Source organism: Zingiber officinale, chromosome 2B (genome assembly GCF_018446385.1).
Source record: "Zingiber officinale cultivar Zhangliang chromosome 2B, Zo_v1.1, whole genome shotgun sequence".
NCBI lineage: Eukaryota > Viridiplantae > Streptophyta > Magnoliopsida > Zingiberales > Zingiberaceae > Zingiber > Zingiber officinale.
In genome coordinates, this window is record NC_055989.1 from 61687812 (window position 1) to 61752668 (window position 64857).

At 37.2% G+C, this 64857-nt stretch overlaps 2 protein-coding genes across 10 annotated transcripts; one reads left to right on the plus strand and one right to left on the minus strand.

Moving 5' to 3' along the window:
• Nucleotides 1–10798: 10798 nt before the first annotated feature.
• LOC122045686 (probable protein phosphatase 2C 76) lies at nucleotides 10799–15870 on the plus strand. 4 transcript variants are annotated; one of them, XM_042606012.1, is made up of 9 exons: nucleotides 10799–11085; nucleotides 11255–11631; nucleotides 11708–11835; nucleotides 11908–12006; nucleotides 12107–12265; nucleotides 13333–13419; nucleotides 13887–13978; nucleotides 15054–15128; nucleotides 15511–15870. In XM_042606012.1, exons 2-9 carry the CDS (start codon nucleotides 11369–11371, stop codon nucleotides 15679–15681), a joined length of 1074 nt encoding a protein of 357 aa, XP_042461946.1. In that variant the 5' UTR covers nucleotides 10799–11085; nucleotides 11255–11368; the 3' UTR covers nucleotides 15682–15870. The 4 variants fall into 4 exon arrangements, with proteins under 4 accessions (XP_042461946.1, XP_042461945.1, XP_042461944.1 ...); XM_042606011.1 differs by having other exon boundaries at nucleotides 11278–11631; XM_042606010.1 differs by having other exon boundaries at nucleotides 10800–11085; nucleotides 11281–11631.
• A 1320-nt stretch (nucleotides 15871–17190) lies between these two features.
• LOC122045688 lies at nucleotides 17191–49809 on the minus strand. Of its 6 annotated transcripts, none has more exons than XM_042606016.1 (9): nucleotides 49699–49809; nucleotides 48567–48699; nucleotides 35933–36097; nucleotides 35562–35667; nucleotides 34989–35171; nucleotides 20906–21071; nucleotides 20481–20791; nucleotides 17743–17832; nucleotides 17191–17544 (listed from the first exon to the last, which is right to left on the minus strand). In XM_042606016.1, the coding sequence occupies exons 2-9, from the start codon at nucleotides 48579–48581 to the stop codon at nucleotides 17480–17482; spliced, it is 1101 nt and encodes a 366-aa protein (XP_042461950.1). In that variant the 5' UTR covers nucleotides 48582–48699; nucleotides 49699–49809; the 3' UTR covers nucleotides 17191–17479. The 6 variants fall into 6 exon arrangements, with proteins under 6 accessions (XP_042461950.1, XP_042461948.1, XP_042461951.1 ...); XM_042606014.1 differs by having other exon boundaries at nucleotides 49595–49776; XM_042606017.1 differs by lacking the exon at nucleotides 49699–49809 and adding an exon at nucleotides 49453–49697.
• Between the last annotated feature and the right edge of the window lie 15048 nt (nucleotides 49810–64857).

Here is a 64857-nt window from a genome sequence, read left to right on the forward strand (position 1 = left end):
TTTAAGTTTTGGGTTTGTGTTGATTTGTTTTATAATTATAATAAACTTGGTTATAGTTTGAGTGTAGTTTAGCCTTGGTTGTTTTAGGTTGATTCAATTTTATTTTATTTCTTTGGTTTGATTTTATTTCAATTTTCAAGGTTGAAATTAAGTTATTTGATTTATTTATATATTGAATTTTGCTTTGGGGCGCATAGTATTGATTGAGTTTTACTTGCATAGTTAGGCATGCTTTCTGAACCCAGGCCTTGATTTGATTTTTATTTTAATTAACTAAAGATATAAAAGTTTTGTTAGTTGAGATGGAGTTGAATCCGAGTCTATACTTATTGTACACGGCTCTTTGTGATCCAAGTATCATGTCGAGATACTTGGATCTGGTTGTAATTTCTCTAGTAGTTGTTTTAGTTTAAGTACTTCACTTTTCAACCTGGAATTGTTCTCCTAAAGTTTTGCAACTTGAGTCGAGATTTTAGATTGAATCGACTTAGTTGTTAAGTTTAGTTGTTCATTAAGTGATTTGTTTTCTTTACTTAGTTCACTTATTTGATTTTCATAAATAGCTAATTTCCTATTTAAGCATGCAATGATTTTAAAAAACTTTTTGCTTAAATTAAATTCTATCTCATCGGAACCTTCGAAAACGAGTACGGACTCGTGGCTTGATTCGGGTTCAGACCCGTCTTTCGATTTGCTTTCTGATTTTGGTCCGTATGCCATTAGTGCGAGGTAGTTGTTGTGCCTTGGTTCGTCGTTGTTCGATTCCTCGGTGGACAATTCATCCCAGGTTGCCTTGAGGGCTTTCTTCTTCTTGATATTCGGGTAGTCGATCTTGTAGTGCCCCCTTCTTATTGCATTCAAAGCATATAATGTTTGTCTTGTTGTTGGATTTAGAAGAGGAGTTTATCTTTTACAGGTCCATTTTGGTGAAGCTCTTCTTTCTCCTGGTGAACATTTTTCTTACCAGGTTCACCAGGTATTCTTCATCATCTGAATCTAGGTCAGACTCGACTTCAGGTTCTGGTTTAGTTCTGGTTTCTTTTGATGTTCCTGCAACAAGAGCAATACCTTTCGCAGGTTTGGTGTTAGTTTGTTCATGTAACTCTAATTCACAAAAAAGTTCTCTAATTTCAATTTAGATAAATTTCTCAAAATTTTATAGGCATCCACGATGGATGCCCATAGTGTATTTCGAGGGAAGGCATTTAGGGCATACCTGATCAAGTTTCAATTTTTCATCTAATGGTTGATTGTGTGAAGTCCATTGAGGATATCTTTTATCCTCACGTGCAACAGACTGGCGGTTTCTCTTTCCTACATTTTAATATTAAATAGTTTATTTAAAAATAAATCCCCTTTAGTTACCTTTGCGTCGTTGGTTCCCTCGTGTAGTTCAATGAGCTTGTCCCATAGCTCTTTGGTATTTTCATGTAGGCTGACGCGGTTTAGCTCCTCTTTTGTTAATCTGCAATGGATTGTGTTGAGGGCCTTGAAGTCGATCTGGACCTTCTTCTTCATTTCCAGATTCCAATTTTCCGGGTCTATTGGAATTCCGGTGCTATGGTCGACTGGCGCCTTGTATCCTTTGGTGGCGCTGAACCATTGGTCGAAGTCAATCTTCAGGTACACTTCCATGCATTTCTTCTAATATGAAAAATCGTCTCTGTTAAAAAGTGGTAGATGGACGGTGTTGTATCCTTCATTTTGGATCATTTAGAATTGAAAAGAATAACTAAAGAATGTACCAAGACTTGGTTTTAGATTAATAGAGTTTGAGAAATAAGATGAAATATCAAAGAACTCAAGTGGTGTTGCACCAATTTTGAGTTAAAACCAAACGAGAAAAATTAAAATCCGTAAATAAACCGATTCCCCTTGGCTTTATTGGTGGTTGCACCAATTCATAGCAGAACCAACTCTGATACCACTTGTTGGATCGATACATATGTGAGAGGGGGTGAATCATAAGGTTTTCAAAAACTTGTTTTATGATAACACGAGTACGCGCAGCAAAAAGTACTTACGAATTTAAAAATAATGAACTCAGGAAAACACGGTCGATTTACTTGGTTCGAAGTCTTCGACGACTCCTACTCCAAGACCCAGGTCCCACAACTTATCGATGGGTAATCCACCAAAAGCCTCTTTCGGTACCTCTGGAAGAGGAAATTGAATACAAAGAAGATCGGAGAAGTGTAACAGACTACACTTTCCATTTGTAGAATCTAAGTACAATAAAACTTTGTTACCGATAGGTAGGGATCAAAGTGAGAGCTTTTGTGTGTCGATGTTGTTTTGTCAGCCGCGATCAGAAGTCCTTGGAGTAGTCGTCGGGCGCAGTAGAGTCGCAGCAAGACCTTGAAGCAGTCGGAATCTCAAATGGTCGCGTAGTAGCTCGTATAGAAGGTTGTGTACTGACTTATATAGGCCATGGAAGGTGCCTTACATAGGCGTGGAAGGCGCCTCTAATGGGATAAATCCTATCCTGAACAGCGCACTCCTTATTTGCGATAACATCCAAATTTCATCCTACGAAAGGCGCCTTCAAGGCATAGAAGGCGTCTTCCATGAACAGTACGAAGGTGTCTTCCTTCACCTTAAAGGCACCTTCGGGAACTCTTCATCCGAAAGTTTTTTGCTCCTTTTACCCTACAAGTTCTGTTAGTCTAAATCTAAAACATTTAACCTGTAAAACAAAGTTAGTACAGTCATAATAAGAAGTAGTAATTAGTTCCTATCCTCCCAGGACTAGGAACTAGTCAAGGTCTCAGTTTAGGGTTCCCAAATGGACCTAAACTAGACCGACGACTACTGTCCCCTCAACCAGGATATGTCCTCACTAAGTCACTCTCCTCCTGTGACTTACCTTTACTTACCAATTGTCCGATCCACAGACCCAACTAAACTTCCTGCCAGATATTTGATCAATCTGTCGGCCTATCTGGACTTCTCGCCAGATATCCGGTCAGCCCGTTGACCTATCTAGACTTCCCGCCAGATATTCGATCAGCCCGTCGACCTATCTAAACTTCCTGCCAAATATCTGGTGGGGCCATTAACCTATCTAGACTTCGTCAGACTATTAACTCCTGCATAATTGATGAAATGGTTAGACAACAAAACATCTAACTTAACTTACTTGTCATTCATCAAAACCTAAATTAGACTATTAGTGAAAACTACACCAACATATCAATCCTACAATTGGTATCAGAGCGGAGCCGCTTCAAATCGGTGAAACCAACATTCAAGTAAATTTTTCGTGGTATTAGTTTTTTAAATTTCTCAGAGTCGATCGGAACCAGTACAGTTGCCTCTTTCCGATTAGTTTTATAGCAATTGAGTTTCTTCTTTCTCAAAGCTGGTGCAACACCACTTGAGTTCATTTATTTGTTTAATACTTTATCCCGCACTACTAAGCCAAGACCTAGTCTTGGGACAAGTTTCTATTTTTTTTTTATTGTGCAAGAGCTCTTTTTCAATGTCCCACCAAGAAGGTTATAGCACTGCATGCCCTCCATTATTCTCTGCGAAGACTTCTGATACTGGAAGGGTCGAATGGAGTAACACCTCAAGATGCAAGTCTCGATGTGGATGATCATCCAGACTGGCCTAGCGCCTCCACTCGATGGTGCTGGAAAACCATTATCATGTGAGAAATGGGATAGAAGTCTGGTAAAAAAAGATTGAGACCAATGCCAAAGCAACATGTACTCTATAATATGGCCTAACCAAAGAAGAATTGAATCGAGTCGACCCATTTTCAAGCGTAAAGAAGCTGTGGGAAAAGTTGATGGAGCTATATGAAGGAACTTCTTGTTGGACCATGATGTTTCGATAGAGGGGGGGTGAATATCGATTACGAAAATTTTGATAAGAGTAAGCGCAGCGGAAAAGAAAGAGCAATGCTAACACAGAACCTTTTTACTTGGTTCGGAGCCTTTGTTGACTCCTACTCCAAGGCCCGTACTCGTTGAGTACTTTCGTTGGGCAATCACTAGCAATTCGAATATTTAATTACAGAGTTTAAGTACAGAAAATCTAGAACAAGAAATACCAACAATTATGAAATAAGAAACGAACAGACAGAGCTTTGTCGGAGCTTTGCAGCGTCGCAGGAGCATAGGAGAGCGAGTTCTTCAATTCAGAGTTGTTGTATTGAGCTTCACCCCTGACCCTCCTTTTATATGAGGCTCGGGACGCCCTGGATCCCTTCCGGGCGCCCTGGTGAGACGTGGCAGGTCCAACCAGCGAGCCCCACGTGGCGACGATGTGACAAGATGCAACTTGCCTCCCGGGTGCCCGGATCCCTTCCGGGCGCCCGGACCACCTTTTTCCAGGGAACACCTTTCCTGTAAAACAAAGTTAGTCCGAGGCAAATAGATAATGTATATCCTGCAAAACAAAGTGTTAGCACAGTTTATAAGTTCAATATAAGAAGTATGACTTAGATTCCATATTTCCGAGACCGGAATCTAGTTACGATCTTCACTTAGATATCCAAAATGGATCTAAGCCGGACCGACGCCTACTGTTCCCTTCCCGGGAACGCGTCCTCACAGTCACTCCCTTCCAGTGACTTACCTTTACTCACCTGCCAGACGTCCGGTCAGCCCTTTGACCCGTCTAGACTTCTCGCCAGCTCTCTGGTCAACCCGTCGACCTAGCTGGACTTCTCACCAAGCATCCGGTCAGCCCGTCGACCCGCTTGGACTTCTCGCCAGCTATCTGGTCAGCCCGTCGACCTAGCTGGACTTCTCGCCAAGCGTCCGGTCAGCCTGTCGACCCGCTTGGACTTCGTGCCAGACATCCGGTCAGCCCGTCGACTTGTCTGGACTTAGCCTGTACACTCGATCAGAGTGTTAGACAATGACAAACCTAACTTAACCTGATTTGTCATTCATCAAAACCTGAGTTAGATCGTTAGTGCTAACCGCACCAACACTTCCGACACTAAGGTAAGCAAACAGGACTTAATTCTTAATAAATTATACAATATTAAGATGCAGGAAAGTGAGTCAGCAAGACAATTACATGCTCGCATCCAAGATCTTCTGAACGGCCTCCACGCGATCGGACAAAAAGTAAAAAATCTCGACATAATCAGGTACACGCTAAACGACTTTCTAAGAAATACTCTATGGGCATCCATGGTAGATGCTTACAAAGTGTTTAAGGATCTTTCACAAATTAAATTAGATGAATTATTTTTTGAATTCAAATTTCATGAACAAACTAATGCACTGCCAGTCGATAAAGGTATTGCTTTAGTCATAGGTATAAATAGAATGAGGGAACCAAAAGCCAAGTGTCGGACCAAACCCAAGTCCGAAGATGAATCAGACTCAGAAAAGATGAAATCACCACCAAACTAGTCAAACTAGTTCGAAAAGCACTTAAGAAGAAGAAGGTGACTTAATCGAACACAAAGGCCAAGTCTGAAGTTACCTGCTATGGCTGCAACCAGAAGGGACACTACAAGCCGAAGTGTCCAAACCAGAAGTAAAGAAGAAGGAAGGCCTTGAAAGCAATGTGGTCTCAATCCTCGGAAGACTCAGATGAAGAACACGAGCAAGTTAGCTTCGTTGTTCTACCAGCACAAGCATACGTTGTCGAAATTGATTGAGAATCTAAAGCCGAAGCCAAATCAGAAACAGAGTCCAAAAAAAGCCACAGATTCATATCTATTTCCGAAGAGCTAAATAATATTGTAAGTTCTCTGATTATTGGTACTCAAGTTGATGATTTATAAAATTTAATTTTATATCTATTAAGGAAGTTGGTCAAATCCAATATCTAGGTCAAGTCACTCCAAAAGGACGTAACAACTTTTAAAAAAGTGACTAACCCAAGCTCCTTGACTGAATCTGTTCAGACTAAAACTTCAACTCAAGTCCAACAACTTGAGGAAGAAAATTCCATCTTGAAAAGTCAAGTCAAGGAATTGAAGGATACATTGGAACAGTTTATCTTAGGTTCTAAGAATCTTGATTTAATTCTTGGAAAACAAAGAGTCATATACAGTCAACCTGGACTTGGGTATAAGGCTAAACATAAATTTAGATCTTACTTATCTCTTGTAAATCTATCAAACAGAAACTTAGTCCAAACATGGATCTCCAAGTTTAACATGATTAATCAAGTTAGACTTGATTAATATTGAATCCCCAGGGATCAGATCCACTACCTTGATAGACCTTATCGAGGATATGATCCAGGGGAAGCTAATAGAAAGACCATCTTTATTATTAAATAAATTTGTTTGATGTTTGATTTACTTATTTATTTATACATGCTTAGATTAAGATACATAAAGACTTAGGCTTGATCAACACTTATTTAGTTAGACTAAGGATTCTCAGAAAGAAAATTAAATATTTAATTTATATAAAAGACTTTGTCTAGAAGTGATTGTTGTTCCAATATCCAAAAAGGTCTAGTATCTTACCACAACCTGAAAATCAATTATTGAAATGAATGTTTAATGGACTAACTATTAAACATTAGTCTAACTCAAATGTAAATTATTTCTTAGATTTAAATTTAAATTAAAGATTAAATTAACCATCTCACAAAACTAATAAGGTTCCCTGATTTGAAAATATAGAAAGGGTGAGATGGATTTAGGTTTAATTTGAGAATTAGTGTAATTCAAACCAACCAAAATCTTAATTAATTTTAATTAATATTAAAACACTAATTCATTTTAAAACTTTATTAATTCTAAATTTTAATCTTCAAATTTATTTATTCTTCAAATTTACTCATTCATATTAATTATTTTCAAATGGTAATTAATTTTCAAATGGTAATTAATTTTAAATTTTAATTTCAAAATCTTAAATATTTTCAAATGGTAATTAATTTTAAATTTTAATTTAAATATTTTTAAATAGTAATTAATTTTTAAATCATAATTTTCAAAATTATAATTATTAGTTTTTATCATAATTTTAAAATTTTAAAGTCTTAATTATTAATTTTTAAATCATATTTTTCAAAATTTAAAATCTTAATTATTAATTTTTAAATCATATTTTCCAAAATTTAAAATCTTAATTATTAATTTTTAAATCATATTTTTCAAAATTTAAAATCTTAATTAATCTCTAAATTTTAAATTTAAAACTTAAATATTTTAAATTTTAAAATTAAATATTTTTAAATTCCAAACTTAAATATTTTAAAATGTAAAATTAAATTTTTTTGAAATCTAAACTTAAATATTTTAAATTTTAAAATTAAATTTTTTTGAAATCTAAACTTAAATATTTTTAAAATTCAAACTTAAATATCTTTTAAAATCTAAAACTTAAATGTTTTTTAAAATTCAATCTTAATTCAAATCAAAATTCAAAAGTTAAACTTAAATATTTTCAATTCTCAAACCTAAAATCAACATCAAAATTAAGAGTAACTCCATCTCACATAAACTTATTAGCTTAACATGTTTGATAATTTAGAAAGTATGAGATGGAAAATCAGGAAAATAGATAATTGCTTTTATCTTATTTTTTTCCATGCTTGGACTCTACCTCAAACTTAAATAATTTACTTAAAATTTTTTAAGGTATTAATTAATGGGGAGTGAAAGGACTTAAGTTAAGTTAAATATTTTCTCAAAGTTAAAGTTTTTTAATTATTCTCAAAATTAAATATCTTTTTAAATTAAAGCATTTTTTAAAAATTTCAAAGTTAAATTTTTTTCCATTAAGAAAATAAAAAATTTTAAGTATTTTTGAAACATGAAGTTAAATTTTTTTGGTTAACTATTTTTGAAAAGAAAGTTTAAACCATTTTTTTTAAAGGAAAACTTAAATATTTTTGAAAAAGCAAGTTTAAATATTTCTTCTAGCAGTTAACTACTTAATTAAGTTTTTTATAGAAATCTGTAACTAAATACTCACCTAAGTTTTTAAAAGCATGTGTGTTTGATTTGTTTACATTTTCATTTCATTTTTCAGAAAATTACATTTTCTCATTTTTTAGAAAATAAACTTTTCTGCGTTTTTCATTTTCTTAGAAAATGCTCTCTCTTTTTCTTGAAAATGAACGTGGAAAATACAAACCGAACGCGTTTTCTATTTTCTCAAAAAATGAAAATAGAAAATAACATGGAAAATGCAAACCAAACGCCAAGTATTTAACTTAGTTTTTTTTAAATCTTTTTGAAGCTAAGTATTTAACTGAGTTTTTTTATTAAAATATTTTTGAAGTTAAGTACTCAACTAAGTGTTTTAAATCATTTTCAAAGCTAAGTAACTCCTTTTTAAGCTAAATTTGTTTAAAGTGATGAATTCAAGGGGAGCTTAAATTTAAAATTAAAAGTTAGATTTTTTTTTTAACTATCTTTACAAATTAATTTTCCCTCTAACTTAGTACCTTTTTTTTTTTATGTATGTCAAAGGAAGAGAGAAAGGTTAAAGTTAAGTTAAGTTAAACATATAACTTTCTATTAAGGGGGAGCATAAGGGAGAATTTTTTTTAAAAAAAAATGTCAAAATATTTTACTTATGCTCATGCTCTAATTCCTTGTATTACATTAATTTTTATTATGCTTTACTTAACTTTCAACTAGGTTTCCATAATCAAAAGGAGGAGATTGTTCGTGTAGAAAACACTAGACGATCGAACTTGTATTTTGATTATGGCAAAGGGTTGAAAGTTAAGGTTACTTATTGTCTAACAAGTATTATTGAGCTTGCAGAAAAGTCCTAAGTATTTTTAGGTAAAAAGTCCTTGTGGATTCTTGGTAGGTGGAAAACCCTACGGGGAGGTAACTCTCGGTCCTAGGGGGTGGTAACCATAAGTTATGAAAAGTCCTAGCTGTGGTTAGGCAACGAAGTCCTGGTCCGAGGGATTGGGGGAAGTCTTGGCGAGTCGAGCACTTTGGGCAAAATCCTAAAGTCAGGGACTTTAGGTGAAAATCTTGGTGGTTGCGAACCAGGTGGAAGTCTGAACGGGTCGTGAAGCAGAAGTTCAACATGAAGTCTTGGAATCTCGGACACTGAGTAAAAGTCCAAATGGTCTGGAGGACTGGTCTGACAAAAGGTAATTATTCCTGAGAGGAGTAGGTGATGACGTGTTCCCCGAAGAGGGAACAGTAGGTGTCGGTTCGACCTAAAAATTTTGGGAAATACGAAAATCATAACCAGACAGCCCGGAGACGGTCAAAAGTTAAATTTCATATTATCTGCTATTATTCTAACTCTATTTTATAGGACGACTAACATTTTTACAAGGTCATATTTTACCTTGTTCGGTCGATCGAACGTCCAGATCGATCGACCGAACCCCCAAACAAAAGGATCAGATTTCCAACGAGTTGATCGGGTTCGACCAAGGGATCGGTCGACCGAACCTTGGGTTCAATCGACCGAACCGTGGATATACGCTGACTCAATCAGACCAAGTTGATCGGACTAGATAAGTCAGCGAGGAAAGCAGGATCATGGTGCAGTCGACTAAACGAAGGCTCTATCCGAAGCGGCAGAATCTGGACGGGAAGCTAGGCAGGTTCAGAAGGTTCGGTCGATCAAACACCTGGATCGGTCGACCAATAATCGTCGAGTCAAAGATTGATCCCGAGATCAGTGGATCTGAATCAGGTCTAGCTCGGCTATAAAATGGGGTTCGACCAGCAGCTTCGAAACATTCATTCAGAATGAATTAAGAACAACTTCTACTCTCTTCTGCGCTACTCCAAGACAATTGGCCAACGTCCAAACGCTGCTCCGACAATCGACAATCAACTACTTATTCTTTGTTATCGATAAATCTTATTTTAATTATTATTATACTTGTACTAGTCCTTGTAAAGTGTTTCCGAACTGATAGTGGATTGCCCAACGAAAGCGATTGATGATCGTGGACCTTAGAGTAGGAGTCGTCACAGGCTCCGAACCAAGTAACTAAAAGTGTTAGCGCTTGCTTTATCTGTTTACTTATTTCCGCTGCGTTTTATTTTGTTTGTTTTTCGAAAAGTGAAAAAGTCACAAATACTATTCACCCCCCTTCTAGCATGCATCGATCCTACATTATAGACATGAATATGCAAAAGGTGATTCACTCACCCTTAGTGTCCCGATCAGCCTACTCCAAGACCACACGAGGGGGATAAGTTACGGTAAATGAGGTCGTCATATATCCATGTGTTCTTTCTACTTACTATTGCACCATGGCCAAGGGGAGAGATCCAACACCATAAAAAATTATATTTAAATTTAATTTCTTTAACAAAACTCATTAAAGGATCATCAAGAGTGGCCCGTATACATTACTATTGTCAATTTGCATCTATTGTTCTCTACTTAGATTTGTCTCCTGAGCTTTCCACTCAGTTTGATTCTTTGGGCTCTCTATGTTGTTCTTTGAGTTTTCTAAGTTGCTTTCTAAGCCCTTCTTGTCACTATTTTAAAGGCAAGTAGCTAACCGTGATTTAATTCTTTCGTGTTGATCTTGAGATGGATTAACGGGAGCGCTAGGGATGAGCATATTCATTTTTTATACCATCAGTGATAAGTGGAAAATTTCCATGAGCCAATTTAATTATCCATTATTCAGTCCGATTAATTTTTTTTTAATGGTGTTAGATCTCCCTTGTATGCATCTTTATAGACAATAATTTTATGGTTGCACCCGGATCTCTTTCTTAAAACTATGTAAAACATAAAATCTAAGAATACCTGGCGATGACAGAAAAAAAATTTTCAAAATCATAAGAATACATCTGGTTTGAAGAAGTATTCATATATGTCTACCCAAACGTAAATAGAAGGTGCGACAATTAGTGAGCGATAATGGACAATGAAGCTGACAGGCAACAAAAATAGAATTAGTTTTCCAAAATATACGGTAATGATTAGGGCATAAACTGGTCTTCGTTTCGATCGCCTTTTTATAGGCAGCCAGATTTAGCTACAAGGTTTGGGGCAGCAAAGATTAATGGGGCGTTTATGAAAGCTTTGAAGGGCTTTCTAATGGTTGGAAGTTTTATCCTTAAGACATTCTTTGCTTTCCTTCGCGCATCCTTTCCTTTCCCTTCCGTCGCAGGCGGCCAAGGATCCACTCAGATTTAGCTACAAGGTTTTGTTGCTTTTTCCTCTTGGTTTCGGTCGATGGGTTCTCAGATTTAACAAAGATTGATGTTTTTTTTAAAAACAAAAAAATCGTTTATAGCGACACTCCCTACCTTGTGGGAAGATCCGTTCTACTGCTTATAGTTTTATTTTTATTTATTTTATTTATCTTAAAGGTAGCGTCTTCCCTGATTTCCAGCAGAAAAGGTCCCGCCTTTGTGACAAATTCCCCCTTTTCTTCGCTTGTGACGGTAATCCGGCAGTGTTGTTCGGCATATCTACCCGCTTAGATGATATGCGCTGCCAAAAGTTGTGCGGTCCGAGCAAGAAATCTGATCGAGCTGTCCTCGAGTGTGAATTGCCATCTCAGGAGACGGTGGATAGATATTGACGTGAAGCCGCCGTTGAACTCTAATTGGAACCGCTGCAAGTCGAAGACTCCCTTGAAGATGATGGTCGACTTCAGCACATCTGCTGGGCCTCAACCAATTTCTAACCTGCTGGAAAAAAATGACTCCGGAGACGGAGGTTTAGTGACTGGTGCAGGGAGAAGGTATGTGGTTATTATATTGAGCATGCATGAAGATTGTTTTGTTGGGCAAACTAATGGATCTTGTGCTGATTGGCAGCGAGGATGGTAAACTGAGCTTTGGGTATGCTAGCTTTCAAGGACGTAGAGCAAACATGGAGGACTTCTACGATACAAAACTTTCTAGCATCGATGAGCAAACTATTAGTCTCTTCGGGATATTCGATGGTTTGATATTCTCTGCTATAATATATTGTTTTCCTTGCTTTGCAAATTATGTTCTATAAATATTATGTGTAGGTCATGGTGGATCGCGGGCTGCTGAATATTTGAAGGAACACTTATTTGTAAACCTTATGAAACATCCACTGTTCATGACAGACACAAAACTGGCTATTAGTAGGTTTATTGTTCAATCTGATACTGCATATAAACATGATCGTTGGACTTTTATTCTAATTTGCCTTTGGCTTTGTCTTATGTTTGGGGCACCCTACAGGTGAAACATACCAAAAAACTGACTCTGAATTTTTAGAAACTGAAAGAAACACTTTCAGAGATGATGGTTCTACAGCTTCAACAGCAATTTTGATTGGAAAACATCTATATGTAGCCAATGTTGGGGATTCACGAGTTGTGATGTCAAAGGCAGGCATAGGTACAAGGCAAACCCAATTCTCAATTAGTTAGTTCTTATCTTATTTGTGTGGTCTGCATGATCTAATTTTGCATCGATGAATAGGTGTTTTCACTTGATTATACTACTATCAACAATTTCTCCAATTAAAGTTCTTTAAGTGGTTGCAAATGTTTTATTCTTTTTCATGGCATTCAATTCTACTGAAATCCTAGATTTCAACATTCAGGTACAGGATGTATTGAGTTTAAGGAAGTCTGAACTTGGTTATCCAAGTTGCTATTGCTATGTTAATTTTTCATTGTTGTGATTTTTTCTATCAATCACCACAAGTCTCAGCTAATGGCTCAACAAATTTACTATTCAACTAATAGTTATATACATCTCATGACTAATTTGTTAAAGGAAAATGACTTGGTCACAAGTCTCTTGTTAGAGAAAAGTAACTATTGAGATATTCTGATTTATGAACTAGGATTTTAGAAGTATGTATTAAATAGTTATATTATATAAGATATGGAGATATGGATGTGATGACATGAGCTATTGTCATTGAGCATCAGAAGGATAAGTGATGAGTACCATGTAAGATAATAATAGACAGGTCTAGTGGAGGTTTGTAAGATTGTCAAATCAAGGTTTGTATCATGAAATGTCTTAGTGAATTTCAATGTGCAATTTATTGTTTATCTCATTCCAGGAATTGAAAGGAATGATCAATAGTAAATTTCGTCATCAAATGTTTGTTGAGATAGAAAAATCATTGTCAACTTAGAGTCTGATAGCATCAGTTCTGACATCTAAAATGCAACATAGAGCATAGTACAAATTGTAAATCATACAATTCTGACAACAATTTCACCTTCATATAAATCCTCTTCTTGGAACACCAAAGCCTGTTCCATCATATTCACTTCAGTATTGAAAGCTTACTAACTCTAGGACGATCATGATCTTTACATTGATGTGATGCAAGTTTATTACATAAATCATATTTATTCTTGAAAGCTCTTATTATGTTTGCTGCTCTATTTGTTGCAATTTATGGTCGGCAACTGATTATCTTTTGTGTTCTTTCGTTCTGAAAGCAATTGCTCTTTCTGATGATCACAAGCCAAACAGAGGTGATGAGCGTAAAAGGATTGAAGATGCCGGAGGATTTGTTATGTGGGCTGGTATGTGTTCTTTCAAAAGTATTGGTTACCTGCATTCTGACTGATACAATATTTAGTCCACCTACTATTTTTTTAATCTTTTGGTTATTCGGTATGATTCCTATGCACATAGTTCATGCATCTGTAAAATTTTCATCCTCAAGCAACAAGCAATACCATCTGAGTGTAGTTTAAAATTTAGGGTTAAAATTATTTTATAGTCGTAATTTACTGATTTTTTTCTTAATTTTTTAATAGTTATAATTTTTTAGGATAAGTAAGGCCTTGTCTTTAGGAAACTTGGTCTTTATCATGGTATATAAAAAGGAGTCTGGAGCCCCATATAATGGATATTCTACAATTTACAATTGCTGATAGTTTCCTCTTTGTGGGTTTTGGAAGTCATAGATCGTTCCTGGTGCTACATCAAAATTTTATTATAAAATTATGACAAATGACTGTAAATTGTAAGCAGTTTGAGTTTGCAGGTACATGGAGGGTAGGTGGCATACTTGCAATGTCAAGGGCATTTGGTAATCGCCTTTTGAAACCATATGTAATGGCAGTACCTGATATTCAGGTAATTTACTACATCAGAACCTCTCGCACATTGTGTAGAGCTGTAGAACCTAAATGTTGCTTTCTAGTGGTTTTACCTCTCTCACCCTCTATACTTCGCACACCAAGGATAGCGCTCTTCAATTTTCAGTAATCTACTAGATATCGTAAGCTAACCATGTTCAAGTCACAACTGATTTCACTGGTTATTGTAGATCTTATCTGTGCGCCATTGGTAGCTTTATGTGTTTATTTTCAAATGCCTGAAAGTGTCCGCTACAAATGCCTTTCGGAGGGCTGGTTCTGATTTTATACATGAGAATATCTATTTCCTTGCCATATATTAATGTGTGTTCATTTTAGCCTATTGACAATCTTATGTTCGGATGCTAGTAATCAGATATAATAACGATGCATCAGAAATGTTCGTTACCTTTATAAACATGTCAACGAAAGCTTTGGTTAGTGTCACTTATTGTTTCTACTTGCCATTGCTTGATCATGATGCCAGAATTTTGATAGTACGAGCCCTTTTGCATCTTTCAAATGGTACACTACCTAGCAAATGAATAAGAAGTACATTTCTTGCTAAAGTGCATTTTAGGTCATTTGATGTCGGAATGGTCGTGCTTCATGGTAAAGAGACATCTACTTAACTCAAACGATATGTCTATCTGAGAGTTATGTCTCAAAGTCGAAGGTCAGTTTTTTGCTATATATAGGATTATCGTTAGGCCATTTTGTACCCGAGTTTTACAATTATAGAAGTTCTACCCTAGGGACTTGTAAATTTCTTCATGCAAAGTGAGTGAGTGCTTTATTTTCACTTGTTCTTTACATTGTCCTCCTCCTGCAAATGTTGAAGGTTTTTATGTGCCGCTATTTGAGACAGGTTGTGTACCGAGATGTTACTTCCTTTTCTTCACACATGTCATCCTTACTAAGGCTCACAACCCTAAACCCTAATATTTTATGCTTAAATTTTGTGTAAACAGAAAAACAGAAGAACTGGAAATGCAATTTTTGAACTGGAAATGCAATCTTTGTAGCTATGGTGAATGTTTACCAATATCGCTAACTCGTTACATTCATGGCAGGAAGAAGATGTTAACGAGCAAGTGGAGTTGTTGGTTCTCGCAAGCGATGGGCTGTGGGACGTTATCCCCAACGAGGTCGGTTCATCCCTCTTATTATAAACACTTGGTTAAAAAATCGTAGAACATCTTATACTGTCTGACCTAGCTCATTGGCATGTCGATCAGCACCTACATAAAAACATAACGATGTAGGTTGATACGGACCTTATACTTGCGATTGAATTGTTCTTGTTTTCAAAGAATCATGATTGTCGCTTCTCCCAATTCCTCGCTGTGATGGTAGTAGAGATGCAACAGGAATTTCAGAAACAGAAGTTGATATTTCAAGGATCTCGTAAATCCTTTTTAGATGCTGAAATTCATAATTAGTCTCGACTAAAAACCATGCCTATTTCCTTACTGCTAATGATCATCGATTCATATCATTCTTATGTATCTTTGTATCTTGCTGAGGCAGGAGGCCATTGCTCTTGCTAGAATGGAGGAAGAACCGGAGGCTGCAGCACGGACATTGACACAGACGGCTTTTTCTCGCGGCAGCACCGACAACATTACCTGCATTGTCGTGAGGTTTCACAACGACAATCTCGACGTGAACTTCACATCTTCTGAGAAGACGACCATTTAAACTTGTTTCAATTCATATTCACTTTCTTTCTCTAAAACGATCTACAAAAAAAAAAAAAAAAAAAACTTTTCACGTGGTGAACTCATGAACTTTCTTTACTCCCAATCATTTAAACATTATTGTGTTCGATTGAGGCATGTAGATTACTGCAACATTTTTTCCTTTTTGGATGTTAACAAGTTTTTGATACCCGGTGTTATATCACTAATTTTTTAATAACTAAATCACATAATAATTTTTCTAAAACATTTCTCAACTCTTTGCATTGTCTTTCTTCACCTTTAGTCAAATCGATGACCGCACGAATAATCTCCTGAGCTATGTTCGTCCCGTTGATTGTCTCACTCCTCCCTACATCAAACGACCCAGAGTTATGAAGAGATCGCACGGCTCAGATGGCTATGAAATCACATCCAAACGACCGCTCAAACACAGTTATATATATTTTACACGGGGGCTCGCCCCTCTAGAATTAATTAGGTAAAAAACTAAAAACTTGGATTATAAAAATTATATCACGATGGAGGTAGCCAAGCAACGATTCAACCAGCCTACGATGACAAAATCATAGTTACCTGCTTAAGCAACCGCCTAGCCGCAATTTCATAACCAATTCAGTCATTTTATTATACATCAAACGTAAAACAAAAACATAAAAAAAAAAAAAAAAAATCAAAAGGGAAGAATATTTTAAAAAGGTTCATTAAATATTATTTAATTTGAGATGAAAAAAAATAAAAGAAATAATCAAAATAGATATTATCTCAGGAGATAAAAAATAATATAAAAAATAAAAAATTTAAAATAACTGATTTAGTATGTAACGATTGTTTAAATTTAATAAAATAGATAGTTTATTTTAAATTTTTTTATTATATCAATTTACTCTAAATTTACTCAATGCACACAAACTAAGAGAAAAGTCTATCCATCTTGAAAATCAGTTAGACAAAGCTTAAAAGACTTAGATTACGAGGACAAATCCTCTTATCACCACAACAAACAAACAAACAAACAAACAAACAAACAAACAAAAAAGGTAAATCAAGAAATTGATCACTTGCAATTAAAGATCATATCGTGACCGCGATATGATCAGAATTGATTCTGATTCCTCTCTGGATTTATCATCCCCTCAAGTTATAATTTGGATCAAGACAAATGATCAAAAACTGATCGAAAATCGCCAACGATGGACAAATGGTCAGGTAACCTAGCGCCGAACGAGGGACGGCCTCCGGATATCCTCTAACCACTTATCACGACCCAAACTATAACTTGTGAGGACAATGAACCCAAAAACATATCACAATTAATTACATTTGGATCGCAGTCACGATCCGATCATAATTATAAGGAGTCCATCTTATTGAATTTTTTTATATATCAGAAGATCTGGGCTCCTAGATTATAAAAATTAAAAAAAAAACAAAATATATCCAAAAGAGGAATTGGACGTCCACGAATTACAAATTTAGGGGGAAAAAACAAAGAGCTGCAAAGAGGGACTTAAAAAATCATCAGACTTGGATTTCAGTGCAGGTAAATGGAAAGCCCTTGAACTTTGAAATTCAAGCTCTCCTCCATGCCCTACACTTAACCATAGAGAAGTTTCGGAAGTCAACAATCATCCAAAAACATGAAATTTGTCTGTGTTTCAGATTGCAAAATAAATCCAATTAAAGAGAATCTTAGTGCTGCTAGTGATAACACAGCAGTTGATTGATTGCATGTTCTCAGATTGGCCAGCGTCGCACAGCCTTCAAGCCTGAATAACGCTTGTTGATGCCTCAATTTCTCAAAGTTTCTCCTCATCTGGTTGCGCAGATGGCACAGTCACTGGGTCGGCAAAGTATTCCTCAACTGATACACAATAAATAGAGTGTGCATCAAAAAGTCCGATTGAAGAAAGGAACCGCTTGACTGAGAAAGTTTGATTCTGTAAATCACTACTTGACAAAGTATTTCTTAAGTTTCAAACAGCGCACAAATTAAAAACTTTGATGAACTAATCAAATTACGATTGTGTTGCGTGCAAATGTTTGAGCATAGAGCATCTACCTTGGTCGTCCCGTTCTGGGGAGTTGAGTAGGATATCAGAGTCTGATGGGAGGAAAGGAGAGCCAGTATAGTCTTCCAGAGCTCCAAGATCTTCAACCAACAAATAGGAAGATATAATAATCAGGAGAAGCGACAGGGTAAATAAAAAGCAGGATATACTCAAGTTTGTTGATTGAAGGCTTATACATATGTGCTTCCAACAAATAAGTAGCAATAGCTTAAGGTAACGGATAAATTCTCTTACTTTAGCATGCTGAATCCTAATTATAACTTTATAATTGCTCTAGTTACTGATTTTCTTAACGCTATGCATTTACAGAAAAATAGATTATAGGACTTTGAATCTGATCTCTTTTCAGAAGTACTCTAAATCATGGTGTGATAATATTCTGACGCATTTTTTTAATTGGGTATCAACTTGATCATCATCCTCTCTTCCTCCGTCCACTACAGATGTTCTGGTTGGTGATCAAACCTCTGTGGCATCTTCTTCATTTTCACACGTTCAGACAACTTGAAAGAACAAAATATCTTTTGTAGCCCTTTCCACACATGTGATCTCTAGCTCATAACACCGCTGTTCACAATTATCCACCACCAATGATGACCATGTTAGCACCACCCCTTTCCTTTGGCTGATCCAACACCATACACCACTACCGAAGTGACCCTAACAACTATATCTTATGCCTCATAACGGGCAAATAGTATCAAGCATCAGCCTGCCTTGTTCCTCTTTTGGTGGAAGCAGTGTATTGTCTCAGATGACTGTTAAGAGCACAGTATTGTTGAACAAACACGTTCCCTCCTTTTTGACCCAAAAGTGGAGATCTGTTCTACTGTTGTCCCCCTAACCTGCACGTGGAAATGGCAGATTTTCTCTCTTATTCTTCTTTGACATCAGTAATACTCCCTTCGAACAGTTTTGGCATCAGCTTCCTAGTTCCTCAAAGTCATATATCTGTCAATGCATCCTGAAGGACATCACCCATAGATCCACCATTTCCCTCATACCACCTGAACCTTCCCTGCTTGCTGTGATTCCATCCATCTCCCCTGCTCCCATTTATCAAATTCTCCCACCAATGGAACAGAACCTAACAATGCATCTTCTCATCCACTTCCCCAATTCTCCAAATTTTATCCATGCTTTATCTAATAAAACGTCTTAGTTTATTAATCTCGATTAATTTCATTACCATTAATGTTATGTAGCCACTTCTATATACATATATACAAGTCATTACTAATGTCGTTATACCTAATCCATGAGTCACTACCATGAGTCTGCCACATGACATGTTGTGATCATGACTCCAGCACACAACAAATCGCGATCATGGCTCCACTTCAATATGGCATCGCTACTCAGTTAAGTAAAAACGTCAGTTTGGAAAGTTTGTTAGAACATCAAGGTGAGTTGAGTTCAGCCAAGTTAAGATGGTCAAGCTATATTAACTGAAATGGGCTGAGTTCAACAGGACTAGATGGGATGTGGATGAAGATTTAGTCAATTTGAGGCAACGTGGGAGTTCAAAGAGATTGTTGATGAGTGATGACAGTGCATTGAGGGCTAACATTGGGTGTGTCATTCAAGCTAAAATAGAAACATGAGATGGTTGTTGGGGTGGGTGTCAAGAGTTTTAGAAGATGGAGGTTCTAAATTGTAGATGAGGTTGTGAAAGTTGCTATTCAATGGTTGTATCTTGGAAGTCGAGTTGGAGATTGATTTAGGTTGCAGGTAGCTAGTGCGGAGATAGATTTAAGTTCCTTGTACTAATTCTCATGGAGATCCTAAGTTTCATTGAGGACTCTTCTGCTTGATCAATATTGATTCACAATGTGAATTGCAGTTTAAATTGGCATGTTTCTAGTTTATAATTTTGCACTTTATCTTTAATCTCATTTATGTTACTTGCCCTACTTAAGTCCCCTTCTCTTAAGTAGGATTGAGGGTGTTAAACTCTCCAGTGGGGTTGAGGTCAGACTTTCTAGGATGTTGCTCCATAAACAATTTGTGACTTTTGTGAATTTAGGATTCCTTGGTTGCTTTATCATATTTTTAATTGTGTGAGCACTGTGGATACTTATAAGTAGTGAAATTTTTTTGCTTTACAGATTAATGGTATATTAAATCAGTATATATGGGTGCAAATATTAAAAATATTTCTTCATTCTGGTGGTATGGTTGTTTTCAACTTAGCAGGTGCCAAAGAGATTGTCATGTCGCTGTAGTGAGAGCCATGACATATCAATGGCCACGGAGACCCACTTGGGGTGTTACCAAATGAGTGAGGAATAAGCTATCAACATTATTTGAATTATTTAGAGAGAAAAAGGAAACCTTGGAATAATCTGCTCTAGGATCAGGTCAGGCTTGCAGCTTCTGCTTCCCTGACTCAAGCCTCCAGTGTTTCAGTTATATGATAAAACTAGGGGGGGCTATTTTTATTTAATTTCAATATTTTAATCTACTTATTCAGTTGATTTAATTATATTTCGTTTCTGTATATTCAAAATGACAAATCGATACATGTTGATCATCTAGCAATGGATCATTTAGTTGCACAGATTCCCTTATTAATGTTCTAATTAGGCTTATATAGATCCTCAGCAAGAAATCCACACTAGTTTAAGCAAACTGAAAGTTCCAAGACATGAAATTTAAAGTATTAGTATCCCTCTAGATTTACATACTAATTATTATGAACTGGTATACCATCAGAGATATAGCTTACCTCCGAAATTAGCCAAATCGGTTGTTAATTCTGAAAGGTTTAAATTCCAAAGCTGTCCAAGTGATCCTAATGAAGCTTTGGATGAACCAATGTGACAATCTTGACCTAGATGAAATTCTTCCGAACTTGCCACAGCAGATGTTAAGGTTGCATCAAGTCCTGATGCATCCAGGGCCATACCAGATATCTCAGATGGAGTGAATGGAAAGTGATTGTTTGACGCAACTGATGCAGGACTTCCATTAATCTCTGATATACTACATGGCACAGCTGACACAGCTTCTTCAGGTGTACCACCATTCATCAAAATGCTGCAAAATACAAAGACATTCAAAAACCACATGAATGGAAGTAGGATTACAAGTAAAGAACAGGTTCAGGTTGCCTGATTTGACCACTTCTTAAATCATAAAAAGTGCACATACTCTTTGCCAGAATTTATTGAAATAGGTAGGAATCTGACTGGTGCAGGAATTCCATGAACCACATGGCAGCTGGTCAATGCACAACCGGTAGCATCAAAATGTGGCTGACCTATAGCTGGCATTGCAGTTTGCTGAAGAACTGGATACCCCATAGGCATGCTGTTGACTGCACTGAAAACAGGTCTTTGAGTAAGAATGATAAATCAGTGACAAAATGTATAATTTGTTGGAAGGAAAGGAAGGGGAAACCCAGCCTGCATCTTTCTTAGCCTTTTGGATAACATCAAGTGTGACAATTAATATAGTAACTTGATGATTCTTGAATATACTGACAATAGCTCAAGGATTATGATTGCATACTCATGAAAAATCATAAAGATCTACAGAACCAAAAAAATCTGATACATCTACAATCTGAACACAACTGATTACAGAGGTAGTTTGGGATTAGCAAGCTTCACTATAACTCTTTCCACACAAACCATGTCTCTAACAAAAATGTGATTTGCCAACAGAAAGAGAAATAAAAATTCTCAGTTCAACTTATACCATGAAGGAGTTTAAAAGTAATTGGAACGATAATTTAATGACAGTAGACACGGCATTTATGAGCTTACAAGGGCAAGGCAAAAGAAAAATATGTAGCAAAAAGAAGACTTATATCAGCAGTGCCAATATGCTTTTTTGACAAGTTTCAGCAGGTGAAGAACTGAGTAGATCTTATTTGACTTGGTGACAACGTGACAATTAGTCTATAAGGATAAGCAACCTTACCGAAACTGATTGAAAGATAGTCAAATGCATGAAACAGAAGCTGTACTATAGAATATACACACTGGATGACCAATAGCACAATGACATCAGTTCTTGAATGAGTTAAGCATATGTTAAAGTACATCATATAGTTGACATGAATAAGCAACTTTTGAGTTATATAAAGCAAATTAAGCAGAAGAATGAAGTTATAAAGGACTGTAACTTGACAAATTGGCAAGAAAAGACTTTGGAAATTGGAAATGCTTGTGCAGGTTTTCTAATAAACAAGATTGCAGAAATAAAATCAATAATTAATATCAAGGTGACAGATCATGAGAAAAATGTCAAAATCAATAGGAACTAAAGAAAATTCAGTATTCAAATTAGTCGTAAGTCATGATTAAAAGTGAGAATCTGATATCGATATAGAGAATATCAATATGCCAATATACAAACTTTAAGATAGAAAAAACTTGGGGAATAATGAGAATTATAAATAGAGAACCCTACAATAGAAGATGGGTTTTTAGCATATTTCAGAGTATTTATAGTAGAGGAGCTTACATAGAGAATTGGTTACTGATGTGCATATTTTACATAGGGTTTTTTTATACGATTTGACGCACCTTTTGACCTACTTTGCATGCATATATTTCACGATATTGTATCTTTATGCTTCGTTTTGATATTTTCCTATTTCGAAATGCTACTTTCGTGTATTTTTTATGATAGGGCATGAAAAGGATAGAAAACAAAAGTTGAAGATCAAGTTTGAAAACTCCTTGCCCTGACATGGGTCGTGTTTCATTCAGTTGTCTTGCCACGAGTGCCTGTGCTAGCTGGCACAGACCGTGTTCTAATCGGCGCATTCAACCGGAGGGCCCATGCTAGCCAGCACGGGTCGTGCTCAATAGCTCAAGCAACCGAACAAGCCACGGGCGCCTGTGGCCGCGAGCATGGCCGGTGGCAACCAGTAAATGAGAAAGTTGTGCCCTTCATGTGAATCATTCAAATCCGAAGGAGCAATCTCCCTCAGAATATTTTCCCTTCACTAAGGAACAAATGGAGCACTTACATAAACTATTCCAGTCCCAATCCTTAGGAAATTCTAACTCTTTATGTTCCCTTGCTAGATCAGGTATTGTTCTTGTCGGTACCATTGCATGTACCAAATCTAATGGCGTCTGGATCTTAGATTCAAGTGACATTGATCATATGACTAGTATTTTGCAATATTTCTCTTCATATACACCAAGAGCAAGGAATAAAAATGTCAAAATTGCAGATGGTTCCTTTGCTACCTATTTCTCAAACTATAACTTTGAAAGATGTTCTACATGTTCCTACCCTTTCATACAATCTTCTATCCATCAATAACTTCACCCATGATCATAATTGTAGAGCTAATTTTTGTTCTTCGTGCTGTGAATTTCAAGATTTAACCTCGGGAAAGATGATTGGGGATGCTAAATAGGATGGTGGGCTTTACCTCCTTAATGAAGGATCAATTATTGGAAGGCAAGACCATAAAACTTGTTTCAGCTCTATTTGTTCCAAATAATAGTGAAATTTTGTTGAGGCATTATGGATTGGGGCATCCTAGTTTTCAATATTTAAAGCTATTATTTCCCAAGTTGTTTATTAATAAAGAGCAGTTAATTTTTCAATATGAGTCATGTGAATTAGCAAAACATCATCGATTTGTTTTTCAATCCCAGCCGTACAAAAAATCAACACCTTTTGCTATGATTTAAAGTGATATTTGGAGTCCTTCTAGAGTGATCACCCTTTTTGGAAAACGTTGGTACATTTCTACTTTCATTGATGATCATATTAGGGTCACATGGGTTTTCTTGCTGAGGCTGCAATGATGTTTAAAATTTTCTATAACATGGTTCAAACTCAATTTCAGACTCAAATTAAAAATTTTCAAAGTGATAATGGAACGGAATTCTTTAACAATGTGTTGGGGAATTTTTTTGCTAAGAAATTGTGCATCAAAGTTTATGTAATTATACAACCCAACAAAATGAAGTTGCTGAAAGAAAAAATCTTCTTGAAGTTGCTAGAGCCTTGAGTTTTACAACTAAGGTTCTTAAGTATCTTTGGGGGAAGAAATTCTAACAGCAACCTAATTGATTAATCAAATGTCAACCCGAAATTTAGCATTTAAAACTCCAATCCAGGTTTTCACATAATACTTTCCCGATTCTCATTTAGTGACAAACATCCCTTTGAAAATCTTTAAAAGTGTTGCATTTGTTCATAATTTTGATGCTAGAAAATCAAAACTTGATCCAAAGGCACATAAATGCATTTTTATGGGATACCCCACCAAGCAAAAGGGTTGCAAATGCTTTGATCCAGTTTCGAAAAAGATATTTGTCTCTATGGATGTCACCTTCCTTGAAGGAAGGTCATACCAGAATTCTCATCTTCAGGAGGAGAACCAAACTAATAAAGATGCATGTGTTGATAAATCTATGATGCCCAATCACTAAAAGTAAATGAGATAGAAAATATGAAGAATATTGAAGCTACCGACAAACAAGAACACTATGTGATAATGTCATCTCAAAATGAACAAGCTAAAACAACATAAATGGATGTGAAACAATATAAAGGTCTTGTCTGTGCAAAGAAAAAGGAAGGCTCTAGTCCCCAGCATCACCAAGAATCTAATCATAGGTTCAATCATGAAATTCATGATTCACAAGGCCTTGATCTTCCCGATAACTCCGAGTATAACTCTTCTAGTCAACTAGATCTTCCCATTGCTCTTAGGAAAGGTGTCAGATCTTGTACAAAATATCCACGGTCAAATTTTGGGTCTTATGAAAATATTTCACCTTTCTATTGTACATTTGTTTCACAATTGTCTAGTGTATCCATTCCTAACAACATCCAGGAAGCCCTGAATGTTCCCGAGTGGAGAGAAGCTATTTTTGAGGAGATAAGAGCTTTGGAGAAGAATTCTACTTGGGAGAAAGTGGACCTACCTAATGGGAAGATAGTTGTTGGTTGTAAGTGGGTATTTACTGTGAAATACAACTCAGATGGATCCTTGGAGAGGTACAAGGCCCGCTTGGTAGCTAAAGGGTTCACTCAGACTTATAGAGTAGACTACTCCGAGGCTTTTTCTCCGGTTGCTAAGTTAGACACAGTACGAATACTTCTATCTATAGCTGCTAACCTTGATTGGACATTGAATCAGCTGGATGTGAAGAATGCATTCTTAAATGAGAACCTAGAAGAGGAAGTTTATATGGAACCTCCACCTAGATTCACTGAGAAATTTGGAAGTAAGGTGTGCAAGCTAAGAAGGTCTATATATGAACTCAAACAGTTCCCAAAGCTTGGTTTGACAGGTTTACAAGGTTTGTTAAAGGTCAAGGATATATTCAGGGCTAATCTGATCATACTCTATTTACTAAAAGATCCACCAAGGACAAGATTTCAGTGTTAATTGTCTATGTGGACGACATAATATTGAATGGTGATAATGTTGAAGAAATGAGCAAATTGAAGCAAAGCTTAGCCAAAGAGTTCAAGATTAAAGACTTGGGGCAACTAAAATATTTTCTTAGAATGGAAGTTGCAAGATCCAAGAAGGGCATTGTGGTTTCACAAAGTATATTCTGGATCTTTTAAAAGAAACTAGAATGAGTGGTTGCAAACCATCAAGAACTCCAATAGTTGCTAATGTTAAGCTTGGAGAAGTCAAACAGGGAACTCTTGCACATGTAGGAAGGTACCAAAGACTAGTTGGAAGGTTGATTTACTTGTTACACACACGTCTTAATATTGCCTTTGCTGTCAGTATGGTGAGTCAATTTATGGACTCTCTATTTAAAGAGCACCTTGAAACTGCATATCAAATTCTCCGATATTTGAAAGAGACTCCAGGAAAAGCACTCTTCTTTAGAAAAAATGACAAGAGAGGGATTGAGATGTATAATGATGTTGATTGAGTAGGATCAATCACTAATAGGAGGTCAACTTCAGGGTACTGTACATTTCTGTGGGGTAATTTAGTTTCTTAGAGAGACAAAAAACAAAGTGTAGTTGCTAGAAACAGTGTCGAGGCAAAGTTTAGATCTATGGCTCAAGGTGTTTGTGAGGTTCTTTGGATTAAGAAGGTCCTAGGAGATCTTACTAAGGCAATTCCTTCCTATGATGTTGTCCTGTGATAACAAGGCAGTGATAAACATTGCTCAAAATCTAGTTTAACATGACAGAACAAAGCATGTTGAGATTGACCGATACTTTATAAAGTAAAAACTCTATGCGGGAATAATTTGTACTCCATTTGTGCCAACTTCATAGCAAGTGGCAAATGTATTGACCAAGGGCTTGTTGAAACAGGCATTTGAATTTCAAGTCAACAAGTTGGGCATGATAGATATCTTTGCACCAACTTGAAGGGGAGTATTGACAGTATTAAAGAATATTTTGATTTGATTTGATTTGATAGATTAGGGAAGTAACATAGAAGGAAAGGATAGGTCAATCTATGATTGAGAGAAATTTTTATTTTTCTTTTCTTTGTTACCTTCCTTTTCTAGTGTTTTCTGCATCCTCCTATTTTAGTTTGACTCTTTGTAAATTATGAAGGAGAGGAACATATGTATATTCTTTTTCTCTTTCATACAACTCTACAAATTGATGTCCTAGAATTGTTTTCACCTACTTCTTTCTTCTGCCTTTCTACCGCCTTCTTGACCCAACATTCTCTCCCTTTCATTCTCTTCACCATTGTTCTTTTGATTTTTCTAATTTACAACACTCTGCACCCATGATTAGTCTAGACTGTCAAATTTGGATAGTAGGCTACTTCTTGATCACCAGTCCCTGTGGATTCGAACTTTTATTACTTGACGACATAACCGTACACTTGCAATTTGCACACATCAAGTTTTTGGCACTGTTATCAGACATTGATTTTGATTGATATTAACTGAAATCCAGATTGGCCGGATTAGCCTATTTCTTTACATAGTTTTCAATTTTTGCATTTGTTTACTTCTGTCTTTACTTTGTTGTTCTTTTTCATTTTTTCAGGAATCACTCTAATACATGCACAGAATCACAAGGGAAGGGAAATTGCTGCTCTTTGATCCAAAAATTGATCGTACATACCATCAAACATTGAGAAAACATCAAGCAATGGAACATAATCAAATTAGAATATTCCTAACCTACTCATGGCAAATAACAACAGGCCACTTGGTGATTATGCATCACAAAGTGTGAGAGAATTCAAATCAAATATCGCTCGGCCTACAATAGAGGCAAATAATTTGGAGCTCAAACCAACTCTAATTCGCATGGTACAACAATGCCGATTAAGTGGAGCACCAATGGAAGACCCGAATCTACACTTGAAAATTTTTTTCGAAAAATGTAGTACCATAAAGCAAAATGGGGCTTCCATTCTGGCTTATGCTATTCTCATTCATATTGAGGGGCAAAGCTAAGTTGTGACTATCATCACTTCCCATATCAACATCGGATCAATGTGAACTGAGATTCCTCAGCAAATATTACCCTCCAAGCAAGACAGCTCACATAAGGCACCTTATTACAAATTTCATGCAAAAAGATGGGGAGTCATTATTTGAGTATTAAGACGGATACAAAAGCATACTACAACCCACATCATTGGCTTGAGAGATGGATAATATCCATATATTCTATAATAGGATTTCATACACTACTAAAGTATCCTTAAACTCAACTATTGGAGGAGCCATGATAAACAAAACACTTAAAGAAATTGAGGAGATTCTTGAGAGTGTTGCACTCAATCATCATCAATGGGTCAATGAGAGGAGTACCCCAGTGTAAGCCCAGGGATACATTCAGTGAATCAAGTGGATTTTATGGCGGCGAAATTAGAAGTGATGAGCAAGCGCCTAGACCCATTGAATAGCGACCATACTAATGCTATCGTTGCTTCTTGTGAAATATGTGGAAATTCTGGACATGTGGGGGAGAATTGTTCAGTGTTAACATTCATGCAAGAAAATCAAGTGGAGCATGTGGATACAATCAACAACTTCAATACAAGGCTGAACAACCTATAATTCGGGATGGAAGAACCACCTAAATTTTTTTTATCACACAAATTAAGAGCAATTCCCAAATCAAGAGGGCTATGAGCAAAATTTTGAAACTAAGCCACAAAAAATCAAGTCTGGAAAAGATGATGGAACAATTTATTGTGACACGAGAAGTTTCGCCAACAACATTCCAATCATGAAGCCATGATCAAAAACTTGAGGACTTCAGTTGATATTTTGACAAACCACACAAAAATGTTGGAGAATCAAGTGGCTCAAATGGCAAGTTGAGTTTTGAGAACCCCTGAAAAATTTTCAAGACAAAAGGAAATAAAACCGGTTGAGCATTGCAATGCTGTGAACTTATGGAGTGGGAAGGTGTTGCAAAACTTAATGGGAAAGGTGATAGATGAACCAAAAAGTCTTGCTAAAGAAGATGATTCACTAGAAACGCCTAAGGTGGGAATTAAGCTAAGCCTAAGGAGCCAAAAGAAGATCCTTTGCTAAAGTCTCCAGTTCAAGCCTAACAACCCCCAATCTCATTCCCACAAAGGTTGGCAAAAATGAAACAAGATAAGTAGTTTGGCAAATTCTTGGAAATGATGAAAAAGATTTGCATGGAGGTACTGCTACTAGAAGTTATGCACCAAAGGCCACAATTTGCCAAGTTTATTAAAGAGATCATATCCCATAAAAGGAGGAAGGAGAATCATAAAATCATTCCACTGACAGAAGATGTAGTGCTATAATCCAAAATAAGCATTCTCCAAAATTGAAAGATCTGGAAAGCTTCTCTATGCCATGCTTAATTAAAGACAAGAAGATAAGTAAAGCTTTATGGGACTTAGGAGCAAACGTCAGTTTAATCTCATTCTCCATGTGCAAAAGGTTAGGTCTAAGAGACATTACAGTTGGCAAGTTGACAAATCACTCTTGCTGGCACCCTATGAGGATTTTGGAGGATGTTATGGTGTAAATATGAGGAATAGTCATGCCGGCCAATTTTGTGGTGTTAGAAATGGACCCTCGTATTCCAGTCATTCTTGGAGACCTTTCCTAGCCACCACTGGAGTGATTATTGATGTAAAGAATCATACATTCTCGTTTGCGGTGGGAAGCAACAAGCTAGAATTTGATCTCTCCAAACTATCAAGCGATCTCTATGGAGAATGCAAAGGGGAGGAAGGAGACTCAAATCATTTGGAGGGACATTTTGAAAGGCCTCCAGATATGAAGCTAAATATAGAACCTCCAAAGCAAAACAAATACATTATTCTAGCTAGAGCTCCATCAAGAGAAGAAACTTTTGAATTTGGAACACTTAAGAGGGGAGAGGAACCCCCTCAAAGCTATGGCTCCAAATTGAGATTTTGTAAAGGGGTCGAGCTAATTACTTTAAACAAGCACTTCTTGGAAGGCAACTCAAGTTTTTTGTTTCTTAGATTTTTACCTTATTCATTCATTGAATTTTGTTTTTGAAGTACTTTTGATCCATTCATTTTGTTGTGCAAGTCATCAACCAAACATTGGAGTGAAAACCCAATTTTGAAGGTTGACACAGGCAATCATGCTTACCAACACGGTCCGTGCTTAGCTTGCTAAATGAAGCACTGCACTCGTGTTCTCCAACATGGGTCGTGTTGGAGAGATGTTGAATTCGCCAACGCAACACGGGCACCCATGCCCACTAGCACGGGTCGTGTCACATTAACCTTAATTAAACTCCACGACCGTGCCCTAGCCGTCCACTCCTTGTGTCGCCTGAAAGTCCTTCAAACCCTTCATCTCCTTCCTCAGATCCTCTTCCTTAAGCCTAAAACATTCATCTTCGCTCATTTCCTCTCGAGGTCACACCTTCATCTTGCCCTAGATCTCCATTTCCTCAACCTAAGCTTAAAGCAAGGATGAAAAGATCAAGGAAAGAAGAAGCTTCGACCTCCAGGGGAAAAGGAAAGGAGAAAGTGGTGGAAAGAGCACGCGATAAGAGTAACAATCCTTATGGTATTAATTTTCGAGATGAAGTTCAAAAAGTATGTTTTGATATACTTGTTAAGCGAAGGGTTGCATCCACTAGATATATAGATGATCATGTGATGGAGGTTTTAGGCATTAAAGATGATATAGATTGCTTGACAAGTAAAGTGAGTTGGGAAGAGTTGATGAGTATACGATATCCCACTTACGCTAGGACCGCACTTGAATTCTTGAGTTCACTGGACACTGAGGTCCTAACGGGGAGGAATTGTATAGAGGGATTGATAAAATTTAGATTGTTTGATGATGAGTATAGATGGACTTTAAAATAATTTAATTATCAATTTGGGTTACCTTACGGAGGGGAGAGAAGAATGCATAGGGATTTCAATGTCACATCCTTTTAGAGGGAATTGACGAGGGAAGATGGATATGAACCCTCGAGAGCTAAAGCCTCACACCTTCAAAATCCTACGATCCGTTACCTCCATAGAGTTATGCCAAATGACATTTTTAGAAGAGGTGATAGTGAAGGAGTATTGAGGCTTAGTGAATTTTTGTGTTTGTGGACTATGTCGCATGGAGGGATTATAGATTGTGGATCTCATTTTGTTAGACACCTGCTCAAGGTTGGGAAAGTCACTACTGGGACTATCATGGTTGGTGGGTACATTACCCATATTTCCCAAGGCCTTAGATATGATTTGAGCGGGTTAGAGGCTGTAGAGGGGCACTCAAGTATTGACATTGGGACGTGCCTATCCTTAAGGATAATTGTCCATGATGGGGACTCATTTAGATTTGTGCTTCAAGATCAAGTACTCTTTACACTACCTAATATCAAGGTTTAAAATTTCGACCCGTGTCGAGGTTTCGGTACTAGACCGGAACGATACAGTTTTGGTACCGTATCGTGCCGTGTCAATATAGTTTCGGTATTTTTTAAATATAAAATATATTAATTAAAAAATAAAACATTTAACATAAATATTTAAAAATAAACAATATAAAAATATTATTAAAAAAAAGGGAAGATATGAAAATAGATAAATAAATAAATAAAAAATTTATTAGAATTTTTAAATTAAAATAAATGAAATATAAATTAATTAGATAATTTTATTAGGGTTTAATAAAGCCTTTTAGATTATCTTCATCATAGATAGGAGTTGATTAAAATAATTAATCTAAGTTTAATTAAAAAAATTCCAAAATCCGACACCACTCACAAGCTCGCGTGACTTCAGCGTTGCCGCGGGGTTACGTGACCCCTCAGTCATGGCCGCGGGGATCACGTGTCTCCTCCGACATAACTACAATGGTCGTGCGACCCCTCTGCAACGATTGCAAGGTCGTGCGACGCTTCCGCAGCCACAGCGGAAGGGTTATGCGACCCCTCTGCTGCTGTTATGGGGTCGAGCGACCCCTCTGCTGTGGCCATAGGGTCGCACAACACGTCGCAGCTATCATGCTGTGTCGCCCGTTTTGACCGTCTCGGCACGACACTTTAAACCATGCCTAATGTTGAGTACACTATCATAACCAACCCAAAAAATTGGAGGCTATCACGGATGTCACTAATCCCTCAGTCTAGAGAGCCACGCATGCCCCCTCTGAGCGACCACATGCCCTTGTAACCCACCCAGATAGAGAGGAATCTCCCATGGATAGAGAGCAGCACACTGAGCCTGTTGGTCCTTCTTTTCCTCACTTTGAACCTTCTACGAGACCTCATGCATACAATTTTTCTGATTTCCGCTAGTCTTGATGGTATCCATGCAGAACAGGTTATAATGAGATAATATTTTAAATAACAAGGACTTGGACCAGTGGACTTAGAGTCCTCGCGGGACATTTACAGAGGGCAGAGACACATTATTATGAGGCTGAATCATATTTTCAAGCTGAGGCAAGGAGAGAAGAAGGGGCAGTAGAGTGAGAAGATCAAAGATAATTTCGTGGCAAAGTGAGACAATTCATGAGTAAGCAAAGAGAGCAATGGCAATGGGAACAGGGCCACCGTGAAAAGGAGTTGAGAGTCGCTCAAACTAAGCATGTATACGTTTGACACCAACAGTAAAACTACCAAAACTCCGGCAATAGCCAAGGGGTTCCTTTTCCCCCTTTTCCTCCTCCACCTCCACTTTGAGGTTTATGGTGAGCCTTTCTTTTATAAATATAGTTTGGTGATGCTTATTTTAAACATTTCTCTTATTGATTTTATTTTTAGTTTTACATTAGAGATGTTTAGGTTCATTGATCATTTGAATCTGAAATGAAGCATGGTATGCGTGGTATTGTCCTTTGAAGCATGTTTTACATGATTAGTGTTTAATGATGTCATGTGAATACACTCCTCCAAATTTTGGTGATTCATATCTTCCTATCTTACAGTAGAACTTTACAATAGCGTTATTGAGTTAATTTGATTTCACCATAAGACTACTTGATAGTTTGACCTTTACACATCACTTATAGTTTATTCCCGAAAGATGGATTTAGAACAATAGTCATGATCCATTATATTGGACTAGTACCTTGGTGACCATAAGTGACCCTTTTCTCAACATTTTAGTTGCTGGATTATGCTCAGGTTCTATTAGCCCATTTAGAAAAATCAAAATCCCATGTGAAAAGAAAGAGAAGAAAATGGAAGAAAAAAATTGAGATGCAATAAATATTTGAGTAAAAGAAAAGAAAAGAGTAGCAATAACTAGATAGAAAACCATTGTCGTGGGTGGAAAGGATAAAATACTCCTTCGAGACCGAGTTAGGTTACGGGAAACATTTATCCATTTTTCTCAATACCGAGTATGCCTTTGAGACTTTGTGTTGGGAAAGTGGGAGAAACCTCGCATATGGCAGGTAACTGTCTAACGTTGGAAACCTTGAGAACATGATAGAATGACGATTTGACTAAGAAGAAATTCAAAACCTTAGGAACAAACCATGTATTATGCACGTAACTAGCTTATAGGATTGGTGAAACTGATTGAATGACTTCGATTTAAGATGACACTATTTGATAGGATTAGATGAGTTTATTGAAATTTGGGAGAGGGTTATTCACGTGCATTTTAGATATTTGCTTAAGGACGAACAATAGATTAGTTTGGAGATTTTGATGTGCGTATTTTATATACGCTTTTGATACAATTTGACACACTTTTTACCTTCTTTGCATGCATATATTTCACGATATTGTATCTTTATGCTTTATTTTGATATTTTTCCTATTTCAGAATCTTGCTCTCGTGTATTTTTTGTGATAGGGCGTGAAAAGGAGAGAAAACGAAAGTTGAAGATCAAGTTTGGAAGCTCCTTACCATGACATAGGTGCCTATGCCCGCCAACACAGGCCACATTTTATTTGGTTGTCTGCCATAGGTACGCGTGCCAGCCACGGGTCGTGTTCTGAACGGCGCATTCAACCGGAGGGCCCGTGCTAGCTAGCACGAGCCGTTCTCAAGCAACCGAGCCGGCCACAGGCGCCGGTGGGCACGACCCGTGGCCACCCTCACTCCGAAGCCACCGCACCCTACACAAGCATCCGTGCCACCTAGCACGACCCGTGTCGGGTGATCGCTCCTTGGCCTATATAAGCCGATCACGCCTCTTTGATTGGGCATCTCAACCTGGGGTCGTCCAGGGGCCCCCAAGGAAGCTTCAAGAGGTGATCTAGAGCCAAGCCTAACGTCATCTGCACGAGGAAGGAAGAGCATCTTGGAGGAGGATTCATCACATCGAGCCTAAGCTTTTCTCTTCTTTCTCTAAATTTCTGAACTTGATTTGATTTGTAATCGATAACATATTTTGTAGATGTAACTCTACCTCTATAGAGTAAACTCTTGATTCTAGGTTAGGGATTAGCCTTTTATGAAATAAATACTATTCTGAATAATCTATGCATGTTGGATCCTTCTATTTCTATAATTTGCTGATTAGTGGTCCGGATCTACTATGTAGACACGATCTCGATATCAAAAGTACGAGATTCATATCCCATGGGGATTCGAGGATAAACTGAGAGGAGAGCCCAATCCTCCGACCCGTAGACAACCGAGACCCGAAGAGTCAACTACGAGAGTAGATTAGTATACCACGAGGAACCCTAGGTTGACATAGAGCTTAATGGATCAATCATAATTCATCATCACATAGTAAGAGAGCTTAATGATCCCCTTAGAAAGTAATCTCTAATTTCGACTGTTTCGAAAGTACGCGATAATTGGAATTGATGCGCCGGTGTAATTACAAAAGTTTACATCGGATACAAAGGTTAGTTTACATACATAAATCACCGTTGAGAATAGAAATTCAAACAAAGGTAAAGTGTTTACAAACAATGTGGTGAAACCAACATCCTAGAATTGTTTTCACTTACTGCCTTTCTACTGCCTCCTTAACCTAGCGTTCTCTCCCTTTCACTCTCTTCACCATTGTTCTTTTGATTTTTCTCGTTTACGACACTCTACACCCAGTTTAGTCTTCACTGTCAAATTTAGATTGTAGGCTAGTACTTGATCACTATTCCCTGTAAATTCGATCTTTTATTACTCGAGGACATAACCATACACTTGCGATTTGCACACATCAATTACTCAGTAGCATAGCATAGCATATCAATTGGCACATAAGCTCATTCTCTTGGTAAGCCATTGAAAAGGATGGGCTGACAGCATTGTCAGTTATTGAAGATATGATTGTTCCTTTCAAGCCAAATGATTACCAAATTACGAGGAAGTTTTGGCTACGAATGGTTCAGCTGATTTCCTATGAAAAGAGCATCCATTTGACCCACCTGCTATTCACATGGTTTATGAACCCATGGGCGACAAACCCATTAGCCTTTAGGCTATTATACCATATGATTTCTGTTGTATCCTATGCCGCATGATGGAGAAGCCCTAGTATGCATGCACAACCTACCAGTTAATATGATTAGGAGTATAATCGTGTGTAAAATACCTCCACTAATGAAGTAAACTTTGTTAGTGTTTTACAATTAATTTCTTGAGGAACCAAAATTGATTAAATATCTACGGATATACTCTTAGAAGTTAGGAGTATTCCAACCAGATTGATAAAGGAGCAAACTAGTGGATTATAAGAACAAGATTGAACATGAACTTTGAAAAAGATAACAAACAACTTACAGTATTCACTGACTTTTGCAAAATAAATCACTAAAAAGGTCTACTACTTAACTTAGAAAAACTCAAATTTTAAATTTTCAACTATTACTTTTGGCGGATCACACCTTAATCAAAGATAGCACTGAAAGAAATTACCAGTCTTAGTATCCATTCCAATATGTATTGGAGCAACTGGAGTATTTGGTAGGACAGAACTCTTCATAAGATGGCTTTGGTGTTCTAGTAACTGATTGAAAAGATTGATCTGGCTTTTCAACTTCAAACTTATATAATATGCCCTGAAAAATTCAGAATTTTCTTCTTCAAGTTTTTTCCACACTGCAAAATGAAAAGAGACATGACATTAAACTAAATCACCATAATATTCGCATTTTAAATAGTTAAATGAATGATTTTAAAGTGAATTAATGAGCATTTTTCCCCTCAGCAACTTGTCACAGTGCCATTCATGTGGACATTTGAACTTGAGTTTTTGAAAAAACAATGCCTGCAAAACTAAGTGACAGCAATTCTACACAGAAAATACTTGAATTAAAGAAGAAATGATCTTGTCATACTTGAAGAAATGTTCCGCGCAAGAAAAAACAACAAACATGTGCAACTATTAGCTAAAAAAGTTTACCAGATACGAGCATATTTAATGTTCCATTCCCTAGTATGTATGAGTATCAAAAATCATATGAAGTACACGGAATCTGGGAGACTCACCTAGTGTGGTAAAAGCTGGTTCTATCTTAGCACGTGTGGACAGAGTCCTAACCACCTCTCCTCTGTTCATATACAGTTGCAGACAACGCTCTATTAGATTTTGGACCTGTAAGAATATCCATAAAATAAGTGGTAACAGTTAAGGAATGAAATAGCTTAAGGTAACATGTCTCTTTTCTGGTCCAATTATTTGCTAGCATGGTACAGATCATATCCAATGGTAAAGGACATGCAGGTACGTATTTCTAGCATAGCCTATATATATGTAGGGAGAAAAAATTCTGAAATATATGTATGGTACAGTCAGAGCCAACTGTTAAAAATCCTTGTACAAACGCATCAGGATGAAAATAAGAACTGAATTGTCTTACTAGCTCAATGTCTTCACGGCAAACATTCTTATTTTGATTGATTCCTTTTGAAGATGATCCAGTGGCTGCTCTTGGTGACTCGGCAACTAGAGAATTCTGATGGTTATGCGAAATTTCATTTGAAGCTTGGGATGAAGATTGTATTTCTTCTGTATTCTGCGGATTCTGTGCACATATGACTTGAGAAAAGGAATAGAAAAGAAATATATCTGAAGACTAGGAAAAAAGGATCATGCGATTACCATTGGCAAAATATAAAAAGCTTCCTCATAAGATCTCATTAAATACATGATCAACAAGAATACAACTATCAGACCTTCTCTCCTAAGGATATGTGAATTTATTAAGTTTAATTCACCAAAAGTCCAAAGATTACTATAACAAAAGCAGACCTTATTAGTTATTCAGAATCTTAACATTGCATGTCATTACTGTTGGATATATGTGAATGGAGAAGAGGTGGAAGAGGCATGGAGCTCCATTGTGAATGAGACTTTAGTCCCACATTGGGAGCTTCAAGATATGTTGGTTAGTTTATATTGATTCACATGCATTGAGGATGTAAACAAATGCATGGGGAGAGACTCTCTCTCTCACGCATGGGTGCATAGGAGGTGCAAATCCAAGGCCCAGATTGCACTAAACCATGTTGACTCGTGTACGGGCACGACCTGCGCGCGCCGAATGCAGGACCGGTCGGGGCAAAATTTGCTCATGCGGAATAATCAACATTTTACCACGTAAACCTTTTTGTTGTTTGTGTAACATATGCATTAAAGAACAATTAATGCAGTCGAGTGAAACATTGGCGTTCACAGCTGGCAAATAATAATCATTAAACGATCATTAACGCTGTCATTGGTCTAAGCTCTTATATAAGGAGGCTACGACCACAGACAAAAGGTTACACACAAGACAGGTTGGATCTCCACCTACATTCCCCATCTCCTCTATCGTACATTTCTTCCTCGGTGGAGTGCCTGTGATAGTAGTCGGGAACCTCTCAGTTCGTCGTGACCATCAGTGCTCGGTGGGACTCACGGTTCACCGTTGTATCCTGGAAAACAGACGCCCCAAGAAAGCCTCGAAGCACAGCCGGAGGTGGGGCGAATCTGTTTCAAGGAAACTATGTTCGTCATAGACCTCGGTTTACTCAGTTCACTCGTCCAACCCCGCTTTCTAGGCTTCGCTCGGCTGTAATTCGCTCGACAGCAACTCGCTCGGCAGAAGCCTGCAATTCGCTGGACAGCAACTCGCTCAGCAGAAGCTTGCAGCTCGCTCGGCAGAAGCCTTCTCTTCGCTCGGTCAGCCTGGTCAGCCTTAAGCTTCACTCGGTCTACTTCTTCGCTCAATCGGCCTCTTCGCTCGGTTGGCTTTAAGCTTCGCTCAGTCGGCTCAAGCCTCTTCTTTCGGTGAGCCTTAGCCTCTTCGCTCGGTCGGCCTAAGCCTCTACTTTCGGTCGGCCTTAGCCTATTTCGCCCAGTCGGCCACTATGAAGCATGCTTTCAATACTTGGCAGAGACCAGCTCCTGCTGCCAGCTTGAGATTATCAGTTCAGGTCATTTCAACAGATAAGTTGAATTTATTTTGTGTAATTTAAATTCAACTAAATCCCCGAAAATCTCTAGCAATAGATTGTTCTCGCTAACAATCTTGAAATATATTTGATTCTGTTGAAATGGTAACAGAACAGAATGTTGAGGTGCAACAGACTCAACACGTGCAGGTCCCCTCCGCCCCGATTGGAACTATACCAATCAGCCACGGAGAAAAGTCAGAGAAGTTCAGTTGACTAAACTTCACGAGGTGGCAGCAGAAGATACTCTTCTACCTGACCACGCTCAATCTAGCTCAGTTCTTGACCGAGGACCCTCCCAAGCGTGCTGAGAATGCTGATGCGCAAACCATCAGTGCAGTGAAAGCATAGACTCATTTTGAGTTCCTTTGCCGAAACTACATCCTCAATTGTCATGCCGACTCGCTGTACGCTGTGTATAGCATGAAGAGAACGGCTAAGGAGTTATGGGAGTCCCTAGACAAGAAGTACAAGACGGAGGATGCAGGGGCTAAGAAATTCATTGTGGGCCGATTCCTGGATTACACGATGGTTGACTCCAAGACAGTGATCAGCCAAGTCCAGGAGCTTCAGATGATTTTGCATGAGATTCACTCAGAAGGGATGGTTCTGAGTGAAACCTTCCAGGTGGTTGCTATCATTGAGAAGCTGTCTTCCGGCTGGAAGGACTTCAAGAACTACCTGAAGCACAAACGGAAGGAGATGAATGTGAAGGAACTCATTGTTAAACTTCGCATCAAAGAACACAACAAGAGTTCAGAGAGAAAGTTGTTCTCTCAGGCTACTATGAAAGCCAACGTGGTCGAGCACAGTCAATGCTCGAAACGGAAGAACCTCAAGTCTTCCAAGATGGGACCCAAAGGAGACATCAGCAAGAAGAAGTTCTCTGGGAAGTGCTTCAACTGTGACCCAGTGGGTCACAGATCTTCTGAGCGCAGAAAGCCAAAGAAGAAGAAGCAAGAGGCCAACCTGAACGAAATACCAGAAATGGACGACCTCTGCGTTGTGCTCTCTGAGTTAAACCTGGTGGGTTCAAACCCGCAGCAATGGTGGATCGATACTGGAGCCACCAGACATGTGTGCTGCAACAAGGAACTGCTCTACAACTTTGAAGAAATCACTGGAGACAAACTGTTCATGGGGAACTCAGCAACCTCGGACATCATGGGCCAAGGTAAAGTGGTGTTGAAGATGACCTCGGGCAAGGACCTTACTCTGAACAATGTGTTGTATGTTCCGGAGATTCGGAAGAATCTAGTGTCCGGATCACTGTTAAGCAAACATGATTTTCGCATTATTTTTGAGTCGGACAGAGTTGTATTGTTCAATAATGGAATATTTGTAGGAAGAGACTATGTATCTAATGGGTTGTTCAAGCTCAATGTAATGGCCATTAGGCATAAGATGAATAATGAGAGCTCTTCCACTTATATGCTTGAGTCTTCATGTTTGTGGCATGGTAGACTAGGACATGTTAACTACGATGTGTTGCGTAGATTAATAAACATACAGAGTATACCTACATTCCATCTTGACCCGAAACACAAGTGTGAGATTTGTGTAGAAGCGAAATTGACAAGGGCATCCTTTCAACATGTTGAAAGAAGCAACGAACCACTCGGGCTAATACACACCGACGTGTGCGACCTTAAAGGTACACAAACACGTGGTGGAAATAAATACTTCATCACTTTTGTAGATGATAACACAAAATACTATTATGTGTATCTTCTCAAAAGTAAGAATGAAGCTATCTTGAAATTTGCTCTCTATAAGAATGAGGTTGAAAACCAGCTTAATAGAAAGATTGAGGTGTTTCGAAGTGACCGAAGCGGTGAATATGTATCACCATCAGTGTATTCAATAGCGGCGAATAGCGCGCTACATAGCGCGCTATCGCGCGACGCTATTCGGGACAAAAGCGTCGATAGCGCACATAGCGTGCGCTATCATGCCCTAGCGCCCCATAGCGGGCGCTAAAATTACAAATTACTTACCAATAGCTAGGGCAAAGGTGAGTAAAATCGTGACTGTGGCAGAGGCGAAGGTAGGGCAGACTGCAGAGGCAACAGGCGGCGATCGGCGAGCAGCGAGCGGCGAGCGGTGACCTGTGAGTGGTGGCGAGGGACAGCGATTGGAGGTAAGCTTTTCTCCTTCCTTTCGTTTTCTTCGTTTAGGTTTTCCTTCTCGTTTTTTTTCTCGAAGGAGCAAAAACGATTTCGCGATTTCCAGAGGTCGGGCATCTGGATCGATCCAGCGATCGATCCAGGGTCGAACAGAAAGGATCTGGATCGATCCAGCGACCGATCCAGGGTCTGGATCGATCCAGCGACCGATCCAGATCCTTTCTGTTCGAACAGAAAGGATCTGGATCGGTCGCTGGATCGATCCAGATCCTTTCTGTTCGACCCTGGATCGATCGCTGGATCGATCCAATTCCTTGGATCGATGCAATGATCGATCCAGATGCCCTGGATTGATTTTTTTTTTTGCTGATTTGTTTCTAATTAATTAATTATTTATTCTGATTTTTTTCTTTTGTTTTTCTAGGATTTTGATTGTCTAGTTAGAATTTGCAATGTCTACGAATTTATCAAAAAAAGATAAAAAAGATATTGGTTGGAAGTATTGTTATCAAAATGAAGGGGAAAAAGCTGTTCGGTGCAAATTTTGTCATCATATATCGAATGGAGGGATTACTCGCTTGAAGGAACATTTAGCTCAAACTCATAAAGGGGTTGCACCTTGTGTTAGTGTTCCGGATGATATTAAGAAAGAAATTAGAGAATCACTTGACAAAATTAGAGCATCTAAAAGTAAACAAACTGAATTGTTACGAGAGATCGGTGAAGGTCCCCAAAGTATGAGTACGCAATCATCAAAAGTTGGAAGTGTAGGGGGAAATTCAATTGGATGTTCTGGTAGTGGTGAATCAAAAGGTAAAGGTACTCTTCATGGGTTTGTTAGTTCCGAACCTCGACAAACAACCCTAAATTCGACATACAAAAAAGATTTGTTGGTTGATGTGAAGCGTAGAATTGGTCGTTTTATTTACTCTGCCGCACTTCCGTTTAATGTTGTGAATGATCCTTATTGGCTGCCTATGGTTGAGGGCATTGCGGAATATGGAAGAGGGTTCAAGCCTCCTTCAATGCATGAGTTAAGAACTTGGATACTTAAAGCTGAGGTTGATGGCATCAACCTAATATATGAGGAGCATAAAAAGGCATGGAAAAAATATGGATGCACTATTATGTCCGATGGTTGGACGGATGGAAAGAATAGAAGTTTGATCAATTTTTTAGTAAATAGTCCCGCCGGCACTTTCTTTTTGAAATCTATTGATGCATCAGATTCTATTAAAAATGGGGAATTGATCTTTAAATATCTTAATGATGTTGTTGATGAGGTGGGAGAGGAAAATGTAATTCAAATTGTCACGGATAATGCTTCGAATTGCATTAAGGCGGGGAAAAAAATTATGGAGACTAGACATAGAATTTGGTGGACACCTTGTGCGGCGCATTGCATTGATCTAATGTTGGAGGATATTGCAAAGTTGAAGATTTTTTCTGACACAATTGAGCATGCTAAGATGGTTGTGAAGTTCCTTTATGGTCATGGGACTATACTTTCTTTGATGAGAAAGTATACAAACGGTAAAGAAATTCTCCGTCCCGCTGTTACTCGCTTTGCTACTTCATTTCTCACTCTTCAGAGTATGTATAAGGTTAAAAGGCCACTTGAACAAATGTTTGCTTCCGAAGATTGGGTTAGTTCACCACTATCTCAAACAACTCAGGGGAAGGTCGTGAAGAGAATTGTTATTAATGATCCCAACTTTTGGCCACATGTTGCATTTTGTGTTAAGAGTGTTGTTCCTCTTGTAAGTGTGTTAAGGGAAGTTGATTCGGAGGAGAGATCGGCCATGGGATATATTTATGAACTTATGGATAAGACAAAAGAGACAATAAAATTTAATTGTGGGGGAGTTGACAGAAAATACAAACCCATTTGGAAAAAAATTAATTCACGATGGACTCCACAACTTCATCATCCTCTACACGCGGCCGGGTACTATTTGAATCCGCAATTGCGTTATGAAGAAAGATTTTCTTATTGTGATGAAGTTAGAGATGGATTGTATACTTGCATGGATAGGATGTTGTCTTCTGATGATCGTCTTAAAGCAGACATCCAATTGGACTTGTATGATAAAGCTGAAGGAGAATTTGGAACTCCAATAGCAAAACGAACAAGAATGTTGCGAACTCCGGGTAAAATTTTCTTCTTGTAACCGTTCTTGTAAAATTATACTAGCATTCATATTTTAAAATTATATACATTCTTGTAATTTTTTTTAATGTTATTACTTATTAGTCTCGTGGTGGGAACGTTTTGGAAGTAAGACACCCGAGCTTACTACATTTGCAATTCGAGTGCTTGGTCTCACTTGTAGTGCTTCGGGATATGAAAGAAATTGGAGCACTTTTGAATCGGTGAGTATTCTAAGTTTCTAACTCTACTTGAATTTTAATTGTTTTATAATTTTCATATCATTGTTTATTTTTATATATATATGTTTTCTTTTTTGTAATATTAGATTCATACAAAAAAGAGAAATAGGCTTGAACATGCAAAGTTGAATGCGTTGGTGTTTGTGAAATATAACTTCAAGCTTAGGGAGAGAAGTATTAGGAGGAGAGACAAGATTGATCTCATTGTAGTTGATGAAATTAATTCAGATGATGAATGGATAACTGAGAAAGAAGGTCCAGTTCTCCCCGTAACTACTAAATGGCTTGAAGATGATGAATTATTTGAAAGTGATCCTATTGTGAGTGTGTCATCTGCTACCTTTGAAAGTCTTTTCGACTCAGATAAGCGAGTCGAAGATGTTGAAGATATAGTTGAAGTTCCTCCTACGAATTCAAAAAAAAGAGTTGCTGAAAATTCAAGTAAGCACTAAGCATATGCAAATTATTTATTTATATCTACTTCATCTATAATTGATTCTTAAATGTTGTATCTCTTATATAATAGGTGGAAGCAAAGACAAACAAGCAAGGTTGAGTCTTGTTGATGTGGAAGATAATCATATTGATGCTGAAAATTATGGAGTAATTCCAACTTTTGATAGTGGAAATTTTCCAACCATAGACACTATTGATGATGATAGTGATATAGAGTTGGATGATACTGATTATTTTTAAGTTATGTTGTTTTAATTATAAGACTTTTTAAATTGTTGGTATGGGATATTTTGACATGTAATGAATTATTATGATTAATTTTAGGTTATGTTATTTTTATTTTACTTATATAAGTATATTTTATTTTTTAAAATTTAAACATTGACGTGCACCAAAAGCTTGCGCTATACGCTACGCTATTTACGCTACGCAATGACAAGACAAAAACGCTATGAACCAACGCTATGCGATTTAAAACACTGATCACCATTTGCTGAGTTATGTGTTGAACATGGGATCAGACACGAAACAACAACTCCTTATACTCCTCAACAAAATGGAGTTGCAAAGCGAAAGAATCGAACTCTAAAAGAGATGATGAATGCTCTTCTATTAAGCCCTGGATTGCCAGAGTTCATGTGTGAGAAAGCTGTGTTAACAGCTAATTACCTTTTAAATAAGGTGCCCCGGAAGAAAATAGATAAGAGCCCTTATGAGTTGTGGAATGGAAGACAACCGTCCTACAAACATTTACGAATGTGGAGGTGTCTTGCCAAAGTTTTGGTGTCTGATCCAAAAATGATTAAGATAGGACCAAAGACTATTGATTGCGTATTTATTGGATATGCACAGAACAACAGTACTTATCGGTTTGTTGTGTATGAATCACAAATATCGGAGATACATAAGAACTCGATAATAGAATCGAGAAATGTCTCGTTCTTCGAGCATGTGCTTCTGTATAAGACCCGAGAGGATGCTAGCTCCTCAAAGCGGGCATATGAAACACAAGGTGAAAATGATGATAAGGAACCAGTGGAGGTTGAGCTTAGATGGAGCAAAAGAGCTCGGGTAGAAAAATCCTATGGATCAGATTTTATCACTTTCATATTGGAAAGTGAGTCCCGAAGTTACTCGGAAGCTGTAGGCTCTCATGATGGACCTCACTGAAGAGAGGCAATTGCATCTGAGATGGAATCTATCTTGCAAAATCATACTTGGGAACTTGTGGATCTTCCTCCGGGAAGTAAACCACTAGGTTGCAAGTGGATCTTCAAGAAAAAAATGAAATCAGATGACACAATTGATAAGTATAAGGTCATATTGGTATTCAAAGGATACCGACAATGAGAAAGTCTTGATTACTTTGATACATATTCTCCGATATCGAGAATAACTTCTATTAGAGTATTGTTGGCTATTGTCGCTCTATGGAATCTCGAAATACATCAGATGGATGTAAAAACAGTCTTTCTAAACGGGGATTTAGAAGAGAAAATCTACATGAAGCACCCTGAGGGGTTTTCTGTGCCAGAACAGAAAAATAAGATTTGTAGATTGGTGAAGTCATTATATGGCTTGAAACCAGCACCAAAGCATTGGCATGAGAAATTTGATAATGCCATAAAGGAATGTGGATTCAAGATTAATGAATGTGATAAATGTCTCTATATGAAAGTCACAGAAAGTGACTATATCATCTTGTGCCTATATGTAGATTACATATTTATCATAATGATAAGATAATCAAATCCACTAAAAATATGTTGAACTCAAGATTTGACATGAAAGACATGGGCCTAGCTGATATGATTCTAGGAATCAAAATTCTTAGAACGACAGAAGGACTTGTTCTTAGTCAGACTCATTATGTGGACAAAATTATTGAGAAATTCACCAAGGGCGATACTGCGTTGGCACGAACCCCAATAGATATGAGTCAACATCTATCAAAAAATCGAGGTGAAAGTATCTCTCAATTAGAGTACTCTCGAGTGATTGGAAGTCTGATGTACCTGATGAGTTATACACGACCAAACTTGGCATACGTAGTAAATAAACTGAGTAGATACACGAGTAATCCCAGTGTTGAGAACTGGAAAGGGATAACAAGAGTACTGAGGTACTTAAGGTATACTCGTGAATATGATTGACACTATACGAGAAATCCTGCTGTGATCAAAGGATACAGCGATGCAAGTTGGATATCTGACATAAAAGACTCTAAGTCTACGAATGGATATATATTCACTCTATGAGATACAGTCATTTCCTGGAAATCTTCTAAGCAAACCGTAATAACCAGATCTACGATGAAATCTGAGTTTGCAGCTCTTGACAAATGTAATGAAGAGACTGGCTATGGCAATTCTTAAAAGATATTCCACGATGGTCGAAACCTGTGCCGGCAATTTACATACATTGCGATAGTCAATTAACAATTGGTCGGGCACAGAGTCATCTGTATAATGATAAGTCTAGACATATACGTCGTAGACATAATACCATCAACTACTCTCAATTAGAGTTATCACTGTTGACTATGTGAAGTCAAAGGATAACCTAGCGGATCCGCTAACCAAAGGGTTAAATCGAGAGTTAGTTACGAGCTCATCAAGAAGAATGGGCTTAATGTCGTTGTCAACGATCAGTGCAAAGGACACTCAACCTATGCTAACTGGAGATCCCAAAAAGTAAGTTCAAAGGGACAACTAATTTGCACTGACTAGACATACTATGGGGGAACAACTCAATGAATCAGTGAAGGATAGAGGTTAAGCACGCGACTTTTAATGATCCAAGAAGAGTAATGTGGAATACTCTTAAAGGTTCACCTATGTGAGAAAGAAGTGGGGCCGCTTCGAAGAGCATTTGAGACATAATTCTTAGAGCTTCTCACAAATATTCATGGCCAGGAACGAACACACTCATGAAAATTGAGTTGTATCAGGGAAAGTCTTAGGTGAGATATGTCAATGCTTACACAGATGGCAGAACAGTTCAAAGACATCACGTCTACTGTCATCCAGTAAGCAAACAGATCCCACAAGGGAAGGTTCAAAGGGTAAAATCTACCTATTCTATACTGGACTCAACTGTTGAATGCTATCACATACCCTATCTCCATTCATGTGGGGGATTGTTGGATATATGTGAATGGAGAAGAGGTGGAAGAGGCATAGAGCTCCATTGTGAATAGGACTTTAGTCTCACATTGGGAGCTTCAAGGCATGCTAGTTAGTTTATATTGATTCACATGCATTGAGGATGTGAACAAATGCATGGAGAGAGGCTCTCTCTCACGCGTGGGTGCGAGGGGGTGCAAATCAAGGGCCCGGATTGCACTGAACCATGTTGACTCGTGTGCAGGCACGACCTGCGCGCGCCGAATGTCGGACCGATCGAGGCAAAATTTGATCAAGCGGAACAACCAACATTTTGCCACGTAAACCTTTTTGCTACTTGTGTAACGAATGCATTAAAGAAAGATTAATGCAGCCGAGTGAAACGGATGCATTAAAGAACGATTAATGCAGTCGAGTGAAACGTTAGCGTTCACATCGGGCAAATAATGATCATTAAACAATCATTAATGTTATCATTGATCTCAGCTCTTATATAAGGAGGCTACTACTACAGGCAAAAGGTTACACACACGAAAGGCTGGATCTCCACCTACGTTCCCCATCTCATCTATCGTGCATTTCTTGCTCGGTGGAGTGCCCGTGATAGCAGTCGAATACCTCTCAGTTCGTCATGACCATCAGTGCTTAGTGGGAATCACGGTTCACCGTTGTATCTTGAGAAACAAATGGCTCAAGAAAGCCTTGAAGCACAGCTGGAGGTGGGGGCGAATCTGTTTCAAGGAAATTGCGTTCGTCGCAGGCCTCGATTTACTCAGTTCACTCGTCCGACCGCACTTTCTAGGCTTCGCTCGGCTGCAATTCGCTCAGCAGCAACTCACTCGGTAGAAGCCTGCAACTCGCTCGGCAGAAGCCTTCTCTTCGCTCGGTTGGCCTCTTCACTCGATCGGCCTGGTCGGCCTTATGCTTCACTCGGTCGTCTTCTTCACTCGTTTGGCCTTAAGCTTCACTCGGTCGGCCTCTTCGCTCGATCGGCCTAAGCCTCTACTTTTGGTCGGCCTTAGCCTATTTCGCCCGGTCGACCACTGTGAAGCCTACTTTCAGCACTTGGCAAACATCAGCCCACAGCCTGAGATTATCAGCCCAGGTCATTTCAACAGATATGTTGAATTTATTTCGTATAATTTAAATTCAACTAAGTCCCCGAAAATCTCCAGCAATAGATTGTTCTTGCTAACAATTACCTTATTTGATGCATATGTTGGCATTTTTAAGGTTGTCAAATCAAGATTACCAGTGTGAATCATTTTGGTGAATTTTCAAATTATGGATTGAAAGGTTCAGATAAAAGATTATATGATAAATATATTAACAAATTGTCCTTTATTCAGAATAGTTTTGATATCCAAAAATATATAAAAAAAATGATGTTCCGTTTAATAACATAATAGTATAGATGAAGTCAACATTGATCCACATCAGGAATAGGTCCATATCTTCCATTAGAGAGAATTCACAAATTATTATTTATTTCATTAAAGATTAAAATGAAATACGCAATAGCAAATTCCATTGTCAAATTATTTTCGCATAAAAAAATCATTGCCACCAAATAGAAGAGGACTCTACTATGACATGGCTTCTAAGTCGCTATCAATTGTACCCTTAGTGTCATTCTATATATTGATATGACAAGATTAATTCTTCTTGGTGATTGTCAGGTGTATTGTCCACTGTGGTTATCATCGAAGACTCTATGTCGCAATTTGACAAAATTTCCTTATTCTATGTAAGCATTGAATATGAGACTCCATTCTCATTACCCTTATTCTTCTATAATATATCATAAGATTCATCTTTTCATTCTTCTTTCTAATGGTTTCCGTGTAATTTCTCATACGTTGGGTTTAATTTATTTATTTAATGAGTCATAGCTACTCTTAATTTGTAAGAATTAAAATACTTTCTTTCTCATTTTTAGAATTGTATAAAATAAAATTCATATTCTATTGAATTAAACCTAAACCATCACTGTTCTTTTGATTTCTGGTTCATAAGTAAGAACTAAGAACTATATCATTTTACATGTGAATTGAAATGTGTTGTAAGATATAAATCATGAATTGTAAGATTATGACAACTATGGGCAGTTTAGGAATCACCTAACATCCTTGTTGGTCAGGCATTAGAATTGTTATTCACTAAATGACTTTAACTTGAGAAGAAATAACAATAAAATAGACTAATCTAAAATAAAGAGGTCTAATAAAAACAATACAATTTAGTTTGATTCTTATTTTGTTTTTATATACTTAATATGTTTTCTGTGGGATCTCAATAAGACCATGTTATTGTAAAAGCTTATAAAAAGAGGCCTTGATCCTATTGCTACAAACATTAAAGCAATAATACATGTTTGTACTCGTGCATTCTCTCTTGTTTCTTGTGAGGTCGTCAACTATAGCATGCGACTCTCTATGACATAGCTTACTAAATCACATGGATTTTATCTTGTGTTGTCTCAAATTCAAAATTGTGCATTGCACCATACACTGTCGACCATAGTGCCACAAATTAAATATCAGAATTAGGAGAACCAAATAAAACAAGTCGATTCTATCAGAATTAGGAGAACCAATAAGCTCAATTCAATCTGAATATTCTTCTATTTTAAAAGAAAAAGGAAAGGCGTCATTTGTACAGGTATTTGAGACATTCTTTTATTTTCAAAAATCATGACATTAATACATATACAGACAAAAAATATTAAAGGAAAATATCCAGAGGATGTTTGCCAAAATACTTATTGAACATAAAACTACTAAACATTGGGCAGGCAAATTTACATAAAAGAGTAGGAAGAAGACTACCAGGAAATCCAGATTGCAAGAAAACATGATCATGAAGAACTTACGCATCATGGTAACTTTCTGTTTATATGCATGCTAAATTGAGAAGGATATATCTGAAAGATTACAAGTTAAAGCCAGAAAGGTTCTCACTTCAGTGGTCTTCATTTCAGTTCATCACATTCATTCAGCTACATATCAAAGTTGCATGATTGATGAGAAAATGATGACAGCAAATCTGAAACAGTTTCTAGAATAAAATATCCATGTTGGATTTGATTGTCTCCTGAAAAAATGTAATATTGGTGTGTTAGTTAAATTTAAACAGACTCTGAAGTAGTAACACTTAAAGCACATTTCATTTGGAAATGAATCCCATGTGGAACTTATCTGAATTTGTTTGAAATAATGTGATAATGTACAAGAAGTTGAAGACAACAATAATACTCAAATGAAAGGAATATAAGAATGAAGATGATGTTGTTAAACATTAACTTGATTGAAGCAAATTTCCTAAAGAAACACAAATTTTTTTCCAAATAATATCATACAATAGAGAATTTTTGCTAATTTTGGTTAACATTATCTTCAGATAGCATTCAAAATATTTTTTTAAATCTGAGTCAAGATTCTAGAAGCACCCAACAATATAATGAGACAACAAAATATATTGCAAGATTAAAAAAGTGTAAGAATGTGTCAATTATGACAGCCAAATGTAATATAGACATCACATTTGTGTTTTACTTATGCATGCTGTCATGTAATGGAACAGTGAATTGCAAAATAGACGATGTTATGAAGGAATCACTAGATAACAATTATTATGGAGTAATAATGTACTTCCATTTCGTGAGAAATTATTTGAGTGCACTTTGGGTATGTTATGATGAAGAGAATGAAAAGAAACTACATGCTTTTGAACTACAGTCTAAACACAATTTTTCAATGACCGAACTGTGAGTCCAAAAAATGGCATCCACGGCTAAATACTCTGCTAATGATTTCCTATTAAAACACAGAGCGAACAAAGAACTACTTCGAGTCAGAGCACACAAATCTGGATTTTGAAGTCCATCCAAGAACTGAGGATGAAAGAGAAGTTCAACCGCAAGCGTTTTGCACTACATCTGGCTACTAAAAATCGCAAGCGAAATTCCATCCCGGGAAACATTCTTGACTAAGTTTGGCGACTTCAGACCAGCCCAAAAGCCCCCAATCAGATTTGGTCGGCCGTTTTAATCCTTAGATTCCGAAACACATCCATCGATTAATCCGTACTTACCAGAGAAAGAATGTGACTCTGAAAAAAGGATCTCCTTTTAGGGTTCCGAAGTGGAGCGGCGAAGTAAAAACAAAAAGAGTGACCGGACAAAGAAAAGTGAAAGTGAAAGCTAAATGAGACGTCTAGTGAGAGCCTTTATATAGGGTATCATCGACAATCGACAGGGTCTTAATTATTAATGATGCTTTTAGGTGGAAGGCTAATTAGGCATTACTAATAATTACTTTGGATGTAGAGTTAATGCTAGGTGTTGAGATAATTTTTGTTTTTTTAATTTTAATGTCTATTAGTAGTACATCTGTTGAGTTACTCTATATAATGCAGACTTGATATATATAAAAAAAACTAGTTTTGTCGACTAAGCTTTTGTGAATGCGAAATTATAAGAAAGTAATATTAACTTGTATATGTAATCTTTAGATCATACCATAGTAATTTTACTAGTAAAATAAAATACGATATTACTCGTTCTAAGTGATTCAAGATCAACGACCTTATGATAAGATACAAGTAGTTAAATTATGAAGATATTTTATCTTAGTACAATGACTTTTTACATAGAGAGATCTGACATACAACGATGTATTTTATATCCGTTAAAAATTGATTTTAAGATCTATTAGAGTAATCATCTATGTCAACACCAACTGCATTCATTCATGGGTGATAATAATTTTACCATTACACAAGGCCTAGATATGCTAAAATAAAAAAGATAGAACGCTATGAAGCATAGCGAGTTATAGATCACAATAAGTTGCGAAGAACTTATGACTTAGATAAAGCTTCAAATGATGAATATCGAGACCAAGTGAGGAGCTAGTAGAAATAGCTAGGGTTGTAAACGAATCGAGTCAAGCTAAACTTTGAGATGTTCAAACTTATTTGATAAAGTAACCGAACCGAGTTTAAAATGAACCAAACTTTTGAAATAATTGTTCAAATTTGACTTGGTTTATTTTTTACGACCTTGAGCTTGTTTGAAACTTGGCTTGAGCTGTAAGTATCCCGTTTGTGGCCAAAACCAATTTCTCCTCTCGGTCTCTGTTGTAGTCTCTATAATGTCTTGTATCCAAAAAATCCACTTCTTACCCAAGTAATGGGCCGAACACATCCTTGCTTGGAGCAAGGGGGCCGACCAAACATTATTTTGGGGCTCATGTAGTGGGCGGCCAAGCCATGCTTGGTGACCAAGCATGGGGCCGACCATAGGTAAAGGAAAAAGGAAGTTTTGTTTAAAATAAAATTTTGTTAAAATATTTCCTTATTTGTAGTTATCTACAATGGTTAAAAGAGAGATTTTATTTTGTTAAAATCTTTCCTTTTTTGTAGTTATCTACAATGGTTAAAAGAGAGATTTTAATTTCCTTTTTTAGTCATCCTCATGGTTTTAAAATAGAGTTTTAAAATTTTAAAACCTTTCCTTTTATAGTTATCTACAAAAGATGAAAGAGAGATTTTAATTTTGTTAAAATCTTTCCTTATTTGTAGTTATCCATAATGTTTAAAAGAGATATTTTAATTTTTGATAAAACTTTCTCTTTTTGTAACCATGATTTAAAAAGGAGAAGTTTTAATTAATCTTTCCTTTTTTGTAGTTGTCTACATGTTTTAAAAGAGAGAGATTAATTTTCCTTTATTGTCATGTACAATAGGAAATTTAGAAAAGAGATATTTTAATTGTTGTTAAAATTTTCTTTTTTAAATGGGAGGTCACAAATAAGGAAGTTTTAATTATGTTTAAAACTTTCCTTTTTTGCCATGACCAAGGATTATAAAAGAGAGGTAGAGGGTGCCTTATGAGAATTGATCTCTCTTAGCTCCTCTCTTTTCCTTGGTGTGGCCGACCCTTGCTTCTCATCTTTCTCCTTGGTTTCTTTCTCTTGTGGCCGGCGGCACCCTTTCTTCATCCTCCCTTTCTTCTGTCTAGGGTCGGCACCTTATCTACTCATAGTGGTCGGAGCTTAGAGAAGAAGAAAAGGAGAAAGAGCACATAGGTGGCCGGTTGCTTGGAGGAGAAGAAGAGGAAGAAAGTTTCCTATTTTGGCATCCCTTGGTGGCTCGAGAGTCTTGGAGGAGAAGAAGTGGTTCAGGTGGGTTCCATCTTGGTAGATCGTTGCCCACACAACGTTTAAGAGGAGGAGATGAATACAACAAAAGATCAAGACACTACAAAAAAACATAAATTTGGGGACAAACATTTGGAACGAAAATTATTTGTCCCAAAATTGCGACAAATTTAGGGTCGAAAACAAATTTCGACCAAAATAACCAACGAAACTTGCAACAAAAAAAAATTGTTTCAAATTTGCAATAAGAAAAAATTTCGTTGCTAAATTCGTCGCCAAATCTGGAACGAATTCAGAATTCGTCCCAGATTTTGGGACAAATACTGGATTCGTCCCAAAATCTGGGACGAATCCAGGATTTGTTCCAAAAATGACATTATTTTTAAAAAAAAAACAATCAAATATCAAAGGCTTAAAACTTGACCTAGAAACATTGAAATTTGATGAAACAAGTTTCTATGCATTCGTATCATTAACCTGATCGTAAATAAGTCACCATCCATAATTTTTAGGTAATATTTTAAGTGATTCAAATTTCTAACCCCAAATTAGGTCAAATTGAAATTAAAAAATTCCAAAAATAAATATATTTGGTCAAAAATATTTTTATGGATATATTTACGATCAGCACAATGATATGAACGCATAGAAACTTGTTTCATCAAATTCTGATATCTCTAGGTTAAGATATAAGCTTTCAGTCTTTGATTTTATTTTTTTTAAAATTATTTTCAGTTTTGGGACAAATCCTGGATTTGTCCCAAATTTTGGGACGAATCCAGAGATTTGTCCCAAATTTTGGGACGAATCCAGAGATTCGTCCCAAAAATTTAATTATCTAAAAAATCAAAAACAAAATGGGACGCCTTATATACGGACCTAGAGACATCGGAATTTGATGAAACAAATTTCTATGCGTTCGTATCATTGTCTTGATCGTAGATATATCCATAAAAATATTTTTTACTAAATATATTTATTTTTGGAATTTTTTAATTCCAATTTGACATAATTTGGGGTTAAAAATTTGACTCACTTAAAATATTAATTAAAAAATATGGATGGTGACATATTTACGATCAGTGCAATGATTCGAACGCATAGAAACTTGTTTCATCAAATTCCGATGTCTCTAGGTCAAGATATAAGCTTTCGGTCTTTGATTTTATTTTTTTTTAATTATTTTTAGTTTTGGGACGAATCCTGGATTCGTCCCAAAAATTTAATTATCTAAAAAAAAAAACAAAATGGGGCGCCTTATATACGGACCTAGAGACATCGGAATTTAATGAAACAAATTTCTATGCATTCGTATCATTGTCCTGATCGTAAATATATTCATAAAAATATTTTTTACCAAATATATTTATTTTTGGAAATTTTTAATTCCAATTTGACCTAATTTGGGGTTAAAAATTTGAATCACTTAAAATATTAATTAAAAAATATGGATGGTGACATATTTACGATCAGGGCAATGATACGAACGCATAGAAACTTATTTCATCAAATTCCGATGTCTCTAGGTCCATATTTAAGCTTTCAAACATTAATTTACAACCGTTAACTGCACAACACCTTTTTAGTTATTAGAAATCTATATATGTATTAAAAAAATATCTACTTAGAGACATCGGAATTTGATGAAACAAATTTCTATGCATTCGTATCGTTGTCTTGATCGTAAATATATCCATAAAAATATTTTTTACTAAATATATTTATTTTTGGAATTTTTTAATTCCAATTTGACCTAATTTTGGGTTAAAAATTTGAATGACTTAAAATATTAATTAAAAAATATGGATAGTGACATATTTACGATCAGGGCAATGATACGAACGCATAGAAACTTGTTTCATCAAATTCCGATGTCTCTAGGTCAAGATATAAGCTTTCGGTCTTTGGTTTTATATTTTTTAAATTATTTTCAGTTTTGGGACGAATCCAGAGATTCGTCCCAAAAATTTAATTATCTAAAAAAAAAAACAAAATGGGACGCCTTATATACCGACCTAGAGACATCGGAATTTGATGAAACAAATTTCTATGCGTTCGTATCATTGTCTTGATCGTAGATATATCCATAAAAATATTTTTTACTAAATATATTTATTTTTGGAATTTTTTAATTCCAATTTGACATAATTTGGGGTTAAAAATTTGAATCACTTAAAATATTAATTAAAAAATATGGATGGTGACATATTTACGATCAGGGCAATGATACGAACGCATAGAAACTTATTTAATCAAATTCCGGTGTCTCTAGGTCAAGATATAAGCTTTCGGTCTTTGATTTTATTTTTTTTTTAATTATTTTCAGTTTTGGGACGAATCCTGGATTCGTCCCAAAAATTTAATTATCTAAAAAAAAAAACAAAATGGGACGCCTTATATACGGACCTAGAGACATCAAAATTTAATGAAACAAATTTCTATGCGTTCGTATCATTGTCCTGATCGTAAATATATTTATAAAAATATTTTTTACCAAATATATTTATTTTTGGAATTTTTTAATTCTAATTTGACCTAATTTGGGGTTAAAAATTTGAATCACTTAAAATATTAATTAAAAAAATATGGATAGTGACATATTTATGATCAGGGCAACGATACAAACGCATAGAAACTTATTTCATCAAATTCCGATGTCTCTAGGTCCATATTTAAGCTTTAAGACGTTAATTTACAACCGTTAACTGCACAACACCTTTTTAGTTATTAGAAATCTATATATGTATTAAAAAATATCTACCTAGAGACATCGGAATTTGATGAAACAAATTTCTATGCGTTCGTATCGTTGTCCTGATCGTAAATATATCCATAAAAATATTTTTTACCAAATATATTTATTTTTGGAATTTTTTAATTCCAATTTAACCTAATTTGGGGTTAAAAATTTGAATCACTTAAAATATTAATTAAAAAATATGGATAGTGACATATTTACGATCAGGGCAATGATACGAACGCATAGAAACTTGTTTCATCAAATTCCGATGTCTCTAGGTCAAGATATAAGCTTTCGGTCTTTGATTTTATTTTTTTTAAATTATTTTCAGTTTTGGGACGAATCCAGGAATTCGTCCCAAAGTTTGGGACGAATCTAGAAATTTGTTCCAAAAATTTAATTATCTAAAAAAAAAAAACAAAATGGGACGCCATATATACGGACCTAGAGACATCGGAATTTGATGAAACAAATTTCTATGCGTTCGTATCATTGTCTTGATCGTAGATATATCCATAAAAATATTTTTTACTAAATATATTTATTTTTGGAATTTTTTAATTCCAATTTGACCTAATTTAGGGTTAAAAATTTGAATCACTTAAAATATTAATTAAAAAATATGGATGGTGACATATTTACGATTAGGGCAACGATACGAACGTATAGAAACTTGTTTCATCAAATTTCGATGTCCCTAGGTCAAGATATAAGCTTTCGGTCTTTGATTTTATTTTTTTTTAATTATTTTTAGTTTTGGGACGAATCCTGGATTCGTCCCACAAATTTAATTATCTAAAAAAAAAAAACAAAATTGGATGCCTTATATACGGACCTAGAGACATCGGAATTTGATGAAACAAATTTCTATGCGTTCGTATCATTGTCCTGATCATAAATATATTCATAAAAATATTTTTTACTAAATATATTTATTTTTGGAATTTTTTAATTCCAATTTGACCTAATTTGGGGTTAAAAATTTGAATCACTTAAAATATTAATTAAAAAATATGGATGGTGACATATTTACGATCAGGGCAACAATACGAATGCATAGAAACTTATTTCATCAAATTCCGATGTCCCTAGGTCAAGATATAAGCTTTCGATCTTTGATTTTATTTTTTTTAAATTATTTTCAGTTTTGGGACGAATCCAGGAATTCGTCCCAAATTTAGGGACGAATCTCTAGATTTGTCCCAAATTTTGGGACGAATCGAGAGATTCGTCCCAAAAATTTAATTATCTAAAAAAAAAAACAAAATGGGACGCCTTATATACGGACCTAGAGACATCGGAATTTGATGAAACAAATTTCTATGCATTCGTATCATTGTCCTGATCGTAAATATATTTATAAAAATATTTTTTACCAAATATATTTATTTTTGGAATTTTTTAATTCCAATTTGACCTAATTTAGGGTTAAAAATTTGAATCACTTAAAATATTAATTAAAAAATATGGATGGTGACATATTTACGATCAGGGCAATGATACGAACGCATAGAAACTTATTTCATCAAATTTCGATGCCTCTAGGTCCATATTTAAGCTTTCAGACGTTAATTTACAACCGTTAACTGCACAACACCTTTTTAGTTATTAGCAATCTATATATGTATTAAAAAATATCTACCTAGAGACATCGGAATTTAATGAAACAAATTTCTATGTGTTCGTATCGTTGTCTTGATCGTAAATATATCCATAAAAATATTTTTTACCAAATATATTTATTTTTGAAATTTTTTAATTCTAATTTGACCTAATTTGGGGTTAAAAATTTGAATCACTTAAAATATTAATTAAAAAATATGGATAGTGACATATTTAAGATCAGGGCAACGATACAAACGCATAGAAACTTGTTTCATCAAATTCTGATGTCTCTAGGTCAAGATATAAGCTTTCGGTCTTTGATTTTATTTTTTTTAAATTATTTTCAGTTTTGGGACGAATCCAGAGATTCGTCCCAAAAATTTAATTATCTAAAAAAAAAAAACAAAATGGGACGCCTTATATACGGACCTAGAGACATCAGAATTTGATGAAACAAATTTTTATGCGTTTGTATCATTGTCTTGATCGTAGATATATCCATAAAAATATTTTTTACTAAATATATTTATTTTTGGAATTTTTAATTCCAATTTGACCTAATTTGGGGTTAAAAATTTGAATCACTTAAAATATTAATTAAAAAATATGGATGGTGACATATTTACAATCAGGGCAATGATACGAACGCATAGAAACTTGTTTCATCAAATTCCGATGTCTCTAGGTCAAGATATAAGCTTTCGGTCTTTGATTTTATTTTTTTTAAATTATTTTCAGTTTTGGGACGAATTCTGGGTTCGTCCCAAAATTTGGGACGAATCCAGGAATTCGTCCCAAAGTTAGGGACGAAATTGGGAACAAAAAATATTTGTCCTAAAAACCCTAGATCTAATTCCCCGATTCTTTTTCCCTTCACTCTTTTCTTTCCTCTCTGCCCCGTTCCCCCTTCTTCCCATCTGCGATTTCCAGGTTTCGGCCACAACTCCGACCGACGACGGCGTGATCTACGACGATCGGCGGTGGAAGGTTTTCGTTTGGTAAGCAAAACGATCTTGGATCTCTCTCTGTCGGCGTCGCGGGGCTGCCTGCCGGCGCGGGCTGGCCTCCGGCAGTCCGCTGCCTGGCCGGCGTGTGGCTGCCCGTTGCCAGGCGATGGCTGGACGGCGTATGGCTGCCACCATGCACCATTTTGCAGTTGGCTGGACTGTTTATGGCTGCCGCCATGCACCATTTTATCAGTTGTTTAAGTTAATATTCGAAAATTACTGTCTGAATTCATAATGTTCGTTTGTGCAGGTCTCATTTTGGCGTGATCTCAGTGTAGTTGAAGACATATTGTTTTTTAATATGATGTATGTGTTGGGATCTTAGATGGCTAGAGGAGGGGTGAATAGCCTCTTTGAAAACTTAAACACAATCTTTCTTAAAGAAAAACTTGTTAGCACAGCGGAAGTAGAAAACTAAAACGAAAGAAGAAAAACACACACAGCAGACACAATGATATACGAGGTTTGGGGATAACTTGCCCCTACTTCTCGGCGTGTTCGTAAGGAGGACGACTCCTTGATATTTCGGTAGATCACACCCCGGACAAAATCCGGCTAAAGATGTCTCCTTCTCGGTGGAGCAACCTCTCAACAGAGTCTCAGTTGATTATAGAATTAAGCACAAGACTTACAGTGGCTGAGAAGAATAATCAGATGAGCTTACAGCCACCCGGAGAAAAAAACAGAGCAGAGAGCGCACAACGACCTTCTTAGCAAGGAGCTCACAGCTTCACCAACTTGCTTTCTCAAAGGATTGATCGAAAAGAAACAGAGAATACGATTTCATTTCTGAACCTCTCTTCTTCCTTCTTATGTCTCTCTGCTTTACTGGCTCGAATCACCGCCGCCTGCAGAATCGCTGCTGCCAACAAGGCGTAGCCAATCACCTCTCCTCCTCATCTGGTTCTCTGAACTCATGCCAATGGAAATCACTGGCGTCTCTGGATATGAACCAATAAGTAGAGGTCAAACTAAGCGCAGCCCAATCGCAATCAGATTCGCCAGTGAACGTTAATGCCTCAAATGCATCTGTTGCAGCAAATCACAGTGAAAAGAGCACTTGTCTTCTTCTCTTAATGAAGCTTAATTTGAATTCAACCATGAGAGTGTGACCTGCAACCTGCAAGCTAAAAAGACTCACAGCAGATGGTTAAAAACAGATGGGTGAAAACAAATACGGCAATCAGAAAAAGTGCATGCAAAACAAACAATCGGTGGGTGGTGCGCGGCCGATCCACGCTTCTGATCATCGCCGATCGATCGGCGGGCCGATCGAGGAACTAATCGATCGGTCCCGGACCGATCGGATGTCGCTCTTTCAAATGCGCTTACGATCGATGCGGACCGATCGGGCACTAATCTGATCGGTCCCGAGACCGATCGGATGTCGCTCTTCCCAGCGCTTACGGCCTCTGATCGGTCTCGGGCCGTCGGTAAAATCATAGTAGACTCGATCGATTTCTGATCGGTGCCGTCGATGTCGCTCGATAACCAGCCATCGATTCTGATCGGTCGCGGACCGATCGGTGTCAAATTTCCTTTGGATCGGTGCCGACCGATCCAACTTCTTGACTCATCCGGGTCGAGCCCTCTCGACCTAGTCCGGAGAAACGAGCTCCCTAGCCCTCTCGACTTCATCTGGTCCTAGAGAACGAGCTACCGAGCCCTCTCGACTTCGCATGCCAAGCTTCCTTCTTGGACTTTTCAACACGGATGTCCGATCACCCTTGATCCATCTGAATTTTCCTCGCAGCTTCACTGCACCAGCACTAGCTTCACTCACTAAGGTTTTCACCGGCTTCACTCACCGGGACTTGCACTAGCTTCACTCACTAGGGTTTCACCTAGCTTCACAGGACTTGCACCTAGCTTCACTCACTAGGGTTTTCACCTGGCTTCACTCACCAGGATTTTCAATCTGTCTGGCTTCACTCACCAGGACTTTCCAACTGCCTAACATCCCAGTTAGGACTTTCTCAATCAGGTCAACCAAGTCAACCTAGATTAGTAATTAATCTGAGTTAAATATCTGATACAAACTTAAATCAGTGTCAACAACAAAACAACATCCAGGTCAGACTGTATCAACAATCTCCCCCTTTTTGTTGTTTGACAACACGATTTAAGTTTAGATCAGAAATGCTCTTATTTTCATAATTTTAGGGAAATCAGGATCCTCTCCCTAAGACGGATATACCTTAGTTATCTTCTCCCCCTTTTTCATATTGACTCGATGAAGTCAATTCATCACTTAACTTAACTTAGTCGAATAGGTGCGAATTAGGTAAGAGGATTCAAAAAGACTCAAGGTCATCCTCTCCTAAAATCAACCTTTCATTCATTTCTAAACTTAGTTATATTCTCCCCCTTTGTCAAACACCGAAAAGGAGCGAACAAGGTAAGATAACTTAAAGAGCTCCCCCTTAATCCATACTGTCTTCTGCTTAATCCCCCTAGAATTCCTTCTAAGTGTATTTTAGGACAGTAAATGAATAAATAAATAAAAGACATATGAAGAGTATAGTAACAACCAAGAAAAGAACAGCAAATATATAAAGAAAAATGAGTAGCATAACAGTAAGTAGCATACAACCAGGTCAGACATAAGTATCTAGCAACCATCATCCAAAACATACAATCAATATGATCATCAAAAAGGATCAGTCATCTTCCTCAAGACGAGGAATATCTCCAGTGTCGGCTGGAGGAATATCTTCCAGAGGCGGGATGCTGCTGCTCGAAAGTGTATGGTCCGGGTGGTGCTGCGGAGGTGGGTATCTGGCCATCCACCCTCGAAACAGTTGCTGAGTCACCAACTGCTGGCTGCGCAGATCGTCGTAGCGCTGGTCAATCCGTATGCGTAGTCCATCGAACTCAGCAGCCATCATCTCCTCGTGGCGATCAAATCGGCTTTCCAACTCAGCGATCTGCCAGTGCAGATCTGGATCCGCCTCGCCATATGCAGCAGCAACAACAACTTGTCGTCGAGGTAACTCACCTAGTGCCCTCCCATCCTTCCACCTAAGATTCCAGACTTGGAAAACGCACGTTTCCCAAGTTGACAATCCTGCCTAACCATCTTTACCATCCTCCCCCTAGAGACGTCAACACCCAGGGTCTTAAGCCAATCAGTAATTACATGCCCATAAGGCATATAGATGGTGTAACCGCTTGGCTCGCTATGGGAAATGATAGAAGTATAGACACTTGACATGATATCAAAGTCAAGACGCCTACGCAACCCATAAAGCATCAGACAATGATACGGTCGAATCTCTGCCAATGGTTTAGAAGTAATAGGTAGAAGACAGTTTGTGACAATTTTGAAAAGAATGTAATCAGGAGCAGAAAGGCCAAGGGCTGCAAATGTAGGAAAGTCGACATCTAAATCATTTAATCCATCCGGTCTCGGATGTCCAAAGAAGTACTCATAAATCAAGTCAGATGAGACATCAAGAGGATGAGGCACGGGTTCAGGTAAAACAGGATAGAATGAGAACACCGCCCCCAAACACAAACGACAGCCTAAATAATCAAAGAAGGCAATTAAGCTGAAATCAACGGTTTGCTTAGCCACTCTTGATCTATAACTACCATCAATAGTCTGATGAAGGTTGTTATAGAATTCAGAAACTAGGTCAAGGTTGATATCCCTCTCTAAATATACCAAGGAATCAAGTTTATGGTAGGCTATGGTCTCCGTAATCGCTAGACAAAACTCATTCATGGATTTTTTATCGACTGATCTACATGGGAGCAACTTGAAGGTCCTTTCCTTAAAGGATTGTTCAAACTGTTGGTTGAGGAATCTCCCCGAACTGGACGGTTGAGGTCGGGAGGTTTCTTTGGACTTGGATTTATCTTTGGACTTGGAAGTACCCTCACCTACTGGTTTCTTCCTAAGGGGTTAGGAACATGACACAGATGAAGCAAAGGAGCACAACCCGAGCACCACCCCAAATCACTGAAGCAGTGAGAAATGAAACAAATGAAGTACTAACGAGAAATAGAGCTGATTAAGTTACCTTGGAGCCATTTCTCTGGTTTTCGGAGAAAGAGAGAAGTGCTGAGGCAGGAGGGAGTCGTCTAGGGTTCGGCGATCAAGGGGAAGAAGAAACAGGAAAAGAGAGTCGGCTAGGGCTTCGTATGTAATGGGAAAGGAGGGAGTCGGGAGGAGTTAAAACCAGGGATACCATCCCTGATCGGACGGCTGTTAGATCAGGAGAAATCCTGATCGATCAGATCCACCCGAGTGAATCGGCGACACCTGATCGGTCAGTGGACCGATCAGGGATCATCCTGATCGGTGCCCGGACCGATCAGGGGGCTTCCTTCGTGCGCTGATCGGTCACTGGACCGATCAGATACCAAACAGAGAGTTTGGCTTCGTTCTGGATCGGTCGACAGACCGATCCAGACTTTCCTGATCGGTCTGTGGATCGATCAGTGTCTGATAACCCGATTTCAGTAATTTCAGTAACTGAAATACTGAGCCATGAAGTCTGAAGAATCCGGAACTCAAGAATTCAGAACTTCCCTAAGACATACCCTAGAACTTAGGAATCACCAAACACTAATATATTCGAAATATGATTTCTTATGGCCTGAACTTGTTCATAGTCCAAAAGTTTCAGACTCTTATCAAACAAAACCTCACACCAACTCCAACCATATGGAGTTCTGTCTTCTTGGTCCTTAAGAGTTCAAAACATATTTTTGCTAAACTCATCTCTATGATCAGGTTCAAATTTGTCAAAATATGAACAACTTGTCCTAATTTTCAATCAAGGCATGTTAAGTATCAATCAAAAATATCAATCAACAAATCACCCATAGTTAGACACTTTTTAGACAAAGGTCCAACCAAGATTCCTTGATTGGAATATATGAGTAAGATCAAGGAACCAATTACACATGAATTATGTAATGGTGTTCCCCATACTCAATTAATGTCTCTTCAACCTAATTATTCAAGGGATGCATGATACATTTTGAATAATTTGGTTGTTCCTAGCATCTCACTCATTTCTAGCAAACAAAAATATTTTGTTAAACCTTATAGTTTGTGTGAGATGTTCCCAAGTTGCCCAAATTATTGTCTCAATTACTCTTGTCATTTTACTAGTCCTTATTGATCATGGTGAAGTTCTAATGACCTAAGGAGCCAAACACATTCCCAACTCCCTCCTTAAATGACTAAATTCATTCTCCGGAAGGGTTTGGTGAAAATATCAGCTAGGTTTGACTTTGACTCAACATATGTGAGTGCAATGTCTCCCCTAGCTACGTGATCTCTTATGAAGTGATGACGCACTTCAATGTGTTTGGTCCTCGAATGATGGACTGGATTTTTAGTTAGGTTGATCGTGCTAATGTTGTCACATAACACTTGTACACCCTTATAAGAAAGTCCATAATCCTCTAGGGTGTATGTCATCCACAACAACTGTGATACACTCTCTCTCATGGCAATATATTCGGCCTCGGTCGTGGAGAGAGCAACACAATGTTGTTTCCGACTTGACCAACTAACTAAAGATGAACCTAAAAATTGGCAGCCCCCACTAGTACTTTTCCGATCCAATTTGCACCCAGCATAATCGGAGTCGGTATAACCTATCAAGTCAAAAGACTCAGTACGTGGGTACCAAAGACCTACTCTAATTGTGCCTTTAAGGTATCTCAGAATTCTCTTAACTGCAATTAAGTGAGATTCCTTGGCACAGACTTGATACCTAGCGCACATGCCCACAACAAAGAGTATGTCCGATCGACTAGCTGTGAGATATAGAAGACTACCAATCATGCTTCTATATTGCGTTAGATCAATTAGTTTTTCACTCTCATCATTGTCAAGGCGAGTGTTTATCGCCATTGGAGTGGATACTTCCTTAGAGTCACTCATGTTGAATTTCTTGAGCATCTCTTGAGTGTATTTTGTCTGATGGACATAAATGCCATCTCGAGTTTGTTTGATTTCAAGTCCAAGGAAGAATGTCAATTCTCCTACTAGACTCATCTCAAACTCACTTTCCATGTGAGTGATAAATTCATTCAAATAACCCTTGTTATTTGAGCCACAAATTATGTCATCGACATACACTTGGGCTACAAAAATGTTTTCACCATCTCTACGCAGAAATAGTGTTGGGTCTATTTGGCCTCTTACAAAACCCTTTTCTAATAGGTAAGTTGACAACCTCTCGTGCCATGCTCGAGGTGCTTGTTTAAGCCCATAAAGAGCTTTCTTGAGCTTGTACACGTGGTTTGGAACTTCGGTATTCACAAACCCCGGTGGTTGTTCAACATAGACCTCTTCTTTAATGAAACTATTTAAGAAGGCCGATTTAACATCCATTTGATAGAGCTTGAAACCTCTATGTGCAGCAAAAGCTAGCATTAAACGAATGGACTCTAATCGTGCCACGGGAGCATAAGTCTCATCATAATCGAGGCCTTCGACTTGACTATAGCCCTTGGCTACGAGTCTCGCCTTGTTCCTTACGACTTCTCCCTTTTGGTTTAACTTATTTTTGAAGACCCATTTAGTTCCAATAATGGTGGTCTTCTTAGGTCTAGGAACTAAGTCCCACACTTGGCTCCTTTCAAATTGACCTAACTCATCTTGCATAGCTAAGATCCAATCAGGATCGTGCAATGCCTCATCAACTAATTTTGGTTCAATCTCTGAAATCAATGCGACTTCATTAGACTCATTTCTAAAGAATGACCTAGTCCTAACCCCTTGTTGGATGTCTCCCACAATTTGGTCTTGGTGATGACTAGTGGCTATCCTAGTTTGTCTTGGTGTTGGTGGTGCCTCATGAATGGTCTCACTAGGCACAGGCAAGGACTCAATATCAGGCAAAGGATCAGATTGAGTTCTTTGTTGCCTTTGTTCATCAACATCAGAGTCAACTTCGACTCGTTCTTCATTTTGATCATTCAAACTTAGATTTCTAAGTTCAAATTGAATTTCTCCTACATCCCTTGGTTGATCATTTAAGTTAGGGATTTCTTCAAAAGCTACATCAGAGGACTCTTCAATCAATTTAGTCCTATTGTTTTAGACTCGATAGGCTTTGCTAGTGAGCGAGTACCCGACCAGTATCCCTTCATCAGCCTTGGCCGAAAATTTTCCAAGATGATCCTTGGTGTTCAAAATAAACACCTTACAACCAAACACCCTAAGATGTTTAATTGTAGGGGGTCTACCAAACCAAAGTTCATGGGGAGTCTTTCCTAAAAACCTATGTATTAGGATTCTGTTTTGCACATAGCAAGCTGTATTCACAGCTTCAGCCCACAAGTAGCTCGGTAGTGAGTACTCATTGAGCATGCTTCGTGCAGCCTCTTGTAAGACTCGGTTCTTTCTCTCCACAACCCCATTTTGCTGTGGGGTCCTTGGAGTAGAGAACTCATGCCTATATCCCTTTTCTTGACAAAAATCTAAAAACCTATGATTTTGAAATTCCCCACCATGATCACTTCTAATGGTTTTAATTGTTGTCGATTTTTCATTTTCAGTTCTTCTACAAAAAGAAATAAAAATATCTATAGTTTGGTCCTTATGTTTCAAGAAGAAAGTCCATGTGTATCTAGTAAAATCATCAACGATTACCAAGCAATATCTACTTCCATTCAATGATATTACACTACTACAATCAAATAGGTCCATGTGCAATAAATCTAAAGCAGTAGATGTACTTACAGTGCTTTTACCTTTATGAACAACTTT

Excerpts from the sequence above, each read along its gene's own strand:
- LOC122045686 (XM_042606012.1), top strand. The coding sequence starts at position 11,369 with ATGATATGCGCTGCCAAAAGTTGTGCGGTCCGAGCAAGAAATCTGATC. Across the intron at positions 12,007-12,106 it reads AGACACAAAACTGGCTATTA|GTGAAACATACCAAAAAACT; the intron begins GTAGGTTTATTG and ends GGCACCCTACAG. Across the intron at positions 12,266-13,332 it reads GATGTCAAAGGCAGGCATAG|CAATTGCTCTTTCTGATGAT; the intron begins GTACAAGGCAAA and ends TCGTTCTGAAAG.
- LOC122045688 (XM_042606016.1), bottom strand. Across the intron at positions 35,668-35,932 it reads GCCGTGAAGACATTGAGCTA|GTCCAAAATCTAATAGAGCG; the intron begins GTAAGACAATTC and ends ATATTCTTACAG. Across the intron at positions 17,833-20,480 it reads CGATTTGGCTAATTTCGGAG|ATCTTGGAGCTCTGGAAGAC; the intron begins GTAAGCTATATC and ends TGTTGGTTGAAG.